The following is a 72,089-nucleotide window of genomic DNA, read 5'->3' as shown; positions in this document are numbered from 1 at the left end:
AAAGTAGGTAAAAAACTGTATGCATCAGTAATCACCATCAAAACATTCGATCAGAACAGAAAAATGAGCAGCCTGTCTATCTCTGCTCAAGTCACAAAGAATATTCTATGAAAAGTAGCAGTAAGTTTGTTGAAAAGATAGTAACTCACCAAATGTACACATAAGGATGCTTGCCGAAATATTTCCTTTTCTAAAATAAAACCACATGAAATTATTGATTAGTACTGTTTCTACATTTTTGTTTATTATTATATCCTGAGTGTTAACTTGCCCTTTTCATTTATCTCCTGATGAGTTTTATGACTTAATGAAGCCTTTTGGGCAAATGTACATTAGATCCATGAGTAACAGAAGGCCCATTCATGGACCCAATGTACATGGTAAAGAGAGGGCAGAGAAGTGGACTGCAGAATTTCATTCCTTATCTCAGAAAAGAGTTACCAGGATGTTGCCAGGTATGGAAGGTTTGAGTCATGAAGAAAGGCTGAGACTTTTTCACTGGCGCGTAGGAGGTTGAGAGGCAGCCTGATAGAAGTTTATGACATAATGAGAGGTATAGCTAGAATTAATGGGAGTTGTCTTTTCCCTAAGTCTAGGGGGCACATTGTTAAGGTGAGTGGAGAAAGATTTAAAAAGACATGAAGCAATTTTTTTTTAACACAGAGGGTGGGTCATGTGTGGAATGAACTTCCTGAGGAAGTGATGGTTGCAGGTACAATTACAACATTCAAAAGATATTTGGATAACTTCATAAATAGTAAAGGTTTGGAGTGTTATGGAACAGAACCAAGCAGGTGGGATTAGTTTCATTTGGAATGGTTGGACCGAAGGATCTATTTCCCTGCTGTCGAACTCCATGTTTTACACAAGGTAAATTGTCAAACTATTACAACATACTGGCATCAGGAGCAGCAATTTTAAGTGGCTATTCTGACAATGAGGGCCCATTATAATCTTCTCTATGTTCTCCTCATCCAATGATGGTTGATGAACCAATTTGACGACCATTACCTATAATACAACTACTGTTCAATAATACAGAGTGCAACACACCACCAGCAATCTGTGAACACATATTGTATAACACACATAGTCACCTGAAACAGATCTTCAATACCTTGGAGGTTTGCTCTGTGATACAGTTTGTGGTCATGTTGTTGTAATAGTGCAGTGCCTCATTCACTTTCCAACAGGAGTTTAAAACCGAATTTGAAGTATATATCTCTTGTCTTCTGTGAGCCAGCACTCAAACCTGCAGCATGATGAGGAAACGTCTTGATTGGACTGTCACAATATGAATGTTTCACATCAGTTATCAGGCATGCGTCTGCGTAACCTTCTTGTGGTTATATTCTTGTTGTACATGAATGGCCTTTTGAATTTTGTAGAAACTCTTGATTGATGTTGTAAAGCTGGGACTGTTATGCATGAGCAGCTGATGGCACCCTGCTTGTGGCAATCCAACCAGACAGCTGAATCAGGGTGCAGGCTTATTCTGGTGATTGGTACATATCGGAAATGTAACAGTCTGTCGATGGCCTAACTTTGAGTTTGAGTTTGGTTTATTGTTGTCACACATATGGAGCTACAGTGATAAGTATTATGTTGCGTACTATGCAGGCAGATTGTACCATACAAAATGCATCAGGATATCAGAAAAGAGTACAAATACAATCTTACAGAGAAGGTGCAGAGAGAGATCATAATTAACATTTGAGGGGTTTCTTCAAAAGTCTAATAACTGCAGGGAAGAAGCTGTTCTTGAATCTGTTTGTATGTGTATTTAAATTTCTATACCTTCTGCCTGGTGGAAGAGGTTAGAAAAGAGTATAACTGGAGTGGGAGTTGTCTTTGATTTTGTTGATTACTTTCCCGAGGATAGTGGGAAGTATAGGTGGAATAAATGGATGGAAGGCTGGTTTGTATGATGGACTGAGCTGTGTTTACAACTCTCTGTATTTTCTTGTTGTCTAGGGAACAGCAGTTGCCAAACCAAGCCGTGATGCATACAGACAGCATGCTTTCTATGGTGCATGTATAAAAATTGGTAAGAGTCCGTGTGGACGTGCTGAAATTCCTTAGCTTCCTGAGGAAGTAGAGATGTTGTTGTGTTTTCTTGACTGTTGCCTCAATGTGAATGGGCCAGGACATATTGTTGGTGATCATCACTCCCAGGAACTTGAAACGCTCAACCATCTCCACCTCAGCACCACTGATGCAGATAGGGTCTTGCCCTCCACTCTGCTTCCTGAAGTAAATGACCAGCTCCTTTATTTTGCTGATGTTGATGAGAGATTGTTTTCTTTACACCTTGGCACTAAGCACTCCATCTCTTTCATTTATTCTATCTCATCGCTGTTTGAAATCCAACCTACAATGGTGAATGGTTAGCAAGCTTGTAAATGGAGTCGGGCAAAATTTGGCCACACAGTATTGAGTGTATAAGGAGTAAAGAAGGGGGCTGAGTACGAAGTCTTGTGGGACACTGGTGCGGGAGATTGTGGTGGAGAAGGTGTTGTCATTTATTCTCACTGATTACAGTCTATGGGTCAGGATGAGGTTACAGAGGGGGGATCCAAACTTTAGGTCCCGGGGTTTAGAGATGAGTTTATTTGAAATTACGGTGTTGAAAACAGAACTGTAGTCAATAAGTAGGAGCTTGATGTAGGTATCCTTGTTAACCATGTTCCTGGGATAAGGATAGGGTCAGGGAGCTGGTGTCTGCCATGAACCTGTTGCACCTGTAGGTGAATTGCAAAGCATCAAGGGAATTTGGAAGGCTGGAGTTGCTGTGGGCCATAATTAACCTCTTGAAACACTTCATAATTATGAAGGTCAGTGCCACTGGGTGGTCGTCATTGAGGTAAGCTGCATGATCTTTCTACGTCACCATGATGATGGTAGTCTTCTTGAAGCAGACGGGGACTTCAGAAAGCTGTAGGGAAAGGTGAAAGATGTCAGCAAATACTCCCACCAGCTGCTCTGAGTGCACTCCATCTCGGCCAGTCACTTTCTATGAATTCACTCTCAAGAATGCTGATCGAATGTCTATAGCAGTGACTGTGGGTACAGGTACATCCAAGGCTGTTGGGATAGGTATAAGTGTTTCATTGATCTTCTGTTCAAAGCGAATGTAGAATGCATTGAACTTGTTGGGTAGTGATGTACTGTTGCCCATGATTCTGTTCGACTTTGCTTTGTAGCCCATTATGTTGTCTTCTACACCTATGTGCGACCATCTGAGCGATTTGACCTTGGACATGTCTGTGGCAAAACAGTGTGAAGATTCAGCAGACATTTTGAAGGGATGGTCACTTTTTCCCAGTGACTAGTAATGCATAGTCATCATGTGCAGTAGTGAATAGATGTAAAGAATAGATATCAAATATCTTTTTTCAACTCAGTCTGAATCTAAACAAGCACTGCATTACCAAGAGATCAAAGAAACAGAGGCATCGGCATTGTCTGTGAATTATGTACCATGAGTATGGTTAATTTGGCTTTAGTCTCTTCCTCTTCAGTACCTCTTTCCTAAACATAGTTAATTCTACCGTGCCATGTCATTGTAGACCTAGGTGTAGACTTCCTTTCTGTACCAGGCTGACAAACACATCCAATGGGCCTGCCAGCCAGATCTTTACAGTTTGAAAGCCTCTGATGTTGAAAAATTAAATCTCAACAATCTGCAAAAATATTTGCTCCCAGTCTTTTGGCAGAAGGAACTGGAGAAAGCAGCTGTAATATGTGAGCCCCTGATGGCTGAACTCCCAGCCTAATAAAGGCAACACCATTAATTCCTACTAGCTCACCAATTTGTGAGGGTTAAAATTTCTCACTTTTTATTCCATTCTTTTTAAAATAGGCATATTCACTTTTGTGCTGAAAATGTGTTGCTGGAAAAGCGCAGCAGGTCAGGCAGCATCCAAGGAACAGAAGAAGGGCTTATGCCAGAAATGTCGAACCTCCTGTTCCTTGGATGCTGCCTGACCTGCTGCGTTTTTCCAGCAACACATTTTCAGCTCTGATCTCTAACATCTGCAGACTTCATTTTCTCTCCCATATTCACTTTTGTTTCAGCCTGCGCCTTTGTTGACATAATAGCAGGATTTTTAATGCTACTTCAAGCCAGTTACCATTGCTGTGGGAGAGCAGACTGGTGATAATTTTTCTTTTTGATTTTTGTATTGTCTGATCTAGTTTTCATATGTATCTGAACTCCCCATGAACATACTGATTAAGATTCTGATTTTAACAATAGTATAGATCAGACTAACATTTCCCAAGCAACAGCAGGTTAGTTCCCTAGCATACGACCTCTTATTTCATCTTGTTAATTGTGTTCAAATAATCCCTCATAAAAATTACAGAGGAGGGAAAGTTATTCCATTCAATATTATTAATGTTGATTTTAATGGAAGTTTTATAAACCCTGATATGGTTACAAGTTATTTATAGAATCCAAACTGTATGGCCTTTCCTGAATAACCAATTATTAAAATTTTAAAAGAAAACATGTGATACAGTAATTTATCATTTGATCTACTCCACATACTAGAGTTGATAGCTAAAGTGAGTGCATATCCTGTAAATAATACATGATTTTCCTATCAGATTATCCCCTTCTCATTGTTTGTTTGTCAACCTCTCATCTTCTGCCTGCAATTCTTTTCATTTATTGTACATTTCAATGAAAATACTCTCAATTCTGTTAGGATTGTACATTAGCCAATTTACCATTTAGATTTCAGTAATATTACAATAATACATTTTTTTTGCTGTCCACTTGTGAAAATATTCCAGATTTTGCATTGATTTATTCTGTGTCATGTCATATTTTAATTTCCTGTAGATTTTGGGCTCATTTTACTTAATAAATTTCTGCAGAAAATGATTATTTGGCAAATTGAATCTGCTACTTCCCCAAAGAACATATCACCCAAACTTAGCCCCCTACCCTCTCCTTGTAATCCTACATTTATTTGAATTATTCCACCGAGCCTGTATGTCCCTGAAAATTCCAGACAACTTAGCGTCGCTAATCCCTCTAACCTGCATGATGGGAGGAAACAGAGCAAACAATGGAAACCCACACAGACACAGGAAGAGCGTGCAAACTCCACATAGAGACTCACCCAAATCTGAAATGGCACTGTGAAGTAGTACCATCTTCTGTGAAATTTTCTCATGTTTTCCCTATTGTTAAAGTGATATTGGGTAATGGTGGAGGTCTGAGGGATGTGGGTGTGGAATGGAATGCAGGGTCAACATTTGGGGTCAGTGGCAAGAGTTATCATGTTCACAACATAAATATGAGGAAAGTATTTCCATGTTCCTTATTCCAAACACCACCCTATCCTCTTGAAAATGAATACTAACACTTATTTAAATATCAGTAGATTGCAATGATCCTATTTGGTGTTCATGCTAAATTAGTCCGATTCCCAAAGCAAAACCTGACTGGTAGGCCATAAGTTTTAATTTTGCTGTTTGTTACCATAGTAGTTAATTACCAAACCTACACCAGTGTATACCACACACACAAAAAAACTAAAATAAAGCTCTATAAGTAAGTTAATTTTAAAAGAACTTCACTTCAACAGCAAAAGCATTAATAAATGTTTTTTTCTCAGCCATGTCCTTTCTTGATACTCAATTTGAACCAATATCTCTCCTAGCTTAACTCTTTAATTTCTGACTATATTCAGTTTTCCTCCTTGAACTGCTGGAACCTCCTCCCAATTTCAATTGAATGAAATTAATTAAGTTCTGATGGCCTAAGTCTGGTTCTGACAGCTTGAAAGCATTGATACAATTGCTTACATCGTGAAGAGTTCACCAATTAACCTGTCCTTATGCTGATGTAAAACTGTTCTCTGAATCTGAAAATCCTAATTCTTCTGCTAGAATGAACCTGAAGCACGATTCAACTGAACCGAACTCAAACCAGCACATCAATGTTCCCTGATCATTTTTTTCTCTGTATTTCATTAACTCAGCAGTGTAAACATTTCAACAATTGACACCATGGTCTAGGCACCCAATAAATTGCATGCTTTCTTTGAAATTATGTATTTGGGTAACTTTTTTCTAAATTATTTTTCAACCTCTTTAAAGAGAAATTTACCTTCAAAGGGCATCCAATCTGCTATCATTTGGGAATTTTATTCTTTTAAAATATTTAATTATATAAAACATATGACTTGTCATGGCTAATGCAGAACGTGAGAATTTTCTTAAAGCTTTACATCTTGTAACCATCAGAACAATTCACAAGATTTACCAAATTAAAGGGAAAACTTTATTTATACTGCATGAGAGGAATGTCTGAATTGTTTGGCAAATGAACTCTGATCAAAGTATTGCAAAGGAGAAATCTCCAGTTAATGCAACTTCTCTAAGCAAAGCCTGTGAGCTGAAAGCCCACCAAAGGTCACCTTTACCACTGATTGAGAATTCCAAAAGGGGATTTATTGTAATCTACCCCCACAGCCTGGAGGAAAGGGAGTTCAGCCAGCTACATATGTTTCAGGAAGACACTAAGTGCCTGCAGCTTATATGTATGGAATAACTTTGGAATAAGAGTATCATTTAGTCCAATCCATGACTTATCATTTTTTCATGAGTTTAACAATTACTTGGCCAAATCATTTGAAGGTTAACCCTTTCATTCCATTTTTGTTTCTCTTCAGATGTTTTGTATTTTTTAGTGTCACATTTTCAGAATATATTTGCATAGTCCAAACTTTTTCCCATTAATTGGTGCATTTTTGTTTGAATAATTGTTCTTTGGTAATAAACCAGATATTTGTTGTTGAATTGTTGGCTGATATATTCACAATACTGAACCTGGCACAGACTAAGACCTTTATAAATCTCAATCTTGTCAACCTGGTTACATTTTTAAAATTTGTTGCTTCCCAGTGTTAGTGTGGAATTAGAGAGGAACACATTGTATATCCATCATAACAAATTACATGCTTAATATTTTAAACCATATGCAAACATCCTTCATCTTTAGTTGTTTAACGTTTTTCCTTTTTCTAATCTCTCTTTTTTTCTAATAATTTAGCAAAGTGGCCACTGCTAAGACTATAAACATTTTCCAATTCTAAAATTGGCTGATTCTAAAATTTGAGCTGAAAAATATGTTGCTGGAAAAGCGCAGCAGGTCAGGCAGCATCCAAGGAGCAGGAGAATCGACGTTTCGGGCATAAGCCCTTCTTCAGGAATGAGGAAGGTGTACCAAGCAGGCTAAGATAAAAGGTAGGGAGGAGGAACTTGGGGAGGGCCATTGGGAATGTGATAGGTGGAAGGAAGTTAAGGTGAGGGTGATAGGCCGGAGAGGGGTTGTGGGCGGAGAGGTCAGGAAGAAGATTGCAGGTCAAGAAGGCGGTGCTGAGTCCGAGGGTTGGGACTGAGATAAGGTGGGGAGAGGGGAAATGAGGAAGCTAGAGAAATCTGCATTCATCCCTGGTAGTTGGAGGGTTCCTAGGCAGAAGATGAGGAGCTCTTCCTCCAGGCGTCGTGTTGCCATGGTCTGGCGATGGAGGAGGCATGTCCTTGGTGGAGTGGGAGGGGGAGTTAAAGTGTTCAGCCACGGGGCGGTTGGGTTGGTTGGTGCAGGTGTCCCAGAGGTGTTCTCTGAAATGTTCCACAAGTAGGCGGCCTGTCTCCCCAATGTAGAGGAGGCCATATCGGGTGCAGCGGATGCAGTAAATGATGTGTGTGGAGGTGCAGGTGAATTTGTGACGGATATGGAAGTATCCCTTGGGGCTTTGGAGGGATGTGAGGGGGGAGGTGTGGGTGCAAGTTTTGTATTACTTGCTATTGCAGGGGAAGGTGTCGGGAGTGGAGGTTGGGTTGGTGGGGGGTGTGGACCTGACGTGGCAGTCGTGGAGGGAGTGGTCTTTCCGGAACACTGATAGAGATGGGGAGAGAAATATATCTCTGGTGGTGGGTCTGTTTGGAGGTGGCAGAAATGACGAAGGATGATACGATGTATCTGGAGGTTGGTGGGGTGGTAGGTGAGGACTAGTGGGGTTCTGTTCTGGTGGCGATTGGAGGGGTGGGGTTCAAGTGCTGAGGAGCGGGAATTGGAGAGCATCATCAACCACGTCCAAGGGAAATTGCGGTCTTTGAAGGAGACCATCTGAGTTATTCGGTATTGGAATTGGTCCTCCTGGGAGCAGATGCGGCAGAGGCGAAGGAATTGGGAATTACAGTGGGCAGGGTGGGAGGAGGTGTAGTGTAGGTAGCTGTGGGAGTCGGTCGGTTTACAGTAAATGTCCGTGTTGAGTCGGTCGCCCGAGATAGAAATGGAGAGGTCTTGGAAGGGAGGGAGGAATCTGAGACAGTCCAGGTAAACTTGAGGTTGGGGTGGAAGGTGTTAGTAAAGGGGATGAACTGTTCAACCTCCTCATGGGAGCACGAGGTAGCACCGATACAGTCATCGATGTAGCAGAGGAAAAGGTGGGCGGTGGCGCCAGTGTAGCTGCGGAAGATGGACTGTTCCATATATCCGATGAAGAGGCAGGCATAGCTGGGGCCCATGCGGGTGCCCATGGCTGCTCCTTTGGTTTGGAGGAAGTGGGAGGATTGGAAAGAGAAGTTGTTCAGAGTGAGGACCAGTTCAGTCAGTCAAAGGAGGGTGTCAGTGGAAGGGTACTGGTTGGGTCGGCGGGAAAGGAAGAAGCGGAGGGCTTTGAGGCCTTCGTGATGGAGGATGGAGGTGTACAGGGACTGGATGCCCATGGTGAAGATAAGGCGTTGGGGGCCGGGGAAGCGAAAATCATGGAGGAGGTGGAGGGCGTGGGTGGTGTCCCGAACGTAGGTGGGGGGGTTCTTGGACTAAGGGGGACAGGACTATGTCGAGTATGCAGAGATGAGTTCGGTGGGGCAGGAACAGGCTGAGACAATGTGTCGGCTGGGGCAGTCAGGTTTGTGGATTTTGGGTAGGAGGTAGAAACTAAAATTGTCCTGATTTGAATATATTTATTTGTGCAAAAACTGCAGATAATGTTCTGTTAGATATTAGTTTATTGGTTTACAAGACATTCATTCAGCCTTCATTCCCACATGAACATTCCTCTCTCAGACACTATCACTAGTTGCATGCTTTCCCATTTTTGAAGCCCCCGGGGCTTCATATGTTCTGTTGCTTGACATATACTGTACATTGGACTCTCTTTATGGTAGCTAGATTGCCCTTCATCAGTTGCAAAAAAACGGCTGACAACAAATGAGCAGATATTATTTCACCACACCTTCTTTCTATGCTCGTTGTGAAGTTCATAGTATCGTCACTGTTCTCTATCAGATCCATATTCTACTGCAGACTCCTTTTATCTTGTATGCCATTCATCCAGTGCAGGTTAGAGGAGTGGACTCTCAATACCAGCTTCCACAGATTTGCTGAAGAAATTCAAAATATAGAATTAAACTATTGTACTGACCTGGAGCATCGGAGACTGATGGCTGTCCTTATAGAAGTTTATAAAATCAATGGGGGCATGGATAGTGTAAATAGACAAGATCTTTTTTCCCCAGGGCAGAGGAGTCCAGAACTGAAGGGCATAGATTTGGGGTGAGGGAGGAAAGATCTAAAAGGGATCTAAGTGCAACATTTTCAGGCAAATTTTCATGTGTGGAGTGAGCTGCTAAAGGAAGGGGTGGAGGCTGGTACAATTATAACATTTAAAAGGCATCTGGATGGGTATATGAATAGGAAGGGTTTAGCAGAATATGGGCTAAGTGCTGGCAAATGGGACAGGATTAATTTAGGATATCTGGTTGACATGGATAATTTGAAGTGAAGGGTCTGTTCCCATGCTGTACTGCTCTGTACTCCAATGGTGGAGGGCAAAGAGATGAAAGAAGCTGGAAGTCATGAAAGGAACGGATGCTTTATTGTCTCTGGAAAGCTTCATGTTTCTGTTACCTTTTTGTTTTATTCATTTATGGTGCATGGCATCCACTGCCTGTGCCAGCATTTATTGCCCATCCCTAGGTGCCTTTGAAGAAGTGGTGTTGAGGTGCCTTCTTGAAACACTGGAGTTCATTTGGTCTATGAAGACCCACAATGCCAGGAGGCAGTTCCAGGATTTTGATCCAGGATGATGAGTGGGAAAAATATGAGGACTGAGCACCAAAGAAATCTTGTGCTGAATTAGAATACTTTGTTTCCTAAGCTCAAAGTGTAACGGTGGAATAACAAAATAACTAATTTTAGCAAAAGATATGTGTAGATGGCGTATTCATAAAAAGAGAGAAAGACATATAAAGGTTGTTTTTTCAATGCGTACACCCAGACTTTGCATCATATCATTGTGTAAGTAAGTCCTGTACTTTGGCATTGTGCTGAGTCCCCCAACATTAAAATGTTGTTGCCTTTTTGAAGATGATGGTGATAACATATACATTACATTATTTTGAATTGTTTGCTAATAGGTTAAAAATTGAATCAATGAATAATTATTTTGTTTTTTATTACCTCTTCCCCCAGTAGCAATGCTCCTCCTCTGTAAAATAGATACTCAACTACTGTTCTATTCACATCAGAACTTGGATGCTTCAGCTGCAGCTGACATTGGTCCTGACTGACAGCCTGTTTCATTGACTGTTCTCGTCGCTGTTTCTGCATTGTAGGTTTGACATGACTTTTCTTTCTGTGATTGGATTCTGAATTATTGAAACACAAGATTCCTTTTGCATGCTTCTGTAGCCACAGCACCATTGGTGCCATTATCTATAAATCAGAACTCAATTCACATTGCTAAATGTGGAAATTTGTCCAAACTTTCCAATGCTTTAAAATGATTTAGAGGACAAAATTAGTGTGTGTAAAGAGGAAAAAGAAGGTCTGCCATGGGTGTTTGGCACTCATGCAGGATTCAGTTTTCAGACATACTTACAATTACTCAGTTGTGGTTGAGGAAGGACATCCTCATCACCTCTGCTTCATGACAGATGCTGTAAATAAATTTCCCTGTCTTAAAGAGTCTGAACTGCAGCTAGGATTTAATATAGGGACAACACTCCAGCTACTGTAAAAGTCACTGCAGAATTTTACTCAATCAAAGCCTATCTAGCCCATCTGACTGATGAACTCATTAGACTTCAGTCCACTGATGCATAAACAAGTGATGGAAGTCCTGTTTGTTGAAGGAGTACTTTATTCTATTTCTCCACCAAAGTAAAAAGAAAAAGCAGCATAAATGAGACCATTGTATTTTACTAGTCCATGTTTTCAGGTTATCCTTTAGTAAAGAGCCTCATCATTGATCTGCATGTCTCATCAAGGACCCACACTGTAACTCCATGTGACATACAAAAAGAAAATCCTCCCACTCCATCAGTGAACTGAAGGTTTTGGGACGCAAGGAAAGAGAGGTGGAGATGGATATGCACTATGCTTACAGTAGTCATGATGCTGTCATTATCTGCCAATCACATTTGTGTTTTCAGGGACAGACAAGCTATTAAAATGTCTGTTCTTGTATAATTTTTACAGCTGGACCTGTTAAGTTGTTCCCACGGGAAAAATAAGCAGTCTCTTCAGCCATGCCAAGGTAGAACAGTCAGATGTTGCCCATCTCTCTCAAGAAATTAGCTTGTTGACTACAGATATCCTCAACTGTCAGGGGCCCTTGAATGGGGGGGGTCAATGGCCTGGTGGTATTATTGCTGGACTGTTAATCCAGAGACCGAGGTAATGTTCTGGGGATCAAGTTCAAATCCCACCACGGCAGATGGTGAATGGGACTCCAGGCCCACAGCAATGTGCTTGACTCTTAACTGCCCTCTGGGCAATTAGAGATGGACAATAAATGCTGGTCTAGCAAGCGATGTCTTTATTCCATGAATCAATAAAGGAATCATGACATTGCTAACTACAGTCAAAGGCTTTGCACTTTGAAGTGGACAGCCCTGAGATTAAATGCAGTGTGCAAGGAGTGTACTAGGATCTGCCCTGCACACACTTTCGTTCACCTTGTGAGTGAAAATACAGAATCAGTGGTGACTTCTCACATCATTGGAGGGGAAGGTTCATTCTATTTATCAGATTTATTAGGGGCTGTTCTGCTGCTCAAGGCTGAGATATGAACAAGGAACAGTTCACATGTCCACACTCTCTCTTAGTGCACTGGCCTGCTGGGAAAATCTGCACAAAGTACTGCCTCTCACAGATTCCATCCTGTCCTGCAGGACGCTCCAGCATTTCAAGGCAACTTAGCAGTCTACCCTGAGATATTGAAGGGCTAGCAATGATGGAAGGGATGAAAGGAGATTCCTCTCAATTTTCTGCCTGTCATGAGAGACTTCACTGCACAACAGTCAAATATCAACTATACTGACCAAACCGGAGGAGTTACCAAGCTTTAGTGCTATGTGACGTTAGTTCCCTGTCTGAATGACTCCTACTTTTCCCCTAATAGTCTGGAGGTCATGTACTGTTTTCATTGGAAGTTGGAGCACCAAAAATATCAAAGATACCAGAGATATGCCATCAGATGGACTTTTATTCTTCAACAGGAAAGGTCAAGAACTGTACAAGTAATAAGGTCTGCACATCCTTCACTCTAAAATGTTCAGCTGAGAAAGTTCTTCCAAAAATTTCAAAGGAGTCACAACAATTATTTTAACTGATTGAAAGTATGCGGTAAGTGAGCTAAATATCTTCTCCATCCTGAAAAGTACTACCTTTCAATTGAAAAAACAGAAAGAGAATTAATAATGGAATCTGCTATTGACTGTGCTGCATGTCAGTCAATAGCTGTGATTGATAAAGGGCAGCAATGTGGTACTAATGCTAAAGTTAGGAACATTGAGCGAGGGAAGCAATTAATTGTGTAGGTATTTGACAATTTGCCATTTACTGACTGAAATTAGTGACATTATTGGTTAATATTGCTTCATTATTTCTCCTTTCTTGTGTCATTTCAGATTTGTTTTTTAAAAAACACTTCCTATTTAAATAACAAGAGATAATAAGAATCTTGGAAAAAAGACATTGCAGGTTTAATGCTACAAAACCTGTAAAGATTAAAAATAAAGTTTAATTCTAAAATCAAACAATTTATAATCTGATATAAACAAAATTAATTAGTGAATCCTCACACAGAAATGAAGAGAGTCTGACCTCTACCGTGTTCCTCATTTCAACTACTTTTCATATCAAAACAGTTCAAAGCTTCACAGTTTGCCCAACCTACCCTTCCAAAATAAAATATAGTGAATTGTTCGAACTGGGTTCGTTTTGCATGCCTCCAAGCAAGATTACTGTGTTTCTCAAATGGTTGTGTTGCACAACGAGAGGAATGAAATTGCACTGTGTGGATGATATACATACAGTAAGAAAGAGGATTAAATGCAGGCATAGATGGAGATGAGAAGTGTGAGTTCAAATGATAGAAAAGGCAGGTTTGAGCTGCAGGCAATGAGAAGATGAGTGAAGGGAAAATGAGAGGATGGTCTGATATCTGACAGTCTGATGTCTGATTTCTTTATAAAAGATCTCTAAGGCAGTTGGCCAAGTGGGGATAAAAGTTGTCTACCTTCGAAATAGAACTTTAAGAAATCAATGGCAGAGGCAGTAAGATGAATTTAATCTTTCATGCCAATATAATGAAAGTAATGAAAGAAACATGATGGGAAAGTATTTTAGGAGATGTCTACCACACTTGCAACAATCAATCTTATTGGCATATTACATGCATGGGCCAGAATTTAAATTCCTTTCTCATGATAAGGTAGGTGGCAAAAGGAGGATATTTAATGAGGCAGGAGGGTGATGGGGTGGGCAGCCTGCTGATTTCCTGCATCTAACCTGATTATGTCCATGATGGAAAGGTTTGTGGGCCTTATTGTCCTCCTGCCCATTATCTGGTGAGTTAATGCCCAATTAAATCCCATTGCTTCTGGTCTTAACCCAGAGATTAGTAAAGGTTCATAATGAGCAAATAAACCCCAAAGATTATTAAAAAGGCTATGTGCAAACATAATTTAATTTGCATTTTAAACCTTTGCATTATGTTAGTTTCTTTGTATTCTATTTTTTATATTATTGTTAAACGAAGAATCAGATATCAATGCAGTGAGCAGAGTCGTGCAGTTGGCTGAATCACCCCCAGTTGAGACTGCAATTATTTATAATTTACATACCTGATTTGGATATGGGGACTACATGTAGTGTATCAACATTTGCAGATGACACGAAGGTGGAGTGGTAGAGCAAAGTGTGCAGAAGACTGTGAAACTTTGCAAAGGTTATATTATTAAATGAAGAATCAGATACCAATGCAGTGAACAGAGAAGTGAAGTTGGCAGAAGCATCCCCAATTGGGAGTCCACACTTGGCTAACTGCCTTAGAGACTTTTTATAAAGAGATGTTGCAGGAGAGAAAGAGAGAAAACTTGCACAGTTACCGCCTTTGCTGTACATCGGAGTGCATCTGGGAAAATTAACAAACAGTGAAATTCACAACTAATCTTGGAGGAACAGTTGGGCTAAGTTCACAGCACAGAATCAGATAAGTTAATTGTTGTTTTAAGTCTGTCCAAGAGAAAGGCTGCAGTAGTGAGTATAGTGGATTCTTTCTTGATTATAAATTTTTGGAGATAAGTCTCTTGATTAAAATTAAACTATAAGCCATAGCTATTAATTTAACCTGGGCAAGTGTTTGTAGAGGAATAAGATGATGTTATTTTCTGGGTCTGTAGATTGTGAAGGAGCAAAACTGGCCTTTGCAGTGATATGTACTTCTTGTCAGATATGGGAGTTTAAAGAGAGTTTAAGGGTTACTGCGGATTATATCTGCCAGAAATGCTGTTGGATGCAAATCTTATTAGATTGAGTGGATCGGTCGGAGAGACAAATAGAAGCGATGAGGAATTTGCAATAGCAACAGTATGTGATGGATGGCAGTTATATAGAAAGGGGGGAAAGACTCAGACACAGTCACATAGTTGGGTTAACTCCAGGAAGTGTAAGAGAGGTAGGCAGCTAGAGCAGGAGTCTTTTGTGGATATACTCATTTCAAACAGGTATGCTGTTTTGGAAAATGTAGGGGGTGATGGATTCTCAGGGGAATGTAGCACAAACAGTCAAGTTTCTGGTATTGAGACTGGCTCTAATGCAATGAGGACTACGTTGGCTTCCAAGAGATCAATTGCGTTAGGGGATTCTGTAGTCAGAGGTACAGACAGACGTTTCTGTGGCCAGCAGAGAGAAAGCAGAATGGTGTATTGTTTCCCTGGTGCCAGGATCAAGGATGTCTCCGAGAGGGTGCAGAATGTTCTCATGGGGGAAAGGGGCCAGCAGGAGGTCATTGTCCACCAGCGACATTGGAAGGGAAAAGGTTGAGACTCTGAAGGGAGATTACAGAGAGTTAGGCAGAAATTTAAAAAGGAGGTCCTCAAGGGCAGTAATATCTGGATCACTTCCAGTGCTACGAGCTAGTGAGGGCAGGAATAGGAGAATAGAGCAGATGAATGCATGGCTGAGGAGCTGGTGTATGGGAGAAGGATTCACATTTTTGGATCATTGGAATCTCTTTTGGGGTAGAAGTGACCTGCACAAGAAGGACGGATTGTACCTAAATTGGAAGGGGACTAATATACTGGCAGGGAAATTTGCTAGAACTGCTTGGGAGGATTTAAACTAGTAAGGTGGGGAGGTGGGACCCAGGGAGGTAGTGAGGAAAGAGATCGATCTGAGATGGGTACAGTTGAGAACAGAGGTGAGCCAAACAGTCAGGGCAGGCAGGGACAAGGTAGGACTAATAAATTAAACTGTATTTATTTCAATGCAAGGGCCTAACAGGGAAGGCAGATGAACTCAGGGCTTGGTTAGGGACATGGGACTGGGATATTATTAGATTACTTACAGTGTGGAAACAGGCCCTTCAGCCCAACAAGGCCACACCTACCCGCCGAAGCGCAACCCACCCATACCCCTACATTTACCCCTTACCTAACACTACGGGCAATTTAGCATGGCCAATTCACCTGACCCGCACATCTTTGGACTGTGGGAGGAAACCGGAGCACCCGGAGGAAACCCACGCAGACACGGGGAGAACGTGCAAACTCCACACAGTCGCCTGAGTCGGGAATTGAACCTCGGTCTCAGGCGCTGTGAGGCAGCAGTGCTAACACTGTTAGCAATTACAGAAACATGCCTCAGGGATGGGCAGGACTGGCAGCTTAATGTTCCAGGATACAAATGCTACAGGAAGGATAGAAAGGAGGCAAGAGAGGAGGGGGGAAAATGGGAAGCCTTCAGAAATGAGATAACAAGAATCCAGAGGAAGTATATTCCCTGTCAGGGTGAAAGGGAAGGCTGGTAGGTATAGGGAATGCTGGATGACTAAAGAAATTGAGGGTTTGGTTAAGAAAAAGAAGGAAGCATAGGTCAGGTACAGACAGGATAGATCGAGTGAATCCTTAGAAGAGCATAAAGAAAGTAGGAGTATACTTAAGAAGGAAATCAGGAGGGCATGAGATAGCTTTGGCAAATAGAATTAAGGAGAATTCAAAGTGTTTTTACAAATATATTAAGGACAAAAGGGTAACTAGGGAGAGAATAGGGCCCCTCAAAGATCAGCAAGGCGGCCTTTGTGTGGAGCCACAGAAAATGGGGAAAATACTAAATGAATATTTTGTATCAGTATTTACTGTGGAAAAGGATATGGAAGATATAGACTGTAGGGAAATAGATGGTGACATCTTGCAAAATATCCAGATTACTGAGGAGGAAGTGCTGGATGTCTTGAAACGGCTAAAGGTGGATAAATCCCCAGGACCTGATCAGGTGTTTATCCGAAATCTATATGGGAAGCTAGAGAAGTGATTGCTGTGCCTCTTGCTGAGATATTTGTATCATCGATAGTCAGGTGAGGTGCCGGAAGACTGGAGGTTGGCAAACATGGTGCCACTCTTTAAGAAGGGTGGTAAGGACAAGCCAGGGAACTATAGACCAGTGAGCCTGACCTCGGTGGTGGGCAAGTTGTTGGAGGGAATCCAGAGGGACAGGATTTACATGTGTTTGGAAAGGCAAGGACTGATTCGGGATAGTCAGCATGGCTTTGTGCATGGGAAATCATGTCTCACAAACTTGATTGAGTTTTTTGATGAAGTAACAAAGAAGATTGATGAGGGCAGAGCGATAGACACGACCTATATGGACTTCAGTGAGGCATTCGACAAGGTTCCCCATGGGAGACTGATTAGCAAGGTTAGATCTCATGGAATACAGGGAGAACTAGCCATTTGGATACAGAACTGGCTCAAAGGTAGAAGACAGAGGGTGGTGGTGGAGGGTTGTTTTTCAGACTGGAGGCCTGTAACTAGTGGAGTGCCACAAGGATCGGTGCTGGGCCCTCTACTTTTCATCATTTACATAAATGATTTGGATGCGAGCATAAGAGGTACAGTTAGTAAGTTTGCAGGTGACACCAAAATTGGAGGTGTAGTGGACAGCGAAGAGGGTTACCTCAGATCACAACAGGATGTGGACCAGATGGGCCAATGGGCTGAGAAGTGACAGGTGGAGTTTAATTCAGATAAATGCGAGGTGCTGCATTTTGGGAAAGCAATTCTTAGCAGGATTTATACACTTAATGGTAAGGTCCTAGGGAGTGTTGCTGATAAAGGGACCTTGGATTGCAGGTTCATAGCTCCTTGAAAGTGTAGTCACAGGTAGATAGGATAGTGAAGAAGGCATTTGGTATGCTTTTCTTTATTGTTCAGAGTATTGAGTACAAGAGTTGGAAGGTCATGGAAAGATGTTCTCAAACTTGAAAGAGTTTAGAAAAGATTTACAAGGATGTTGCCAGGGTTGGAGGATCTGAGCTACAGGGGGAGGCTGAACAGGCTTGGGCTGTTTTCCCTGGAATGTCGGAGGCTGAGGGGTGACCTTATAGAGATTTACAAAATTATGAGGGGCATGGATAGGATAAATCGGCAAAGTCTTTTCCCTGGGGTCAGGGAGTCCAGAACCAGAGGGCATAGGTTTAGAGTGAGAGGGGAAAGATATAAAAGAGATCTAAGAGGCAACGTTTTCACGCAGAGGGTGGTACGTGTATGGAATAAGCTGCCAGAGGATGTGATGGAGGCTGGTACAATTGCAACATTTAAGAAGCATTTGGATGGGTATATGAATAGGAAGGATTTGGAGGGATATGGGCCGGGTGCTGGCAGGTGGGACTAGATTGGGTTGGGATATCTATTCGGCATGGACAGGTTGGACCGAAGAGTCTGTTTCCATGCTGTACATCTCTATGACTCTAAATAAGACATCAGACTATCAGATATCAAACCATCCCCTCATTTTCCCTTCACTCACTTTTGCAGGGGTTACGGTTCACATTAAACCAGTCACTGTTTGTGAGCAAATCTCTGAGTGGACCCCATTTGGCAAACCTGCCGTCTGTAGGGGTGGGGGTGCTCTCCTTGAGTATGCAGTGCCCAATGAAGACATTCACTGGTAGCAAGGGAGAAATATGCAGAAAGAAGCAGGGCTGGGATATCATAGCAATACCGAAACATGGCTCAGGGATGGACAGGACTGGCAGCTGAATGTTCCAGGATACAAATGCTACAGGAAGGATAGAAAGGAAGGCAAGAGAGGAGGGGGAGTGGCATTTTTGATCAGGGATAGCATTACAGCTGTACCGAGGGAGGATATTCCTGGAAATACATCCAGGGATGTTATTTGGGTGGAACTGTGAAATAAGAAAGGGATGATCACCTTATTGAGATTGTATTATAGACTTGCTAATAGTCAGAGGGGCATTGAGAAACAAACTTGGAAGAAGATCTCAGCTATCTGTAAGAATAATTGGGGGGTTATGGCAGGGGATTTTAACTTTCCAAACATATGGGACTTCCATAGTGTTCAGGGTTTAGATGGAGAGGAGTTTGTGAAATGTGTACAAAAACATTTTCTGATTCAGTATGTGGATGTACCTACTAGAGAAGGTGCAAAACTTGACCTACTCTGGGGAAATAAGGCAGGCAGGTGACTGAGGTGTCAGTGGGGGAGCACTTCGGGGTCAGCGACCGTAATTCTATTAGTTTTAAAATAGTGATGGAAAAGGATAGACCAGATCTAAAAGTTGAAGTTCTAAATTGGAGGAAGGCCAATTTTGATGGTATTAGGCAAGAACTTTCAAAGGCTGACTGGCGGCAGATGTTCACAGGTAAAGGGACACCTGGAAAATGGGAAGCCTTCAGAAATGAGATTAAGTGAATCCAGAGAAAGTATATTCCTGTCTGGGTGAAAGGGAAGGCAGGTAGGTATAGGGAATGCTGGATGATTAAAGAAATTGAGGTTTTGGTTAAGAAAAAGAAGGAAGCATATGTCAGATATAGACACGATAGATGGATACTTAAGAGGGAAATCAGGAGAGCAAAAAGGGGGCATGGGATAACTTTGGCAAATAGAACTAAAGAGAATCCAAAGGACTTTTACAAATACCATTAGGGACAAAAGGGTAACTAGGGGGAGAATAGGGCCCCTCAAAGATCAGCAAGGCAGCCTTTGTGTGGAGTTGCAGGAGATGGGGGAGATACTAAACGAATATTTGCATCAGTATTTACTATGGAAAAGGACATTGAAGATATAGACTTTAGGGAAATAGATGGTGACGTCTTGAAAAATGTCTGGAGGAGGAAGTGCTGGATATCTTGAAATGCACAAAAGTGGATAAATCCCCAGGACCTGATCGGGTGTACCCAAGAACTATGTGGGAAGCTAGGGAAGTGATTGTTGTGCCTCTTACTGAGATATTTGTAACATCGATAGTCACAGGTGAAGAGCCGAAAGACTGGAGGTTGGCTAATGTGGTGCCACTATTTAAGAAAGGTGATAAGGACAAGCCAGGGAACTATAGACCGGTGAATCTGACCTCGGTGGTGAGCAAGTTGTTGGAGGGAATCCTGAGGGACAGGATTACGTGTATTTGGAAAGGCAAGGACTAATTAAGGATAATCAACATGGTTTTATGCGTGGGAAATCATGTTCCACAAACTTGATTGAGTTTTTTGAAGACGTAACAAAGAGGATTGATGAGGGCATAACGGTGATGCATATGGACTTCAGTAAGGCATTTCACAAGGTTCCCCATGGGAGACTGGTTAGGAAGGTTAGATCTCATGGGATACAGAGAGAACTAGCCATTTGGATACAGAACTGGTTCAAAGGTAGAAGACAGAGGGTGGTGGTGGTGGAGGGTTGTGTTTCAGTCTGGAGGCCTGTGACCAGTGGAGTGCCACAAGGATCAGTCCTGGGTCCACTACTTTTCATCATTTATATAAATGATTTGGATGTGACCATAAGAGATATAGTTAAGTGTGCAGATGACACCAAAATTGGAGGTGTAGTGGATAGCGAAAAAGGTTACAACGGGATCTAGATCAGATGGGCCAATGGGCTGAGAAGTGGCAGATGGAGTTTTATTTAAATAAATGTGAGGTGCTGCATCTTGGGAAAGCAAACCTTAGCAGGACGTATACACTTAATGGTAAGGTCTTAGGAAGTGTTGCTAAATAAAGATAGGGTTTGATAGTGTTCCCCATGGTATGCTCATTCATAAAGTCAGGAACTATGGGATACAGGGTGATTTGGCTATCTGAATTCTGAATTGGCTTGTTGACAGAAGGCAGAGAGTGGTTGTAGATGGGAAGTATTCTGCCTGGAGGTCAGTGTTGAGTGGGGTCCTGCAGGGCTCTGATCTTGGTCCTCTGCTCTTTGTAGCTTTTATAAATGACTTGGATGAGGAGGTTGAGGGGTGGTTTAGTAAATTTTCAGATGACACTAAGGTTGGAGGTGTTGTCGATAGTACAGAGGGCTATTGCAGGCTGCAGCGTGACATAGACAGGTTGCATAGCTGAGCTGAGAAATGGCAGATGGAGTTCAACCGGGATAAATGCGAAGTGACGCATTTTGGAAGGTCAAACTCGAATGCTGAATATAGGATTAAAGACAGGATTCTTGACAGTGTGGAGGAACAGAGGGATCTGGGTGTGCAAGTATATAGATCGCTCAAAGTTGCCATCCAAGTGGATAGGGTTGTTAAGAAAGCATGTGGTGTTTTGGCTTTCATAATAGAGGGATCGTGTTTAAGAGCCTCGAGGTATTGCTGCAGCTCTACAAGTCCCTGATGAGACGATACTTGGAATATTGTGTCCAGTTCTCATCGCCCTACTATAGGAAAGATGCAGAGGCTTTGGAGAGAGTACAAAGAAGGTTTACCAGGATGCTACCTGGACTGGATGGCTTACCTTATGAAGAAAGGTTGAATAAGCTTGGACTATTCTCCCTGGAGAGAAGGAAGAAGAGAGGAGATCTGATTGAGGTGTACAAAATAATGAGAGGAATAGATAGAGTCAATAGCCAGAGACCTTTCCCCAGGGCAGGATTGACTGGTACGAGAAGTCATAGTTTGAAGATATTAGGAGGAAGGTATAAAGGAAACGTCAGAGGTAGGTTCTTTACGCAGAGAGTTATGAATGCATGGAATGCATTGCCAGCAGTGATGGTGGAAACAGAATCATTAGGGACATTTAAGCAACCGCTGGACATGCACATGGATAGCAGTGAGTTGAGGGGTGTGTAGATTAAGTTGCTATATTTTACATTAGGATTAAATCTTGGCACAACATCATGGGCCAAAGGACCTGTTATGTGCTATATTTTTCTATGTTCTATGTTTGAAAGAGACCTTGGAGTAGCTCCAAGGAACATAGCTCCTTGAAAGTGGAGTCACAGGTAGATAGGATAGTAAAAAAGGCGTTTGGTATGCTTTCCTTTATTGGTCAGAGTATTGAGTACAGGAGGTGGGAGGTCATGTTGCGGCTGTACAGGACATTGGTTAGGCCACTGTTGGAATATTGCGTGCAATTCTGGTCTTCTTCCTTTTGGAAAGATGTTGTGAAACTTGAAAGGGTTCAGAAAAGATTTACAAGGATGTTGCCAGGGTTGGAGGATTTGAGCTATAGGGAGAGGTTGAATAGGCTGGGGCTGTTTTCCCTGGAGCGTAGGAGGCTGAGGGGTGACCTTAAAGAGGTTTGCAAAATCATGAGGGGCATGGATAGGATAAATAGACAAAGTATTTTCCCTGAGGTAGGGGAGTCCAGAACTAGAGGACATAGTTTATGGTGAGAGGGGAAAGATATAAAAGAGACTTAAGGGGCAACTTTTTCACGCAGAGAGTGATACGTGTATCGAATGAGCTGCCAGAGGAAGTGGTGGAGGCTGGTACAATTGAAATATTTAAAAGGCATCTGGATGGGTATATGAATAGGAAGAATATGGGTCAGGTCCTGGCAGGTGGGACTAGATTGGGTTGGGATATCTGTTCGGCATGGATGAGTTGGACCAAAGGGTCTGTTTCTAAGCTGTACATCTCTAACTCTCTAACTCTAACTCCAGGCACTTTGTCTCCCCTCCCTTCCCATGAATCTGGGGCTTGTTGCCTGGTGCTAGTGACCCCATTGCACTTAGATATGTTGCAGAGCTCCAGCAATGACGTTCATTCTCAGGCCTACTCCTAGTATGAACAGTCGTCGCTAATCCTGCCTGGACTGAAACCTCTATTTGATTGGCATTACTCAGAGACAGGAGGTTCACCCTGCAGAAGAATTCCTTGTGGTATATTCTCCTGAAGGAGCCAGAATCACTGGCTAGCCAATCAATCGCTGGATTTGGATTTTGTCTCAATTGGATTCCTGGAAATGGCCACAGCAGCGTCACCACCAGCTCCCTACACAGTTATGGAAATAATCATACCTTTACCCTGCACATGGATATTGAGCATGAGCACAAGGAGTTATATCATAGGGACACCAGATCACATGGTACTGGGCCCTGAGTCCAGAGAGTTCTGAGTAAGATGTCCTTTCTTATTGTCAAATGTGTATTGTTTTGTTAATTCAAGTCTGCTACTGTTCATTCATCAGAGCTTAGATCTCAGATCTCAGTGGATGGCACCTCTGCCATTACCATGAAATTCTGCCCAAGGTCTGTAGCTGCAATATAAATGCACTATTAGTCTTCTCCCTGGGAACTCAAAACTAATTTCCTTCACAAAAACTAATCTTCTGTGCAGACATTTTGTCATTTCTTAGACGAACCTTACTTTAAAGCAATAAAGGCGTAAACAAAACAAAAAGAAATTCTTATAAACTGAATAACTGACAAACATAAAAGTGATCTTGAAATAGAAAATCAAATTCGTGGTTTTATACATTTAATATTATTACCTTTGTTGCAGAAATTAATATTTAAATTAAAAATAAATGTCTTTTTAAAATAGTGTGATGTTTATAGTTTTATTTTTAATGAATAAAAACACTGGGCTAATTTTGCCATGTTTTGGCTAAGCATTAGTTCTGTCAGGTTTCATGGAGGGATTTCTCTCCCTGAGGTCTAGCAAGTTTTCTGGCATGATTGTTCAAACCTCACCTCCATTAACTAACTACCACTACTCTATTGCAACCCTCCTGTCTGATGCTAGCCTTTGATTTGATTTTTTATTGTCATATGAAACTAGGCATAGTGAAAAATTTTGTTTTGCATTCAGTACAGCAGTTCAAACATACAAAAGGCATAAAAGTAATAGAACAGAGTGAGAAATACAATGTTACAGCTGCAAAGAAGGTGCACAAAGAGTGAGGTCAATATTAAATTTGAAATTTGAGGGGTCTACTCAGAAGTCTAATAACAGCCGGGAAGAAGCTGTTCTTGAATCTGTTGGTACGCATGTTTAAGTTTTTGTATCTTCTAACCAATGGAAGAGGTTGGAAGAGATTATAACTGGGGTGGGAAGGGTCTTTGATTATGTTGGCTGCCTTTCCAAAGCAGTGAGAAGTGTACATGGAGTCAATAGATGAAAGGTTGGCTTGCATGTGTTGACAACTCTCTATCATTTCTTGGGGTCCTGGGTAAAGCAGTTGCCATACCAAACTGTGATGCATCCGGATAGAATGCTTTCTATGGTGCATCTGTAAAAATTGGTAAGAGTCTTTACAGACTGCAATATCCACTGCTGGGGAATGCCAGGATATTGCAGCATCCTTGGCATCACTGCCATCTTAAAGATCATTGCATCCCTGGTCAGTACTGGGAGTCCAGAGTTGCAATGCATGCTTCCAGATATTTACCCTGCTCATGGCAGTTAAAGGAAAATAGGCGACCCAATTTGTGGACAGGTCTTCGTGGATACAGTCATCTAGAAGTGGATCATCTGTTTCCTTGCAGTGTCCCTGTAAAACCAGACACTGTAGCCTGGTCTGAGGTTGCTATCTGGGCTAGTCAACAGTCATGAAGCTCAGTGACTTTCTCTGCCAGGGTAAGTGTTACCATCTTTGCTCAGATACCTCACACTTACTGTATCTCTGCTGCTGCACCCACCTTCCACCATGGTCTATCATTCTCACTTTTGCATGTAATATCTTTCTTCACTCATCCCAACCCATCCCAACCTCTGCCCTGCATGACCTCTTTGTTGCCTCCTCACTCATCGGGACCCTTCAGCACCTTTTGCCCATCTGTACCAGCACTAATAGCAGTGCCACCCACTTTCACCTCTGTATAATCCTTCCCTTTTTCTCATTACAGGAGTAAATGGTCTATAATAGAGCGGAAAGAGCTAGGATGGGTAGTGGATTGCAAAACATTCTTTATCACACACCCTATTAGGAGAGGATCTTGGCCCTTACTGATGAAAACTGGGATCATTCCTGTGGAAACCTCCATGTCCATGAAAGAAGCAGTGTCCATTGTTGTGCTGTTCTTACCCTTCCTGTAAGGTTCTTGTTAACCTGCCTCACTGCCTATGCCTTGGACACAAAGGTCTCTCTCTGTCTTTCTCTTTTCTCTCCTGCAAGCGCCAGTGGCTTCAGTGTGGTCTTAGCAGCAAGACGTCTCTTCATCCAACTTTGAGGAAAGAACATGGGTATCTCAGAGGGCACACTGACAACATTACTACCTGAACCCTCTATCATTTCAGACACTGACACCTTGGATGGGTACTTCAACAAAAAAAAAGCATCTGGATAGTGATATGAATAGGAAGGATTTAGAGGGATATGGGCCAAATGCCGGCAAATAGGACCAAATTAATCTAGAATATCTGGTGGACATGGACGAGTTGGACCAAATGTTCTGTTTCTGTGCTGTATATTTCTATGACTTAAGAAGGGTGGTAAGGACAAGTTAGGGAACTATAGACCTGAGACTGACATTATGGTGGGCAATTTGTTGGAGGAAATCCTGAGGGCCAGGATGTACATGTATTTGGAAAGACACAGACTGATTAAGGATAGACAACATGGCTTTTTATTTGGGAAATCATGTCTCACAAACTTGATTGAGTTTTTTTTGAAGAAGTACCAAAGAGGATTGATGAGGGCAGAGCGATAGACACGACCTATATGGACTTCAGTAAGGCATTCGATAAGGTTCCCCATGGGAGATTGATTAGCAAGGTTAGATCTCATGGAATACAGGGAGAACTAGCCATTTGGATACAGAACTGGCTCAAAGGTAGAAGACAGAGAGTGGTGGTGGTGGAGGGTTGTTTTTCAGACTGGAGACCTGTAACCACTGGAGTGCCATAGGGATCGGTGCAGGTCTACTACTTTTCATCATTTATATAAATGATTGGGATGTGAGCGTAAGAGGTATCATTAGTAAGTTTGTAGATGACACCAAAATTGAAGGTGTGGTGGACAGCAAGAAGGTTACCTCAGATTATAACAGGATTTTGATCAGATGGGCCAATAGGCTGAGAAGTAGCAGATGGAGTTTAATTTAGATATATGTGAGGTGCTGCATTTTAGGAAAGCAAATCTTACCAGGACTTATACACTTAATGGTAAGGTCCTAGGGAGTGTTGCTGAACAAAGAGACCGTGGAGTGCAGGTTCATAGCTCCTTGAAAGTGGAGTGTAAGGTAGATAGGATAGTGAAGGCGGCATTTGGTATGCTTTCCTTTATTGGTCAGAGTATTGAATACAGGAGTTGGGAGGTCATGTTGTGGCTGTACAGGACATTGGTTAGGCCACATTTGGAATGTTGCTTGCAATTCTGGTCTCCTTCCTATTGGAAGGATGTTGTGAAACTTGATAGGGTTCAGAAAAGATTTAAAGCATGTTGCCAGGTTTGGAGGATTTGAGCTATATGGAGAGGCTGAACAGCTGGGGCTGTTTTCCCTGCAGTCTCCGAGGCTGAGGAGGTTTATAAAATCATGAGGGGAATGGATAAGATAAGTAGACAAAGTCATTTCCTTGGGGTGGGGGAGTCCAGAACGAGAGGGCATAGGTTTAGGGTGAGAGGAGAAAGATATAAAAGAGACCCAAGGGGCAACTTTATCATACAGAAGGTGGTACATGTGTAGAATGAGGTGCCAGAGGAAGTGGTGGAGGCTGGTACAATTGCAACATTTAAAAGGCATCTGGATGAGTACATGAATAGGAAGGGTTTGGAGGGATACGGGCCAGGTGCCAGCAAGTGGGACTAGATTAAGTTGGGATATCTGGTTGGTATGGATGAGTTGGACCGAAGGGTCTGTTTCTGTGCAGTACATCTCTTGATTCTATGATTCAATGACTATAAGATTAGAGTCGGGGGCTCTTGCTGGTGAGCACATCACAGTCACGTATCGGCAGCTAGACCAGGGAAGACATGCCCCATGCGACTGGCACACAGATGTCTACAGGGGACCAGGTACCTGCTTATCTTTAAGAGGCAAGAGAGGACTCCATGGTGTAATCAATCACACGCTGACAAAGCAGCAGCAGGCAGGTTTGTTGGGGCACGAGGCAACCTGACACAAAGACTGCGGAACTAAAGCAACGTGGTTGGGGACGCTGCTGTGTCAGGTATTAGTGTGTCTGGTTTTCTCCATGGCAAGATTGGCAGCTGCCATGGACATCTAGGTCCAACGCATTCACAGTCCGCTGGACGGACATACAGGCTTGCACTCCATCACTGTAGCTCAGCACCAAGGTAACAGGGGCATGAGGGACTTTTGCCTCTCTGCAGATGCCCATTCCTCATAAAGAGACAGGGCAGTGCCAGTGCACACAGCCAAGCATCCCACTGCCCCACATTGGTCTTCTCTCAGAAGGCCAGGTCTTGCACTACCTCCCTGTCTGACAGCCTCAGCTCTCTCAGAAGTTCTTTAAACCAGTAGAGTTTGGACCAGAACAGGACAAACAGTACAGACTACAGATTCAAAAACACCAGCAACAGTTCTCCTTCAAGATCCTCCGCTCCACGCTTGCAGCAATGTGCCGGCAGCTAACCTCTCTACAGTCAGCCCTGCCTCAGCTGAGGGCCACACTCTCTCAGAATTGCAAAGGATCCACTCTGTACAACATCCTCAGGAGAATTCATACTCTCAACAAACAATATTTCAACTCCATCTCAAACATCAAAAACTGTAAGTACAACAAACTTCTATCTACCCACCTCCATAACCTGCGCTCCTCAAACATTTCAGAAGATTCCCCCGGTCTCTGGAACTACTCAGATGCCATTAGCCATGCGGCTGATGCAGCTGCCACCCCCACACTGATTGATGATGTCACTTCCGCTCCCATCATGGCCACTTCCACCCCTCAGAATTCCTCATGCATCACACATGACATCACTTCTGCCCCTCACATCATCGCTGATGTAATACGCTCAGTGACTTCCGCCACCTCTACTACCGTGTCTGCCACCGCTTCCGCCCCCACCAACGCCACTCACCTGCATTCTGCTGACACGCCCCCCCCCCCCCACAGATCCCACTGTCACCATCCCCGTACCCCCAGAACCCTGAGGGGAACACCACCCCTGCCCATGACTCCACCCCCATTCCGCCCACCATCACACCCACTCCAGTTACTGGCTCCACACCCACACCAAATCCCAGCACCCAGCCCTGCCGAGTTTTCATCATACCTCCAGACCGTCCCCTCACTGAGTACGAACGATCAGTCCTCAGCAAAGGACTCACCTTCATACCCCTCCGTCCACACATCAATGAATTTAATACACGCCGTGACGGCAAACACCTTTTCCGCAGCCCCCGCCTCCAAGCTTACTTTCACAATCAGGATTCCAGCCAACCTTCCGAGGACCCCTTTGCCCACCTACAACACACTGCATCCACCTGGACACCCCGTGCCGGCCTATTACCTGCCCTCGACCTAATTTCCAACTGCCGCCAGGACATTAACCGTCTCAACCTGTCTACCCCCCTCCCCTACTCCAACCTCTCACCCTCACAATGCGCAGCCCTCCAATTCCTCTGCTCCAATCCCAAACTCACCATTAAGCCAGCGGATAAAGAGGGTGCAGTGGTAGTCTGGCGCACTGACCTCTACACCGCTGAAGCCAAACGCCAACTCGAGGACACCTCTTCCTACTGTCCCCTCAACCATGACCCCACCCCCCATCACCAAACCATCATCTCCCAGACCATACAGAACCTCATCACCTCAGGAGATCTCCCACCCACAGCTTCCAACCTCATGGCCCGGGAACCCCGCACTGCCCGGTTCTACCTCCTTCCCAAGATCCACAAGCCTGACCATCCTGGCTGACCCATTGTCTGAGCATGCTCCAGCCCCACTGAACGCATCTCTACCTACCTTGACACTGTCCTGTCCCCCCTAGTCCAGGAACTCCCCACATACGTTCGAGACACCACCCATGCCCTCCACCTCCTCCAAGACTTCCGTTTCCCTGGACCCCAACACCTCATCTTCACCATGGATATCCAATCCCTCTACACCTCCATCCACCATGACCAGGGCCTCCAAGCCCTCCATTTTTTCCTCTCCAGACGTCCCCAACAATACCCTTCCACCGACACGCTCATTCGTTTGGCCTCACCCTTAACAATTTCTCCTTTGAATCCTCCCACTTCCTCCAGACCAAAGGGGTAGCCTTATGGGCCTCAGCTATGACTGTCTCTTTGTTGGCTACATAGAACAGTCGATCTTCCGTAATTACACCGGCATCACTCCCCACCTCTTCCTCCGCTACATTGATGACTGCATTGGTGCCATCTCGTGCTCCCGCGAGGAGGTTGAGCAGTTCATCAGCTTCACCAACACATTCCACCCGGACCTTAAATTTACCTGGACCACCTCTGACACCTCCCTCCCCTTCCTGGACCTCTCCATCTCCGTTAATGACGACCGATTTGACACTGACATTTTTTACAAACCCACCGACTCCCACAGCTACCTGGATTACACCTCTTCCCACCCTACCAAAAATGCCATCCCGTATTCCCAATTCCTCTGCCTCCACCGTATCTGCTACCAGGAGGACCAGTTCTACCACAGAACACACCAGATGGCCTCCTTCCTTAGAGACCGCAATTTCCTTTCCTATGTGGTTAAAGATGCCCTCCAACGCATCTCGTCCACATCCTGCACCTCCACCCTCAGACCCCACCCCTCCAACCGTGACAAGGACAGAACACCCCTGGTGCTCACCTCCCACCCTACCAACCTTCGCATAAACCAAATCATCCTCCGACATTTCTGCCACCTCCAAAAAGATCCCACCACCAGGGATATATTTCCCTCCCCACCCCTTTCGCCTTCTGCAAGACTGTTCCCTCCGTGACTACCTGGTCAGGTCCACGCCCCCCTACAACCCACCCTCCCATCCTGGCACCTTCCCCTGCCACCGCAGGAACTGCAAAACGTGTGCCCACACATCCTCCCTCACCTCCATCCAAGGCCCTAAAGGAGCCTTCCACATCCAAAGTTTTACCTGCACATCCACTAATATCACTTATTGTATCCGTTGCTCCCGATGCGGTCTCCTCTACACTGGGGAGACTGAACGCCTCCTAGCAGAGTGCTTTAGGGAACAACTCCGGGACACCTGCACCAATCAACCACATCACCTTGTGGCCCAATATTTCAACTCCCCCTCCCACTCTGCTGAGGACATGGAGGTCCTGGGCGTCCTTCACCGCCGCTCCCTCACCACCAGACGCCTGGAGGAAGAACGCCTCATCTTCCGCCTCGGAACACTTCAACCCCAGGGCATCAATGTGAACTTCAACAATTTCCTCATTTCCCCTTCCCCCACCTCACCCTAGTTCCAAACTTCCAGCTCAGCACTGTCCCCATTACTTATCCTACCTGCCTATCTTTTTTTCCGCTTATCCACTCCACCCTCCTCCCTAACCTATCACCTTCTTCCCCTCCCCCACTCACCTATTGTACTCTATGCTACTTTCTCTCCACCACCACCCTCCTCTAGCTTATCCCTCCATGCTTCAGGCTCTCTGCCTTTCTTCCTGACGAAGGGCTTTTGCCCGAAACGTCGATTTTACTGCTCCTCGGATGCTGGCTGAACTGCTGTGCTCTTCCAGCACCACTAATCCAGAATTCAGAATCTCTCAGAAGTCAAGCCAAGGAGCGTGAATCTGCCTGTGGATAGATGCCTCAGCCCTCTCAGCCAACCAAACTGCCAAGCTCGATAGGCTCCTCTTGAGAGCCAACATAGCTGCTGCAGAACCCACTAAGATATATTGGGAGACAAAGGCAACCTCCTAGGGTATATAGGGGACACACCAATGCCATTTTCTCATCTGTTCACTTTCATGGTCAGTACTGTGTTCAAGACTCTGCAAACTGTTTGCACAGGGCTGACCATGATCCACTCCCCAGACTACAGTGGACCACCCCAACCAGCCATTTGACCCATTCCCAAGCCCCTAGACTGACATTGCAGGTTGCCAGTGACTTACTGTGCTGGGGACCCCTTGACTAGATGTCTCCCCTTCGACTTTGAGACATGGCCACTCGGTTGATGCACACACTGTTTGTTTGATGCATGGACACTTGAGACATGGTGCAACTGTGAGGTTGATGTAACACTGTACTGCACAGTAACATGCCAAACACCTTGATTGGTGACTAAGCATGACAAGCTGCTTGGCTTTGTGTCGGCATTAAACTGCAAGACATGGCAGATGTCCAACAAGTGTTCAAAGAGTGGCTGAGGGGGCAAAGTGCTGAAACGCAAGGCAAGGCAGGGATGCTGTGTACATTGCAGTAGGCACAGAATGAGTGAGTATTAAAAAGGTGAGCAAGCAGCCCTGTTCCAGACTGTAAGTTGGGTGCCTGTGTGAAATATGCTTCCAAGAGCAGCATTAAAGTGCAGATGTATGTTGAAGGTAAATTGAGGATGTCAGCATTGGCGCAAGTGGCCACTGTCCCTGGAGTGTGCCCTGAGATATCCACGCCAAGTGTCCAAGAGGGAGGCCTGGAGAATCAAATGGCAAGCTGGAGTTGCAGGAACTGGCTGTCACTTATCAGTCAGGAATTTTCAGCCTCCTGGTTACTATCTGGCAGGTGGGAGAATGGGAGACTGCTAATTAATGAAGCAAGATTATGCTATAATTAGGATAACAACCAGCAATAATCCCTTTTAATATGATTCTTACCATTCACGAGTGAGAATTTAGACATTGTTAGTAAAAGCAATTTCCAATCTAGAAAAGGTCTCACTCTACATCTCAAATGTGTTTTGAAAATTTCTCACGGTAGCCCACATTATTCAGTGCTTTCGGACAATTCTGTCCATTAACTACGTGCTATTCTTAATTTGACAGTTTTCGGGGGTTCTGCGATTAACTAACCATTTCAGCAAAATATGCAAGAGAATTAGAAAAAAGACTGGGTAAGTTTCCAATTCAACTGCTATAGGTTGGTGCAACTCTGGATTGGCCTAAATACCTTCTTAAGGTTAAGGAACAACAGACAACGATGTGACCCTTTATTGCACATATTGAGAAGTGAGTTGGTGACTTAGAGCTCAATCTAAGTTACCTATTCAAAGCCAATTATTTTAATTTAAATTAATTTTTAAGCCTTAATTAATTGACACCAGTTCTGATTGTTTTAATTCAAACTAGGAACCAGAAACAAATAATATTACAATTTAAAAATAAAAATAAGTTATGAAAATGTTTGTCATAACTGCTGTAAATAGAATAAATGAACAAAAGGTTCTGGGAGGCTGGTGTTGATTGGGTGACAGTAAACCCACAGTTTTTTCACCACTTCCCCCATTATATGTTTTATTGACAGCTATCTCAGATGCCTTTTTACTTCAGTGATTCCTTTCTCTAAGCTAAACTTAAAATGTCAAATGAAGATTCATAATACTGAGCGTTTTGCTACTTAAGCACAGTACTAGAAGTTGACATTTTTCTCAGCAGCTGATATCACTACTAAGTACTGCTATGTCAGATATGACATTTTCTCGTCAATGACAGCATTATTCTCATTTATAATTTTCTGAACAATGAAATCGAAATCCCCATCTGCAAAAAAACATCATTGAATGTGATAAATGTGTTTTCTATTCTTCAGATTTTTTAATATAAATCCATACCTCATGCTGCTTGGAAAGGAGTACAAGGGCATAAGAAGGTGCAGAACAGCGGGGAAAGGATAGTTACATTCAGAGGTTGACAGCATGGAAATAGGCCCTTGGCCCAACATGTCCTTGCTGCCCAGTGTTCACAATTAAACTAATCCCATTTACCCATGTACGGTTTATATCCTTCAGTACCTATTCCATCTGTGTACTTGTCAATTGTCTCTTAAATGACAAAATTGTATTCACCATCACCATTAACTCTGGCAGTCTGTTCCAGACACCACCAACCTTCTGTGTGACAAATTTGTCCCTCTGGACACTTTTGTATCTCTTCTCTCTCGTCTTAAGCCTATGCCCTCTAGTTTTAGACTCCCTCACCAAAGGTGTTGGCTAATCACCCTTATCTATGCTTCTCATGATTTTATAGACCTCTATAAGGTCACCCCCAGTCTCCTACACTCCAATTAAAAAAGTTCCAGCCTATCCAGCTTCTCCTTATAACTCAAACCTTCCAGACAAGGCAGCATCCTAGTCAGTCTTTTCTGCGCTCTTTCTAGTTTAATAATTTATTTTCTATATTAGGCAACCAGAACTGCATGCAGTACCCCAGTTGTGACCTTACCAGTAACATGTACATTCCAAATATGGACTTACCAACATCTTGTACATTGGGTAACAGTTATAGTTAACTCAAAAGTTGTTATTTTATAAAGATATCATATATAACATGTTACTGACTTTGATTGATTAATTAATTGGATAATCTATCAATCAATCAATCAATCAATCTCCTCAAAAGGTGCAAAGAATTCACAGAAGATTGAAGAGAAAAATAAATTAATATTTCATCATGATTCACCCCATCTCCCACCAAAAGTGATCAATAACACCTCTCAATCCTACTTTAAAACAACAACCAGCCTAACCATGATCACAGACACAACTATCATTGTTATGGTTGCTGTAGCTCTGAGAACTTAAGTCAAAATAGTTTGCTAAATCATCATTGAGAGAGTACTGTATTGGACTAATACATAATGGTCAAATGTGATTCCTATGATCTGCTACTGCAACACAAATAAACTTATTTAAAATAGATTGATTAAAAGCACTGAGAAGAATGTTATAAAGACACTGTAGCAGTGCTAGGTTAACATAACCAGTTCTGAGAACAAGTTCAGTTCGATTGGAAAACTGACTACCAACCTCAAAACTCTATTCCCAGCAAACATTGGTAAAGTGGGAAACTCACTGGACTAGTAATCTAGAGATCCAAGCTAACACACTATCTGATCTTACCATGATAGGTAGTGCAATTTAACTTCAATCAATATACCTTGAATAAAAAGCTAGACTCAGTTAATGTGAACATGAAATTATCATCAATTGTCTTTAAAAAATCTGGTTTACTAATATTCTTCAGAGATACAAATCTGTGATCCTGACGAGATTTGGTCTTTGGGTGATTCCTGATCCATTTCAATGTGGGTAAAACTTAATCAGCTCAGAAATAGCAAGTCACACTATTAAAGGTCAATCAGGGATAATTGCTGGCCTTGTCAGTAACTCCCACAAATGTCTAGTACACAAGGTAAGATCTTGTGGAATTATGTGTACTTAATGTGAATAGGGGATTGGCTAATCAACAGAAAGCATAGAGACAGAATAAGTGGATATTTTTCTGGTTGGCAAGATGCAAGACAGTTTGGTTCAATGGTTCAAATTATTTCTAATCTATCTTAATGACTTGGGTGAAGGGATAACAACTACTATAGGCAGATTTGCAGATGACAATGAACAGGTGCAATGGGATAAAATAAAAAATAATAAAATATCTATTATTGACTTCACTATTCTAGTTTAAATAGTGAAAATGTAACTTTAAAAAGGTTATTTTGTCGTTGGTCTTTTTAAGATAGGTCATAAAGGCAGAGATGCTGAAGTGTCTGGTTTAACAATGGCAGGGGAGTCGCCAGTTCTCCCATTTCAGAATTTTTTCTGGTTTAATTTAGCTGCAGCAGACATAGAGGCAGGTGTCCAGATAAAGGTTCCAAGCCACAGCAAATGATTCCTGATTGACCTTTCTCCATGAAATCTCCTTGGAAGTTATTCCCTCCTGCCTGTAAGAATATGTGTTTGAATTTACCTTTTGCCAAAGTGTATATTTATGAGATATTACTGGATTGGAACAATTCCTTACTTAAGTTGCTATAATCGGGTCTGTTAACTTTCCCAAAAGTTAAGTTATTCTACATTCTGTTTTCTTTTGTTCGTGTTTCAACTCTAAAGTTTAAATGAATTCTATCTCACTTAAAGCAGAATGGTTTGACCAGCTGCATCACACTTGGAGTACTCACTTCTCATCTACCTTTAAAAGAAGAAAAATGTTAGGGTCTAGGCTACCTTAAAATATTTTGAGGCAGTCTAGCCTGGTCCACAATTAAATATGTTTGCCAAAGTTCTACACACATCCTGTAGCTCCATAGCCATGCATCAAGTTAAATAAACTAACAGCACCTTTATTATTAAGGCTTTTCAGTATTTGAGCTCTTCACAACATTGATTATCCTAATCTTTAGTGAAAATAAGGTCAATGGTGTAAATCACTCATAACATTAAAATAAGGCCTTTTCCAGGGAATATAATTGAAAGTATCAAATTAAATCCACCTTGCAATGATTTCTGAATTGCTGACTGGTTAATGTTAATTGGATTAATTGTTGTGGTTCTGTTCGCCGAGCTGGGAGTTTTTCTTGCAAACGTTTCATCCTCTTTCTAGGTGACATCTTCAGTGCTTGGGAGCCTCCTGTGAAGCGCGCTTCACAGGAGGCTCCCAAGCACTGAAGATGTCACCTAGAAAGGGGACGAAACGTTTGCAAGAAAAACTCCCAGCTCGGCGAACAGAACCACAACAACGAGCACCCGAGCTACAAATCTTCTCACAAACTTTGAATTGGATTAATTCTTTAATTATTGGGGTTTTTTTTGAAAACTTCATTGACATTAACAATTTAGAACCCTCTTAAATGTGAACAACAAACATTTGCACCTAGGCGTCCATCACCTACATGGTATTAGCTGTATGTTCATATTTCCATAAGTGGCATTAATATTTCCATGATGTTGCATTTGCTATATTGGTACTATCAACATTATCCTTTGATTGTGTTTAAATGAGAAAAAAGATGTAATATTTGTGCTTCTTATTAGGAATTGTCAGATATTGAATCCAATATCATAAAAGCAACTTCCCCAAAAATCCCTATTTAATGGTAAAATTATTCCCTATAGCACTACCTGCACTACAAAAAAAATAGCTCATTGGTGGTCAAGTATTTGGAATGTCTATAAATTATGAAAGATTCAATATAAATGCAGGTCCTTCTCTAATCAAGTAATGAGTCTTTCCTTGTACTTCCCTAATACTTGGAGAATCCACAAAATCTTCAGGAAAAATGGCTGCTTCGAACTATTGATGTCATTTGTCTAGGGATCCTGGATTGATAGGGCCTGCGATAGAGACAGTCCCAGCAGATAAGTAGAGCCACCATTTGCACAGGCTCATTCAATTATGGATTTCATTAATCGTTCAATCATAAATAAAGATATGAATTAAAGTAAAGCTAAGTCTAATTTGAATGAGACTTATGATGTCAATCATTCTTCAAACCTTACAATTCTTGAAAGCATTAATACAAACACCCTAAGCTATTCATATTAATGTTGGCTATGCCATCCATTAAGATTGTCAAAGTGGACAGAAAGCATTATTTTTCCTAGTCAGCAATCATTAAGAACCTACACATTATCCAGTAAAGACTTGAGTGCCCTGGGGTGGCCTTTTGAGTTTCAATGAGGTGTATCCATACAATCTAATTAGCTTGACTAATAACTAAATCATCATCATTTTCGTGAGCCTGTGAAAGTATTGTCTTCACTGTCCACACCTGTCACAAGCATTTGCTTTATGAAAGCTCGAAGAAACAATTTCAGAAATTAAACCCAGCAGGACGATCAATTACATCCATTTTAGCCTCAGCATTTGTATAATAGCTCTGACATTTGAATTGAAAGCACTTTCTATTTGACATTACAGAAAAGTGGTAGCTGACGATTTGTGACCACATAACTGAGTTCACAAAATATGCTGCCAGTGAATGAAAAGACCATGGTTATAAAACTTACACATTCTGATGAGACAAGAACCTACAGTTTTCCTATTTTAATTATAAAGGGCCAAATTGCTGCAGGAATGCATTTAATGGCATCTGGAATTAAGTGGATTTATCTTTTCTACATGTAGATTTGTATAAGTGTGAGCTGATAACATTACTGGAAGAGAAACTGTTGTCAGAGCTGAAAGAAGAGAAGAAGCAATAAGATATCCCTTCAACTGACAACATAAAAGTTGTGAAATGCAGGGATCAAGAAGAAAGTGTAAATTAACATGGATTAGTTCAAGACGAAATCAGCTGCAGTAAGATAAGACAAGAAAGTAAAAGTAGACAATAAAACAGAGTCACTGAATAAAAGGTTTTGAAAACTGTAATTTTAAATTTCTTAGATTTGCCACACCAATTAAGAGCTGAAAAAATGAATGTTTCAAAGGTAAAATAAAGTTGATTGGCAGAAAGTAGCACCCACCATTGATGCAGTGGTTGGATTCAAAAAGACAAGATTTACCAAATGAGGTGAGATTATTTTGTATTTACAATCCATTTAGTCAATTTCTGCCACAAACAATTCTAAATCATTGGTAAAGTGATAGAAGTTATTACCGACAATGCTATCAAGCCATATTTACTAAGCAGTAACTTGCTCACCAATGCCAAATTTAGCCAGGTTCTCCCAGAGAATATTCAACTTCAGAACCCATTTCAGCCTTTGACTAAACATGGGCAAAGCAGCTGAAGTCCAGAGGTGAGGTGAGGTAGGGTGAGGTGACAGTTACTGTTGTTATCAATAAAGTAGCATTTAGCCAAATGTATCATCAAGGATCCCAAGCAAAACAAAATATAACAAGAATTAAAAACAGAAAATGCTGAGGAGATTCAGAAGGTCTGGAAACATCTGTGGAGAAATACAGAGTTAAGGTTTCAACTCTGAATTGACTCTTCTTCTGAACTAGTTCAGTTTTTATTTCAGATATTCAGCATCTGTAAAACTTTATTTCTCTTAAAAGAAAATGGGTTTGGGTGATTGCTCTACAGTTTGGAGACATATCTAGCACATGTATCTCACACAATTTTGGTCTTATCTGGACAATGACACACGTTTTGCCCACATACAGTAAAATCTGGAAATTATTCAGATTTGGGCTTATAATTGGGAGGTAATATTAATGCCACATAAGTGACTTTAAATTCCATTGAAATTGGATCTCAGGCACTGACCACCTCAAACAAGAGAGAATCTAACAACCTCTCTTATTTAACAACGTTGCCACCTCTCTTATTCATCCCCAACTACGTCTGATTCGGCCCCTAGTTGAACTGGACGGGAGAGCTGACTGCAGCACGTATTACACTATGAAGCTACAGATTTCCTGACCCTGGATAATCCAAGCAGTGACTGATCATATCCAACCACCAGCTGATATCAGACATGCCAGTACCCTTTGACAGAAGGCGGCCCCACTTAACCTGACTGAGGATGACTTATCTTAGACTTTGAGACACGGTCATATGGTTGAAGTACTGCGTAATCTGCCATCACATTGTAAGTGTAACAGTGATGTAGCATGTTCATACACAGCAACACGTCTTTGGCTGACCACAACAGGAAGACATGACCAGCTGTCTAGCTTTATGGCTGCAATAAAAGGCAAGGCAACACAGCAGGACTGTGAGCTATTCAGTTCAGAATGAGGCAGCAAAGCTGTGAGCAAAGTGAGTGAGCTCTCAGAGTGCAAGAGCCTTCAGATGCATGTTAATCCAATTCATGAGTTGGATAGCTGTCCTGCGTGCAAAGTGCCCTGGCAGCAGCATTACAATGAAGATATTAGTGTGCTCCAAAGTGCAGCATTGAAGTGGGTACTAGACATACCATGATGTTTTAATGAAGTTGGTGTGCGCATGTTACCTCGGTGGATTGGGAGTTGGTGGGGGTGGGGGTGGGGGGGGGATGGGGTGGAGGAGAGGAGAGGACAGGAGAGTGCAGTCAGTTATTACCCATGGACCATAAACTGAAATGTTGGACGGCTATCCAAGATGAAAGCGGAGAGAAGCCACCAAACACCTACTCTATATTGTTCTTGTCAGAAACTGTCACCATCTGGTTTCTCTCTGGAGGATAGGAGATCAGGGAGCTGCATATTAACAAGGCAACACTGGATTCTAATGAGGTGCCAATGTATGTCTTTCACTGTTTGTTTGTATGATTTGCATCTTGCTGTTCAAAACTGGATTGCAGAATTGGACTTTTTTTTTCTCAGTGATGACAATCTATGTTTTCCAATCTCACCATATTTCCCAATTGACTCACTTTTGCCCATATAATTCAGTGGCTCAGAAAATTAATCCCTGTGTTACTAATCTTCAAAATATCTATCAATTACTATAATAATTTTACTATTTAGGCATGAGATGCAACTGCAGTTGCAATGCAATGGTATCTAATGCTTTCAAGTCCATTTATCCTTTTAGTTGATGCCTATAAGATTAGTTTCCACTACTTTATAATTTACAAAGATCTGAACCAACTGGAATTGAGCAGCAGTAATACAAAAATAGCTCTGGAACATACTCAATGTTAAACACACAGAAAAAAAGGTCAGTAGAGAATTGAATGGGCAGAGATGTTAATGAAACTATAGTCAGAGGGACAACATTCTTGTTAATTTTATTTAAAATATTAACTTGAGTAGGACTCCATGTTTTTCATGGTGTTTGTTATCAAGAGAAAATGCAGCCAATAAAATTTCAAAAAATGTTAAGATGCTTTGTTAATGAGCATGAAGCAAAGGTTCAGAAAATATAGAAGCCATCCCAGTTTAGTATTTAACCACATGGTCTCCCTGTGGCAACACGATTTCAAGACAATCAGCCAGTGAGCAGAGCGTGTTAAGATATGTAGTGATTCTAAATCCTTTGTCAGACTTTTTAAATCAAACACTTTGTCGTGATTGTAACAAGGTCAGCCAGATAGACCTCATAGAATATGAGTTCCCTGACTGAGGCTGTTAATCTGGCCCAATCCGGGGTGGGGATGGGGGGGTGGGGGGGGGGGATGGGGGGGGGGGGGGGGGGAAAGAGGAGGAGGGTCCCTGGCTGACAGATAAGAACAGCACTGTCAGACATCCTGTTCACTCCAAGGGCTTCCTCTGAGGGAGCTGGATCAGTGTCAAGGACTCTCCACAAGTAAATAAGTGGTGACTTGTTGAGGGATAAGAACAGGATTGATTTTATTTTTTTTCAAAAGCCCAAAATATATTTGACAGCCACATGTTAATTTTCGCATTACAATATTTAAAATGACATTCCCTGAACTGATCACTTGGACTGGACAGAACCCTGAGTACATAGAACATTACAGCGCAGTACAGGCCCTTCGGTCCTCGATGTTGCGCCACCCTGTCATACTAATCTGAAGCCCATCCCACCTACACTATTCTATATACGTCCACATGCCTGTCCAATGACAACTTAAATGCACTTAAACTTGGTGAATCTACTACCATTGCAGGCAAAGCATTCCATATCCTTACTACTCTGAGTAAAGAAACTACCTCTAACATCTGTCTTATACCTATCTCCCCTCATTTTAAAGTTGTGTCCCCACGTGTTTGCCGTCCCCATACTTGGAAAAAGGCTCTCCCTGTCCATTCTATCTAATCCTCTGATTATCTTGTATGTCTCTATTAAGTCACCTCTCAACCTTCCTCTCTCGAACGAGAACAGCCTCAAGACCCTCAGCCTTCCCTTGCAAGATATTCCTTCCATACCAGGCAACATCCTAGTAAATCTTCTCTGCACCCTTTCCAAAGCTTCCACATCCTTCTTATAATGCTAGGTTCAGATTTTGGTTTTATATTTGCAGTTAATGTGCAGGAAGAACACAACTGCGAAAATATTTTAACCGACTCTGGGCCTTATACATTTATGACTGTCTTTCTGTGGGAGTCCCATCCATGTTGCAGTACACTTGTGAGGAAGCAGCTGCTTATCTATTTTCCTCCTCAAGTATGTTTGCACAAGATGGGACAATTACACATGCAGCTTAAACCCTCAAATAAACTAAAACTGACCAAAGGAAATTTCATACCTTGAATTTGGAAATATTTCAATACTCAGTGCTCTTGGATGAAGCAATTGATGTATTTTAGGTCATCTAATTTAAATGTACATGTGTTACAATTGGTTACTGTTGCCTCTGCTGTTCAACTTAAAATCAAAATACAACCCACAGTAGTAACCAAATAAGAACCAATAAACTAGAGCAGCTCAATAAATTAAATAAAACAAATTTGTTTTCCAATAAGTAAAAAACAAAACAAAAGCTGTAAATCAGAAACAAGAACAGAAATTGGTGGAAATGCTCAGCAGGTCTGGCAGCATCTGTGAAGAGAAATCAGAGTAAACGTTTCATGTTGAGAACGGAGGAAGGGTCACTCGGCCTGAAATATCAACTCCAATTTCTCACCACAGATGCTGCCAGACCAGCTGAGTTTTCCAGCAATTTTTGTTTTTGTTAGTTTTATAGCTAAATTGCCTTCACACTTTTCTAAACAACTTCTATCACTGGGAAATATGTACAGAATTCTTTTTTTTTAATATCTATTTATTGTAAAAGGATTTGAAGACAAACTGTAGACCTGAAAGGTTTTAAAATGTGAATTTGTTCATTTTGGCAGGTAGAATAAACATGAAGTATATTATTTAAATGGTGAGAGAGTACAAAGCTCTGATGATCTTTCGTAGTACCATAACTTCCAAAACTGCACCCATACCTTACCTCACAATGTCTACTCCCAACAGTTCCACACTTAGCTACTTAGGGATTCAGTTGCTTCTGGAATATTTTTCACCCAACAAGCAGTCAGTTGTTTTTTTTGTGTGTGCAGGAAACCCTTATATTGTAAAATCACACCAGCACAATGGATTTATAACACTATAGCATTCAGGAAAACACAATTTTACAATCATAAATCCAGGAAGGTGATGGTCTAGTTATATTATTGTGAGACTATCAATCCAAAGATCCAGATAATGGTCTAGAGAGCTGGGTTCAAATCCTGTCATGGCAGATGATGTCTTGAATTCAATAAAAATCTGGAATTGAGAGACTAAAGGTGACAATGAAACTGTTGCTTTTTATCGAGATGGAAAGATTCCGAGATGGTCATCAGGGCCTAGCTATGGAATTCCCTCATTCATTTCTGATAGTTCAAATTTTTGTTGGTAAGATTAAGGAAAAGGTGTGAGATTCATACATGTAGGAAATAGTTAAACTGTTGTAACAATCAACATGAAACTGTCATTGGTCATCCAGAGAAACCCAACTGGTTCATTAATGTCTTGTAGAAAAGAAAATGGCTATCCTTACCTGGTGTGGCTTACATGTGACTCCAGACCCACAGCAATATGGTTGATGCTTAACTGCCATCTGGGCCATTAGGGATAAGTAATAAATGCTAGTCTATCCAGCGACACCCACATGCCAAAAATGAATTTTAAAAAAATTATCCCACTTTGAAATTCCATTCCTGTGACAATTAGGGCCTCGGGTCCAGAATTATACCATGAGGTAGGTAGTATTCCAGATTTGTTGCACTTGTCTGGGACAATAATCGCCCAATAATCACTCTTGGTGTCAGGGATAGAGTTTGATCCAGAAACCTTGGGACAGAGGTCCAGAGGTTATGGGCGGCAATCTGCCAAGGTGAAAACCAAAGAACTGTGGATGCTGTAAATCAGAAGCAAAATCAGAAATTGTTGGAAAAGCTCAGCAGGTCTGGCAGCATCTGTGAAGAGAAATCGCAGTAAACCATTCAGGCCCAGTGACCCTTCCTCACCCGAAAGGTTAACTCTGATTTTACTTCACAAAATCTGCCAAGGAATGTTGATTTAAAGGTCTGCTTCAGTTCTCCAGGATTTTGACACAGTTATGCTACTTGTTAGATCCTCTGATATTCAGTGTCCCTCCTCCTCCAAACCCAGCCCTCATGGCCACTTACACTAACCAAAACATCTTCTGTCTCGACCTATGTGGCATTTTCTACCTCCCAAGCCAACTCATGCCAATCCATACCCCATCTATCCTCCGTGACTCTTTATACTCTCCAGGCTAACTGATTTCATCTTACCCAATATTCAATTAACATGACCACAGCTGATGTATTACATACAATCTTGATTCCTTTACTTGAGAAGCGACATAGTTGCAGTGGACACAGTAGAAAGGAGGTTCACCAGATAGATTCCAGCAATGAGGGGCTGTCTTATGAAGAGAGATTGAGCAGTTTATAGATCTGGCATTTAGAAGTATGGAAGAATATCTAATGGGGGTATTCAAGATGTTAAAGGTGATTGACAAAGTAGACATGGAGAGGATGTTTCCTCTTGTGGGACAATCTAGAATGAGAGGTCATAGTTAGGATAAAGATTAATGGATTTAAACTGTAGACAAAAGTGAGGACTGCAGATGCTGGAGATTAGGGTTGAGAGCCCTTCATCAGGAAGGGCTTTTACCCGAAACATCGATTCTCCTGTTTCTTGATGCTGCCTGACCTGCTGTGTTTTTCCAGCACCACACTCTCAAAAGTTAAACTCAAGATGAGGAGAAATTTCTTCACTCAAAGGTTCCTGAATCTGTGGAATTCGCTAGAGTAATAAAGTCATAGAGATGTACAGCACAGAAACAGACCCTTCCTTGCTGACCAGATATTCCAACCTTTACGGAGTCTTCTCCATAGAAATAACCCTCAATATCAAAAGAATAAAATCATGTGGGAAAATTGTAATTTTATGGTAGCAACTTGCAAATTAACAGTACTTCATTGATTACTCCATACAAAAGTTTAATAATTATATAAAATTAGGATAACATTAATTTGCCCATTTAGTATAAGCAGACTCTAACTATTAAATAACGCTGCAGCTGCTGTTATCTGCCTTGCAGCCAAGAAACCCCCCAATCAAGTCATTCCTGGCACTCAGTGCCCTTCATAGACTAGAAATTTAATTGGAGTAAAATGCATAAAGGTATCCTGCTATTTACAACAAACAGAACACTCTAATAACTATTCTCAGTATGCTTCACTTGACCTGATGGATATTACCAAAGCAGATGGTGGTGGTATTTGACACGTGCTGTAGTGATGTTCACTGAGGGAATATTAGAAAACAGTTTTGCACCATCTTATTAAGCGTTGTTTATGTCTTTTAAGAGCTACATAATACTACCTTTGTTTTCTTCACAAGACATGAATATTAACTCAAGCAAAAATGTTCCCTGCCCTGCTCACCTTTGAAGTGTGCTACTAATCAAACAATATGAACATTCGTCTTGACTGCATGGGAATAATCTGGTGGAACAGAATGCTTGTTGCAGAACCTCCCCTTTCAAATTTAATTACATTGATTCCAACAGTGCATGTTCTGCAAAGAGATATAGACATAGAAATGGCAAACATTTGACAGATGGGATGCGATGTGAGGTATTTTGAGCTTGTCTACAGTGGCAAGAAGAATAGAAGAAACAGAATATTAGTTAAATGGAGAGATATACCCTAAAAACCTGTGATACAGAAAGACCTTGATGTTCTGGTACCTGAATCATAAAAACCTGGCATACATTTATAACATGCATAATATTGGCCACTATTCTCCAGGAAGAAACAAATAAAACTAAGGTAGTGTTACTGTGTAGAATTTTGATTTCCCTTACTTAATGAAGGGAAAAATTCCATTGGAAACCATTCAGAGAAAAGTTTCAGATTTCTGATTCTTGGGATGAAGGGGTTTGCTTATGAGGAAGTGCTGGGTAAGTTAATTGCATGCTTATTGGAATTTAGAAGAATAAGAGATGATCGAATTGAAACATGTTAGATTCTCCGAGCACATAGTAAGGTGGATGTTTTCTTTAGTGGGGGAGAATACAATTAGGGTGCACAGATTATAAAACTAGGGGTTTCCCACTTAAGAAGCTAGAACAGTTCAGCACAAGAACCAACCCTTCAGCCTATTATGTTGTGCCGAGCATGACGTCAAATTAAACTAATCAATTCTTCCTGCCCTTGGTCTATATCCAACCATTCCTTGCATATTCATGTACAGTGTACTTATTTAAAAGCCCCTTAAACTCCCCTTAAAGATGGAGATAAAACATTTTCTCTCTCATAGCATTGTTAGACTTTGGAATTCTTCTCCTCATGGATGAGTCGCCCCTTCAATATATTCAAGATTGATTTTAAAAGATGTTTGAGCGACAAGGGAGTCCAGCAGAAGGCAGGCAGCGGAATGGAGTTAAGGCAACAATTAGATCATGATCTTTTTCAAATGTGGAGCGTGCTCACAGAACAAATAGCTGATTCCTGCTATGACTTATGACCTTATCCAGACAGCAAAATAGTCACTTTTGTGGTATTATCAAACTAGATGTTGAAAATTAGGTTTTATCACATAATTAATATCTGAGCCACATTTGCACTTGACAATAACCATCTCCAACAAAAGAAAATCTAACCTCTTGACATTCAATGGATTTATCATCACTGGATCCCCCACTATCAACATCCTAAGTGTTATCGTTGAATAACTGGTATAGTCATATAAAGACAGTGTCTACAAGAGCAGAATTCCTGCAGTAAGTAACTGCACTTTTTAGGGAATGTCGACCATCTGAAATGCACAAGTTTGGAGTGTACTGGAATACTCCCCACTTGCCTGGATGGGTGCAGCTCCAACAACATAAGACATTAAACAACATCTAAGACAAATCAGCTGCTTGATTTGTACCAGATCCATAAATACTCACTGCCTATTCCACCAGCATAGCAGTGTGTACCATCTACAAGACAGAGTGCAAAGGTTCATCAAGGGTCTTTAGACAACACCTTCCAAACCCATGACCAATACCATCAAGAAGGACAAGGGCAGCAGATATGCAGAAACAATACTACCTGCATGACCCTCTCCAAGCTACTGATTATCCTGTGCCACTGGGTCACTGTGGATGTATCCATATGAACTGAAATACAATTCAATAAGAAAGTGCACCACCAAATTCTTAAAGACAATTAGTGATGGAAAGTAAATATTGACCAATGAGTCTATGATTTGAGAGGGACCTTCATCGATCAACAGTGTTTGGAGATGGTCCAAATCTTGGAATGGAACTTGCAACAGGTGATATTCCTATGTTTATACACAGAGATTCTGCCTGCCATAGGATCTGAGCATTAGATTACTTACAGTGTGGAAACAGGCCCTTTGGCTCAACAAGTCCACACTGACCCTCCGAAAAGCAACCCACTCAAACCCATTACCCTACATTTACCCCATCACCTAACACTACGGGCAATTTAGCATGGCCAATTCACCTAACCTGCACATTTTTGGACTGTGGGAGGAAACCAGAGCACCCAAAGGAAACCCATGCAGACTTGGGAGAATATGCAAACTCCACACAGTCAGTCAGTTGCCTGAGGCGGGAAATGAACCCGGGTCTGGTGCTATGAGACAGCAGTGCTAACCACTGTGACACTGTGCCACATTATTGGATATCTATTCTTCACTTGAGGCCTCTCTATACAGATAAGTCTCAAGGTAGGCTTGGATTCTGAGGCAGCTACATCTCTATTTTTATCCAAAGAGAAACAACCTCCTTGCTCTCAGTAAGTCTGTAGACTCTTTAATTACTTTTTAATACAAAGAATCCTGATTACAGGTGTCTAGCACAGTACTTTCAATCTTGTCTTCACATCTAGCTGGGATGTGACTGTTGACACTAAAGTTGCATCATTATATACATAATCACAATTAAAATATTAATTCTTGATTATTCTGCAGTACCCATAGTAAACATTTCTCAGTTTTTACATTACTAAGTCACAAGATAGGGAAATTATCCCAGGATGTCACTGTAAACACTATCAGAAATAGCCCAGCCAATTTTAGCTGTAAAATATTAACTATAGCAAAAACCTTATTGCTTGCTCATCCGTTATATATAGATTTCAGGCCAAAGTACATTTTTCAAGTGGATGACGCTGGCTACCCAGGTGACAGTTTGGGAATAAAATCCCTAGTTTTATGACCAGTACTAAAAGAGCTCACACAATCTGACCTAAAAAGATATATTCACTATTAAAATCATTTTTTATGTGGCTTGAAACTAAATCAATGTAAACAAATAACTAAATTGTGAGACAGTAACCTTGATGCTAGCCAGACCCTACTAACTCAAACAGTTCACTGGAGCAAGACAACAGTCATCTCGTTCTGAGAATTGCAAAGAAAAACACAGACAAAAGTAACACACCCCTCAGGAAATAGCAGTAGGTGATCATGTTTGGAATAGCCTGTGAGTTCTCAAAGTGAAAGAAGGGAAATGGCAAGTAAAGTCAAACAGATTGAGGGGATTTAGCAGCAGGTATTTCAGGTGCATCCTTACAGCTTGTTTATAACAGCAGGATTCTGTTAATAATAAAATGATACGTAGGGAATTGAATATTTTATGTTTTCTATAATCTCCAAAATTACAAGGCATTAACATATGATTCCTTTACAAAACGTTGACCTAGAAATGTTTGCTATGGCTCAGGGTCCAATTTTCTTCAAAGCAGATTTTGTAGTAAATCATGTTGAAATTTCCTGTTTAAAAGTGATGGATCTGTAAACTGTGAATTAAGTTGTTAGTATTAAGTGCAAAGGATTAATATCAATCAATTCAAATAGAGAGCTAGTTTGCAGTCTAAGATTATACACATATAAATTTGTACAATAGAAAAATCAGAGACCTTTCTAAGAATCCACACACCATGCTTTCTTTCCTTACTCAATTTCTTTCTCTTCTTTCTGTTTTCTTATTTTTTGCCATGGAATCTTCCCCTGTATAAGGTGAAGGTTATCAAAAAGTTGATGTTGGAAATTTTGCATTAGGCTCCATCCAACTTGAGTATGTCTTACAGTCTTGTGTCAAGATTTGAAGAGTCTAGCTCTAAATCCCAATGTCATCAGATGGGTCACCCATGACTTCTGATATCCTTGGCGATTATGTCTATCGAGCCAATGTAATGTTCACCTTTTGCTATTATGCAAGAAAATACATCTTGCTGTCAAGACAAATGGCTATTCTTGTTAAGAATCACCAGTGATTCATCTTCTATCACCGTTAACAGGCCTTAGACTCAGTATAGAAAGAAGCATTGCAAAGAAAGAATAGAAAGAACTTTATTTGCAGCACTCTATCTCAACCACAAGCTGTCAGTGATCAGTACTGCAAACATAAAGAAACTGATGGGCAGATGTTGTATTAGTTTCTCCATGTGGAGTTTTCGGTGGAGTTGTGGATAGTGAGGAAGGAAGTGGTAGGTTACAGCGGGATATAGATAAGTTGCAGAGCTGGGCGGAAATGTGGCAAATGGAATTCAATGTAACTAAGTGCGAAGTCGTTCACTTTGGTAGGAATAACAAGATGATGGATTACTGGGCTAATGGTAGGCTACTTGGTAGTGTGGATGAGCAGAGGGATCTTGGTGTCTATGTACACAGATCTCTGAAAGTTGCCACCCAGGTAAATAGTGCTGTGAGGAAGGCATATGGTGTACTGGGCTTTATTGGCAGAGGAATTGAGTTCCGGAGTCCTGAGGTCATGTTGCAGTTGTATAAGACTCTGGTGAGGCCTCATCTGGAGTATTGTGTGCAGTTTTGGTCGCCATACTATAGGAAGGATGTGGAAGCTTTAGAACGAGTGCAGAGGAGGTTTACCAGGATGTTGCCTGGAATGGTAGGAAAATCTTATGAGGAAAGGCTGAGGCACTTGGGGCTGTTCTCATTGGAGAAGAGAAGGTTTAGGGGAGATCTGATAGAAGTGTATAAGATGATTAGGGGTTTAGATAGGGTAGATACTAAGAACCTTTTACCGCTAATGGAGTCAGGTGTTACTAGGGGACATAGCTTTAAATTAAGGGGTGGTAGGTATAGGACAGATGTTAGGGGTAGATTCTTCACACAGCGGGTTGTGAGTTCATGGAATGCCCTGCCCGTATCAGTGGTGAACTCTCCTTCTTTATGGTCATTTAAGCGGGCATTGGATAGGCATTTGGAAGTTATTGGGCTAGTATAGGTTAGGTAGGATTCGGTCGGCGCAACATCGAGGGCCGAAGGGCCTGTACTGCGCTGTATCCTTCTATGTTCTATGTTCTATGTTCTATGTGAACTGTTGCTTTTATAGTTTCTGAACTCAAAATAATCTCTGCTGTTATCACTTTCCACTGTTTGACATTTTATACAGAAATGTACAAATTCCTGGCAGAATGGTACATTTTAAGATGTTAGTTACAATGATAAAGCACAACTCTTAACATAATCAACCTGTTAAGTGATGTTATTACACCTCTCTGGAGCAGCAGTACATGAATCCAAACCTCCTGGGCTGGAGATCGGGGCATTACCACTGTGCCACAAGAGCCCACTATTTATTAAGATTATAGTTAATTCCATGTGCATGAGAAATGGTGGTTTTATTCCTTTCAGCCTATGTAAGAAGTAAGATGAAGTCTCAATTTAAAACTAGATTGGTTAAATGATTTGAATGTTTGAATAAAGTGATTAGTTTTCCATTGTAATCTTTAAAGACATTAAAACACTCTTTTGGGGAGAAATAAAAATTTGATGGATTAATGTGGGCAAATGTTTGCTTTTATTTATAGTGCCATATTTCCAAATTAAGGGATTTCTAGCAATGATTTGGCCAAGAATTGCAGGATGTGTGTGAAGTTCTTCAGATGTATCTAAACGGGAGTCACTTGTTTCAGTGACTAATCATAGAGGTTACAATTTACAGCATAACATACTCTCATTTTAATGCAGCACAGTAGCTCAGTGGTTAGCACTGCTAACTCTCAGTGCAGGGACCTGGGTTCAATTCCAGCCTTGGGCAACTGTCTGTGTGGAGTTTGCACATTCTCCCTCTGTCTGCGTGGATTTCCTCTGGGTGCTCTGGTTACCTCCCACAGTCCAAAGATGTGCAGGTTAGGTGAATTGGCCTTGCTAAATTGCACATAGTGTTCAGGGATGTGTAGGTTAGGTGCATTAATCGGGGAAATGTCAGGTAATGGGTCACTCTTCGGAGGGGTGGTGTGGACTTGTTGGGCTGAAACGCCTGTTTCCACAATGTAGGAATTCTAATTCTAATTAGGTCAGTTAGTGGGGACTTTACAAAGTGATATTGATGTGTACATTATGGTTGTAATGGGGTTGCATTGTTTAAAAACTTTCATTTTGCTATACCTTCAAAATAATCAGCTGTGACGCTCTGGATTCCCACATACACAATCTGGAATTACTGTATTATCAGCACTTGCCAGAGGCAATAGGAATCTCCTCGGTTTCAACTCCCAACAGTAGGAGGGGAAAGGACTGTGTAGGTAGAGAACTCGGCCACTTTGGAGTGCCTGGAGAGGAGATGACTGGGTTGTGTGTGGGTTCCCAAAGTAGCTGGTTGCAACTTGTTACCATCCTGTTTCCCAGTGAGGAAAAGGCACTTGAAGTGTGTCAAAGGTTTCCACACTCATGTCATCATGCCTTCAGTCCTGAAAATCAACGCTGGGATGACAGAGTGCAGGTATATCAGCATACCCAGTGTTACAGAGCTAGACCTGACACTCAATAGCAGTCACCAGCCTATCCTTGGAGGCAACCAGACAGTCACATGCTTGAGGATAGCTGGGTGCTCATGGCAGAACTACACTCCTGTAGCATCTGAGATATTGGGAGCCAATACCTCCTACAAACCTGTCTGCTCCTCCTTTTCCTACCTGTGCATGGAGAGAAAGGATCTTTCCAAACTGTCTAAGCATGACTTTCCCACTGTGATGTCAGTATCTAAGCTGGTGGGGGTGCTGGAGTCATCTTTATCAATACTTCTTTTGAGGCCTCAGAGCTCTCTTCCTCACAGACTGAGGAGGTGGTTTCTAGTGATTTCTCCACTAAGGCCATGAACATCCTGTCTGTACCTGAAAGATGCAAAGAAGAGAAGGGGTTGTGGACAATGGTGAGATGTAGTGAAAGATATCACTTTGAGAATTGCAGTGGTACTTACTCAGTTGGTGAGACACAATGTCTCAGCACCCCCATAGGAGCAATCCCAGTCTTTTCCTGCAAAAGATGGGAGTTCCATCCTGATAGCAGGTGAGCCTGATGTTGGGGGTCACTCCATCGGTGTGGGATCTTTCTGCTCCATTGTCTTCTCCTGAAATTAGACAGAAAGATTGAGTGAGATGAAACACTGCTGTTATTGCTGCTAGTTCTGGTTGGGGCACAAGTGGTGAGGCATCCTAGACGAGTGAAAAGGCAGCACAGAGGACATGTAAGGTTAGTGATGTAAGAGGCTGGGGGGAACTGAGAGCATTGGAGGGAAGATGTTGAAAGCCACAGTAAGATTGACAGGGCATGAGCCTTGGTGTGACATGGTTCAGCAGCAGAAATACAGTGAGTGTGAGGTGACAGAGAGAAGATGTGTTGCTACCCTGAGAAAGTGGTTAACCTTTTTGTGGCATTGCGTACTGCTCCTCCAGTATATATATATATATATATATATATATATATCACACACTGACCTTGAACCAGCTGGCAGAGTCAGATGGTGTGGCTTCCTTTACCATTCCCCCCAGGGAGAGGATGCCTCTCCTCTGAAAAACACTGTCCACCAGGATCTCCAACTCACTGGTGGACATACATGGTGCCATTTTCCCTTTCCCTGGCATCTTCCAACTGAACATTCACCACTGAGCAGGCCAGCTTCAGAGTGCCAGTGCTCACCCAGGTGCATAGCAGCATTTTATATATGGCTGTGGGTGTTGTTCAGGAGATACCTGGTGAGTCATGGGTGGTAAAATGGGGCTAGAATCAATCTGGTGGATGTCATATAGGTTGGGGAGTTAGTTAATAATTTTTTTAAAATACATTGATAGATCTCACTAGGACTTGAACAGAGTAATCTTCCAAAAATAATTGACAAGACTGATAGCCAATTATTACTAAATTTCAGCCCAAAGAATCCTTGTAGCAATTCAAGAAGTCGGTCTGCCACTCTCTCAGGGAAACACAGGATCAGAAATAAAGGTGACAATGATGTCCGATTCTAGGGATGTTCGCATTCCATTAATTATCTTTTAAAAAGGAAGAGTGGAGGCTCCATTCTTTTTTGAACGTTTTGTACATAAGACCTGGAATGCTCTGTTCCCTCTGCCTCTTCTAAAACATGCCTGCCAAACATGTGACACATTTTCAACTGCAATGTATTTAACACAATTGAAATAGGAAATTTGTCTATTTGGGCAACACCCAATAATCATCTACGTTGTTGGAAAGAACAAATTCAGTTTCACTTGAAGCAAGCTATAGGGAGAAAGTGAGGATTGCAGATGCTGGAGGGTGGTGCTGGAAAAGCACAGCAGGTCAGCCAGCATCTGAGAAGCAGGGGAGTCAATGTTTTTGGCAAAAGCCCTTCATCAGGAATGACATCAGCTTTATCCAATATTTTCCAAGACTGTTGGATGCGACCAATAATAGGTTAAAAATTGGAGTCTGTACTCATTCAGCAATAGTTCTGAAAAATACCAAAACACTTCATTCTCTTTCTGTTGTGTTTATACTTATATCATGTTAAGTTCTGTATGTACTGTACTCCATGCTCTTATTAAGAAATATTACTAACAGCATTTCTTTAGATCTCTTTCCAGTCAGCTACGATAACTTCAGTGGAAATGAGTTAACATCTTTCACCCACTTGAATGGGATTTCAGTCAAAGTCATGGTGGCAATGATGGAAAGACCTGAAGAAATTTCAATTTCTTTAAGTGCTTATTTTTCAGTCTTTAAATAAAATACCTGAATTAAATATTTAACACCTGAAATTATTTGTATCGGCACACAAAGAGATAGTGCTTACAAAAATAGAAATTGCTAGCAAAGCTCAGTAGGTCTAGTAGCATTTGTGGTGAGAAATCAGAGTTAACATTTCAAGTTGAGTGACCCTTCCTCAGAACAGAATATTTAAAAGGCATTTCCTAGCAATTTCTAATTTTGTTTCTGATCTACAGCATCCGCAGATCGTTCAATCTTTAAGAGGTAGTGCCGCTCCACTTCTATTGCTGTTAAATACTTACAATTCTTTTTCTTTGATGAGTGATACTGAAAGCTCAAGTATGAGGCTAGGTTTTCAGAAGGGGTTAGACAATGGCATAGTGGTAACATTACAGGGACTAGGGTATCTTACAACCTGACCTGGCCTGTACTAGATATGACTCCACACCCACAGCAATGTGGTTAATTTCTAAATGTGCTCACTGAAGTAGCCTAGCAATTGATGAACCCTTCCTATCTCACTATTTTTTAATGAATACTGGTTGATTTAATCAGACTTAATTCATAAAGAAATCATTCACCATGTTAAGCATTAAATCTACTCATCTCAAACTTTAATTGACAAGTGCCCACCCTCAGCGACTGGGACTCCAATGAGCAATTTGCCTATGCTACCTAAAAGCCAGTAAGTAACAAGTGACAACTGTGCACAAGCAGCTGCCTGCACATTTATGGATATCACAGTTGGAAGTGCCTAATGAACAGCAGTATCTTGAAACCCATCAGCCAAGGGACTGTTCAAAATTGTCATCATTTCTCAAAGCACTAATAACCCTGTATGAGCAAATCCCTTTTCTCCTCCTCAAACATACACAATTAAAAGGGTTAACAAGCAATTGTAAAATCACTGCCGAGTTTTATTGCACTCAGAAAGGACTCCAGCTGTGCATGAAACACCTGGTGTAGTTGAAACCAGTGCTTGGTTCCTGACAAACCTCTCATTGAACAGATATGATTTGATCAAAGAAACATTTTCAGTTTTGACACGTATCTTTTAAAAGAAAATAACTTTGTATTAAAATTAATCTGCACAACCAGCTCTCCTCCACACGACCAACTTTAAATGCCTCACATACTCTTTGCCAACACAGTATTGTTCCCACTGCAAAATGCTGACTGGTTTCATGAATTCTTAAGCATCCATGTCCTCGAATAAGTGAAGACATTACTCATGTGGAGCAAATGTCTTTAGGGAGGCTGAGAAGAGTGAAGCTTCCTGAACATTTTTAAAAGTTAAATGCTGAAGTGCATCAAATATTTAAAGGGCATTCTCGATTCAATAGCTCCAAGTCAGAAACAATTTCTAAGAACTATTCTTAATATTAAATCCTCATAATTTTGAGTGTACGGAAATTATATCATTCCGGCCACCAAAGCATTCCTGCAAAATTGCGTTTTAAACCACATCAAGAACATGAGATCATTCAAAGGCTTAAAACTATGATTGACTTAGTGGATTAGTGCATTGAACTACTAATATATCATAGAATGGAAAATACAATCTTCAGTCCACATCACTGTGTTCCTATTTCTAGTTGTGCTGTTTTGGAAAGACATTGAACAAAGGTCAATGGAAAGGAAATCAAGGGAGAACTGTAGTGAGTGGGTGTTTATATCCCTGCTGCTCAGTGGGATGCTGATTTACTGATCGCTATTAGATCCTGCAAGTCCTGACAGAAAGCAATGTGTTGAAAGCTCATAAGCAGGGTGCTTTCTAGTCTGTCTTTCTAGCCACTTAACTAAGGAATTTGCTGCAGATTTTAATGAAGTGTGTATATGATCCCTCTGACATCTGCAATGAAGAAAGTTTCCTGAATTTTGCAATAAATAATAACTGGAGACATAAATCACATTTGACAATTACTGCATATTCTGAGACTAACCTCACAGCCTATAAATTGGTTCAATGTTTTTCAAGCATCCTTTGTAGAAAAACACACATTAGTTCTGAGTCACAATTCTCCAAATCCATGAGCAGCCTTTTCCTCAACTTCTGTCATCAAGGTGATATATCCATATCTCCAGTCTGACCTTTCTCTGTGAACCACTCAGTGCCACATTTTCATTACCTCTTTCATTCTCCAGGTAAAAGTTTCCAATCAAATGCTTGAGTCTGAGAAAGGAAACAACTAAGGTGATGAGTTTGAGTGCATTTGGGTACAGAGAAATGTAAAAGTGCTCTCCACAGGAATTCTTGGTTGCAGAAGTGTTCAAAACCATTTTGTGGAATTTATTCTTAAGTATTAATTGCATTGTCTATCTTATCATTAGTGTTTATCAGTGATGTAGTTGCAATTCACTGCTATCTCCTGCTCATCTTCATTATCAGCTTTCTCTATTGCTGTAGCGAATAGGCAAGGAAGGAGGATATGAGTTAAGAATCAATGAGCGGTGCCTCTTTAGATATGCATCACATAACTACGAGTGCAACATACTTGGTAGTTGTATTTTACCGGTCCTGACCCTCATCCCTCTCATGTTCAGGTTTCAAGTACTCTATGAGCTGCAGTGTTCATTGACCTGCTCTTTATTGGGTGAGATAAATTTCAGCACTGCCTGCTGCATTGGGCTGACTGTCATGGGCATTGTGCTGGATTATTTTCCTCAATGAAGATTAAGTCAATTGACTCAAGGGTAACAATTGAGAAATGTGTGATCAGCGACATGGAAGATTTAAAGAAAGTGATGTGTGTGAATGTCACTTCATTACAGTGGAGGAATATGATTTGGAATAGTTCACGAAAGTAATTGCCTTCTGAGAGGATGCATAGTCTTTCTGTAATATTCTATTCGTACCTCTTTACGTTGTAGTCATGTTCCCCCAATGTCATCTGAGATGGCAACCACTGCCACCAATCCTTCCTCAAAGATTGGGAAAAGATTTGTAGCTTGGGTGCTCGTTGTGGTTCTGTTCGCCGAGCTGGGAATTTGTGTTGCAGACATTTTGTCCCCTGTCGAGCTGACATCCTCAGTGCTTGGGAGCCTCCTGTGAAGCGCTTCTGTGATCTTTCCTCCGGCATTTGTAGTGGTTTGAATCTGCCGCTTCCGGTTGTCAGTTCCAGCTGTCTGTTGCAGTGGTCGGTATATAGGGTCCAGGTCGATGTGTTCATTGATTGAATCTGTGGATGAGTGCCATGCCTTTAGGAATTCCCTGGCTGTTCTCTGTTTGGCTTGTCCTATAATAGTAGTGTTGTCCCAGTCGAATTCATGTCATCTGCGTGTGTGACTACTAAGATGGTCGTGTCGTTTCGTGGCTAGTTGGTGTTCATGGATGTGGATCTTTAGCAGTCTTCCTGTTTGTCCTATGTAGTGTTTTGTGCAGTCCTTGCATGGGATTTTGTACACTACATTGGTTTTGCTCATGCTGAGTATCGGGTCCTTCATTCTGGTGAGTTGTTGTCTGAGAGTGGCTGTTGATTTGTGTGCTGTTATGAGTCCTAGTGGTCGCAGTAGTCTAGCTGTCAGTTTGGAAGTGCTCTTGATGTATGGTAGTGTGGCTAGTCCATTGGGTTGCGGCATGTCCTCGTTCCGTTGTCTTTCCCTTAGGCATCTGTTGATGAAATTGCGCGGGTATCCGTTTTTGGCGAATACATTGTATAGGTGTTCTTCTTCCTCTTTTTGCAGTTCTGGTGTACTGCAGTGTGTCGTGGCCCTTTTTGAATAGTGTCTTGAAGCACTTCTTTTGTGTGTGTTGGAGTGGTTGCTTTTTAGTTCATAGTTGAACTATGAAAGCAACCATCCCGACACACACAAGAGAAGTGCATCAAGACACTATTCAAAAGGGCCACAACACACTGCAGTACATCAGAACTGCAAAAAGAGGAAGAAGAACACCTATACAATGTATTCGCCAAAAACGGATACCCGTGCAATTTCATCAACAGATGCCTAAGGGAAAGACAATGGAACGAGGACATGCCGCAACCCAAAGGACTAGCCACACTACCATACATCAAGAGCATTTCCAAACTGACAGCTAGACTACTGCGGCCACTAGGACTCATAACAGCACACAAACCAACAGCTACTCTCAGACAACAACTCACCAGAATGAAGGACCCGATACCCAGCAAGAGCAAAACCAATGTAGTGTACAAAATCCCATGCAAGGACTGCACAAAACACTACATAGGACAAACAGGAAGACAGCTAAAGATCCACATCCATGAACACCAACTAGCCACGAAACGACACGACCATCTTAGTCGTCACACACGCAGATGACATGAATTCGACTGGGACAGCACTACTATTATAGGACAAGCCAAACAGAGAACAGCCAGAGAATTCCTAGAGGCATGGCACTCATCCACAGATTCAATCAATAAACACATCAACCTGGACCCAATATATCGACCACTGCAACGGACAGCTGGAACTGACAACCGGAAGCGGCAGATTCAAACCACTACAAATGCTGGAGGAAAGATCACAGAAGCGCTTCACAGGAGGCTCTCAAGCACTGAGGATGTCACCTAGACAGGGGACAAAACGTCTGCAACACAAATTCCCAGCTTGGCGAACAGAACCACAACACCAATCCTTCTTATTGGTATTAGTCTAAGTTACTGATACCAAGTTGGGAAGAATACCCAGACAAAATTTCAGCAGTAGATTGACTTAGTTGTGATAAAACAGAATTAGTTTATTACATATTTCTTAATAGTGAGTTATCTGACCTTTGAGACACATGAGATTCCTTGGAAAGACCTCAAGCTAAATTAAGAGTAAACACACATTGCTACTACTCAAGCATTCTGGTAAACTGCCTGGAGACAACTCAACAACCTGAACACTAGTTAGCTCCTCTCTGGAGCAGTCTTTTATATCCTGACATATTGTAATGTCAGCTAAACTTTTTAGGTACTAGTACTAGCTTATACAACAGGTATCCCCTTTAATCAGAGTGCTTTATGAAGGCTTGTTTATACAGAGAGTAAAGATTGTAGTGATGCTCAGGTTGTGTGGTTAGATTCTTAAACTTGCAGCTTTGGTTTCCAGTTCAGATATGAGACTGTTGTCACTGAATGCCAGCACTCTATCTTTGCAAATAATATGAGTAGGCTTTCTGCAGAAGGAAGACTGGATCAACTGGCATTGTACTCACTTGAATTTAAGAGAATGAGGGGGGTGGGGTCTCATAGAAACATGTAAAATCCTGATGGAACCGGAGGCTAAATGTGGGAAGAATGTTCGCGATGTCGGGGAAGTCCAGAACTAGGGGTCACAAGTCTAAGAGTAAGATGAAAGCCATTCAAACTGAGCTGAGGAAGACTTCCTTCACTCAGACACTTGTGGAATTCAATACCACAGCGAGCTGTCTGGGCCAGTTTGTTAGATACATTCAAGAGGGAGCTGGACATGGCCCAAGTGACTAAAGGGATCAAGGGTTATGGAGAGAAAGTGAGATTGGGACACTGTAATTACGTGACCTGCTTTGATCATATTGAATGGTTGTGCAGGCTCGGAGGGTAGAATGGCCTACTCCTGCACCTATTTTCTAGGTTTCTATGTTTCTGTCTTGAACTGCCAGCACCGTTTTCTAGTTCATTGAGGAGGGTTGCAGCATGAATTCGATGGTATTGTGACTTTCTTTTGTTCTTAACCTACCATTTTCATCTGGTTTTCTTTGCCTGTATTAGGCATGTCTGTATTGAGAATCCAATCAGATTAATGCCAGCTGTGCCCAGAATTACATCTTTAATCACTGCAATATTCATTTCATTGTTTTCTAACACGTTACTCATAAAAAAGATAATGTTCCTGAATACTTTTTAACTTTTAAATGTTCCACTGCTGTGGAATCTCTCAATCCAGATGAAGGGCTGATGCCTGAAACAATGACTCTGCTGCTCCTCAGATGCTGCCTGGCCTGCTGTGTTTTTTCAGCGCCCCACTTTTTGAATCTGATTCTCCAGCAACTGCAGCCCTCACTTTCTCCTTGTGGAATTTCTCAGCCAATATTTCAATTTACGGAGTTGTCTTTTTAGGAATAAATTGAAGAATTATACAAGTGAACCCTCATGGATTAAAGCTTACCTTTTTTTAAGATTTCCATTTATAAGGTTTGTTTCCACATAAAATTACCATGGATCTTCCGAGAAATAACAATAACTATTGGAAACTGTTTCTATTTTTTTTCACCCCAATGTGGATCCTCCACCTTTCTAAATGGCCTTTCCAATCTCAGGTTCTTTATAATGCAAAACACTCTCCCATTAAACTACTTCCCTTCACAGCACTGGGTTGTCAGGAGAAGACAAGCCAAATTATCTTATAATGGCTCAAGCTGCTGCATTCTCATCAGTTTTCATTCACTCCAACATGAAAATCTTTAAGATATTCAAACAGCTTTGCATTGTTTTAGTGAATGAGTGTATGAATGAATGGATAAATGAAAGGGTGAGTGAATGTGTAGGTGCATAAGTAAACAGTTTTGAAGTGTAAGAGCTGGATGAGATGCGACATGGGGAGGGTGCCAAGTGGGTAGGCTGTGAGGATGGTGGAAGCTGGACAGAGTCACAATGTGACAGGAGTGCAGCATCATGGAGGTGAGTAGGGTAGCAACTGGGTAGAATAGTAGGTGGAAAAGGTGACATCAGGGTAAGGGTAGAATGTTAGTAGGGTAACAGGTGTGTGAGGTGCCAATGGCAAAGTGCAGGTGGGTGAGATGGCTGAGATGGATAAATGGGTCATTAGGTATTCAGGTTGGGTTAGGGGAAAGTAATCAGGCTGATGGAAGTTAGAGTTGGGGTGGCTAGGGAGTATTTGAGGTGCTTCAATTGTATAATTAAGAGAAATTGGTTAGAATTTGTATGTCCACCATTTCCTGGTAACCATCCATGTTAATTTGTTCTTACCCATCTGAAATCTCCAACAAAGATTTCACACAAAATCAGAGGCTTTTTCAAAAGCTCTGGGGAGCAAAGGAATTGTCATTTGGAAATTCAAACTTCCTGGGCATTCCCACTGAGTTAGAGTGTTAAAAGTTTCATTAAGTCCCAATGCCTTCCTCTGGCCACAATCTGGAGGAAGGAAGATTTATTTAGAACTAGAACATGAAAGTGAAGTACAACCCTTCGGCCCTTGATATTGCACCAACCTGTGAAAGCAATCTGAAGCCCATCTAACCTACATTATTCCATTTTGATCCATATGTTTATGCAATGACCATTTAAATACCTTTAATGTTGGCAAGCCTACTACTGTTGCAGGCAGGGCATTCCATGCCTCCACTACTCTCTGAGAAAAGAAACTACCTCTGATATCTGTCCTATGCCTTTCACTCCTCAATTTAAAGCTATGTCACCTCGTGCAAGTCATCACCATCCGAGGAAAAATGCTTTCATTGTCCACCGTATCTAATCCTCTGATTATCCAATATGTCTCAATTTAATTACCTCTCAACCTTCTTTTCTAACAAAAACAGCCTCAAGTCCCTCAGCCTTTCCTCAGAAGACCTTCCCTCCATACCAGGCAATATCCTAGTAAATCTCCTCAGAATCCAAAGCTTCCACAAAAGCTATATTTAATGAATAAGCATTGGATGCTGAGAAATAGTCCAATGTTTGGTGCAGAGCTAGACATGGTTCATAATGTTAAGCTGCAGGAATGCAAATCTAATGATGTGTGTGTCTTATGTATATTCTTTTAAGAAAATATTCTACCAAATACATAAGGAAGTGTTTGTTGTTAAATACTGCATAGTATGATTGCCTGGCTTTACTCATTAAAAAGTAGCTGAAAATGTGTTGCTGGAAAAACGCAGCAGGTCAGACAGCATCCAAGGAACAGGAAATTCGACGTTTTGGGCATAAGCCCTTCTTCAGGAATGAGGAAAGTGTGTCCAGCAGGCTAAGATAAAAGGTAGGGAGGAGGGACTTGGGGGAGGGACGATGGAGATGCGATAGGTGGAAGGAGGTCAAGGTGAGGGTGATAGGCTGGAGTGGGGTGGGGCGGAGAGGTCAGGAAGAAGATTACAGATTAGGAAGGTGGTGCTGAGTTTGAGGGATTCGACTGAGACAAGGTGGGGGGAGGGGAAACTGGAGAAATCTGAGTTCATCGCTTGTGGTTGGAAGGTTCCCAGGCGGAAGATGAGGCACTCTTCCTCCAATCATCGTGTTGGTGTGGTCTGGCGATGGAGGAGTCCAAGGACCTGCATGTCCTTGGTGGAGTGGGAGGGGGAGTTAAAGTGTTGAGCCACAGGGTGGTTGGGTTGGTTTGTCCGGGTGTCCCAGAGGTGTTCTCTGAAATATTCCGCAAGTAGGAGGCCTGTCTCCCCAATATAGTAGAGGCCACATCGGGTGCAGCGGAATGCAATAGATGATGTGTGTGGAGGTGCAGGTGAATTTGTGGCGGATATGGAAGGATCCCTTGGGGCCTTGGAGAGAAGTAAGGGAGGAGGTGTGGGCGCAAGTTTTGCATTTCTTGTGGTTGCAGGAGAAGGTGCCAGGAGTGGAAGTTGGGTTGGTAGGGGGGGTGTGGACCTGACGAGGGAGTCAAGGAGGGAGTGGTCTTTTCGGAATGCTGATAGGGGAGGGGAGGGAAATATATCCCTGCTGGTGGGGTCCATTTGGAGGTGGCGGAAATGACGACGGATGATACGCTGTATATGGAGGTTGGTGGGGTGGTAGGTGAGAACCAGTGGGGTTTTGTCCTGGTGGCAGTTGTAGGGGCAGGGCTCAAGGGCAGAGGAGCGGGAAGTAGAGGAGATGCGGTGGAGGGCATCGTCGCATTAAAAAGTAGGGATGGATGTGTCATGAGGAAAAGTTAAACAGCTTTAAATTAGACCATTTAATATATTGACTTTAACAAAAATAGAAAAGCCATTGACTTGAAACATTAACTTTATTTTTACATCCACAGATGCTGCCAGGGTTGCTCCAATATTTTCTCTTTTAAGGCAAAAGATATCAATTGACTTTAAAACATAATTAATAAATAGGTGGTACGCTCTAACTTGGGAGCTAATTATCATGAAAAATTTTTGTGAAAGAATGGCAGTGTCATTGAAGAAAACTTTTGTTCCCATAAGATCATACTGAACAAGTAGTTTTACTGGAGTTGTATATAATTTTTCTTCAATAGGAGACTCAAAATTTGATATAAATTGCAACCTTCTGGATCACTTGCTCAAAGAAACTGTCTAAATTAGGAGTTTTCATTTCTGATTCTTTGGCACACTTTATACATGGTATAGCTTGATGTCAATTGATCTTTTTGTCTGCTTCAAATCAATTGCTGTTTACATTATTTATTATCACTGCTTGGAAACCAGCTAAAACCCAGTTGAAAATGCTATTGCCCTGATGATGTAACCATAATAATAGTTACACTGTAGCCTTTGTCTACATAATTTGGAGGTGCCGCTGGACTGGGGTGTACAAAGACAACGTTGGCCGAATCACATCACCACCTGCCACATACATGGTGGGAGGTGTACCCACGTATAATGGCGTATCCCTGTCAACACTCTGACACATCTTGCAGCGTCTACCATGATGCCATACAACCTTGATTCGGTCAATGTTGCCTATCTCATATGCTGCAGGCAGGAATGCCCTGAGGCATGGTACATTGGCAAGATTGAGCAGAGGCTGTGGCAACAGGTGAATGGACACCACGCCACAATCAATATAGACAGGAGTGTTCCCTCCCAGTTGGAGAACACTTCAGCGGTCGGGGACATTCAACCTCGGACTTTCAGGTGATCATCCTCCAAGGTGGACTTCAGGACAGGCAACAACGCAAAGTGGCCGAGCAGAGATTGATAGCCAAGTTTGGTACCCATGGGGATGGCCTCAATTGGGATCTTGGATTCATATCACACTACAGGTGACGCCACTGCACTACACAGACAGACAGACAGACACACACACAAGCTCTCTCTCATGCGCTCACACGTACACTCTCATACTCACATGCATCCTCTCACAGCCATATACCCCTTTACACTCACACACATACACACACTCTCTCACACTCATACCCCCTCTGCACACACATACACACACACACCCACATGCGCGCACACACATATAAGTTTGTGGGGTGAATTTGTACTTGCAGAATTACATTTTATTTTGCTTAAAAACTGCACAAATCCATGTAAGATTCTGTAAATCCCTTTTTTAGATTAGAATCAGAATGAACATTGGGGCACAGACAGCCTCACACAGGCACCTCATACATTCAATGCATGATCTGGGCTATCATGACACCTATTGTTAATGTTCACTTGAGAATGTAACTTTAATAAAGCTCTGGGATTTACATATGAAAGAACTGAAAACAACATGGTCATTCTAAAAGATGAGAGACTTAACAAACAAGGAAGAATCCAGGTCTTTTTCAATATATAATTTCAGTTACATCACACTGTAAACTTTTGCTATAAATTCTGTGTTTTACAATATTAAATTCCACAACCACCTGATGAAAGAGCAGCACTCTGAAAGCTAGTGTAAATACTGTAAACCTCTTGGATTATAATCTGGTGTTGTGTGATTTTTAACAATGTCAACATAGAAGGCACAATGAACAATGATTTGTTTTTTCTTTGTTCACCATTGCCATTTTATGAAGAATATCTTGAGTGTTACAAGATTGTTATGTATTGGTTTTATTGGCTTTTATTTGAGCCGGGATAATTGGTGAAGTTTTAAGGACAACCTAAAGGTGGATAAGCATAAACATGGATAAAACCCTAGTACCTGATCAGATGTACCCTAAAACTTTGTGGGAAGCTGGGGAAGCGATTGCTGGGCCTCTTACTGAGATATTTTTATCATAGATAGCCACGGATGAGGTGCCAGGAGATGGGAGGCTGGCTTACGTGGTGCCATTATTTAAGAAAGGTGGTAAGAGGAAATACTATAGGCCAGTGAGCTTGAGATCATTAGTGGGCAAGCTGGTGGGAATCCTGAGGGCCAGGAGCACATGTATTTGGAAAGGCAAGGACTGATTAAGGATAGTCACCATGGCTTTGTGCATTGGAGGTCATGTCTCACTAACTTAATTGAGTTTGTTGATGAAGTAACAAAGAGGATTGATGAGGGCAGAGCGGTGGACAGGATTCAAATGGACTTCTGTACGGTGATTAACAAATTTCCTCATGGGAGACTGGTTAGCAAGGTTAGAGCAGGGATAACTAGCCATTTGGATGTAGAACCGGCTTGAAAGTAGGAGACAGAGGGTGGTGGTGGAGGATTGCTTTTCAAACTGGAGCCGTGTGACCAGTGGTGTGGCACAAGGATCAGTGCTGGGTCCACTGTTTTTCATCATTTATATAAATGATTTGGGTGTAACTATAGGAGGTATCGTTTGTAAGTTTACAGATGACATCAAAATTGGAGGTGAAATGGACAGTGAAGAAGGTTACCTCAGATTACAGTGGGATCTTGATCAGATGGGCCAATGGGCTGAGAAGTGGCAGATGTAGTTTAATTTCGATAAATGTGAGGTACTGCACTTTGGAAAGGGAAATCAGGGCAGGACTTATCCACTTAATAGGAAGATCCTAGGGAATGTTTCTGAACAAAGAGACCTTGTAGTGTAGGTTCATAGTTTTTTGAAAGCAGAGTGACTGGTAGACAAAATAGTGAAGAAGGGGTTTGGTATGCTTGCCTTTATTGTTCAGTGCATAGAGTAGGTGAGTTAAGAGGTCATGTTGCAGCTGTACAGGCCATTTTTGGAATACATCATGCAATTCTGGTCTCCCTGCTTTGGATGGATGCTGTGAAACTTGAAAGGGTTCAGAAAAGATTTACAGAGGCTGAGGGGTGACCTTATAGAGGTTTATAAAATCAAGAGGGGCTTAGATAGGGTAAACAGACAGGATCTTTTCCCCAGGGTAAGGGAGTCCAAAACTAGAGAGCATGGGTTTAAGGGGAGAAGAGAATTATATAAAAGGGACTTAAGGGGCAACCTTTTCACACAAAGGATGGTGTGTAAATGAAAAGACTTGCCAGAGGAAATGGTGGAGACTGGTAAATTACAACATTCAAAAAACAATCTGGGTGGGTACATGAATTGGAAGAATTTAGAGGAATAAGAGCCAAATGCTGGCAAATAGGGCTAGATTTATTTAGGATATTTGGTTGGCCTAGACAAGTTGGACTGAAGGATTGTTTTCCCTGCATTCCTTACACTTTCCTTTTATTCTTGACTCTAACCTATCATTAAACTACTCATCATATTAAAGAATTGTGACCAGTGAACTTCTGTTTTAAAGGGGACTACAAAAAATGCATTTCTTGGAAGGCACATGGCTTAAGCTAATTCTTTGAACTTGTTTATTAGAAATTACATGCCTGTGTTTATGGCTGTTAGGAGTTTAATTTTGTTTGGATATGATTTGCAGTTTAATTGCTGTACTGCCTGCTGAGAGGAAGAAGCTGCTCAGTTCAGCCCCTGCCCTTTTTGGTAAAGTTCATTTGGATAGTTCAATCTGAGACTGAAATAAAACAGTCCTGCTATTCTCCTGAGAAATCTCTGAACTCAAAATGCTTATTGAATGAACTGTAGCTGCTAAAGTCCCAGTGGCAACTGCTTGTGTTTCATGATACCCAGCCTACATCTGTCAAGGCATTGACTGAAAGCCATCTTTAAGTTTTAATACCTTACACTTTCTACCTTCAAGAACTAATCATGACTAGCCAAAGTTTTTTAATCAAAATTAAATGTGTGTGTGTGAGAGGGAGTGAATGAGAGAGTGCGTGTATGTGTGTGTGTGAGCTAAACATTTATAATGTGTGTATGGGTTTTGAGGATTTTTGGAATGGTTAATAATTGTGCTTGTCTATTTCATTTGCATCTTTGCTGAGTAAATTCTGTTTTCACAACAAATCAGTCATTTGTGTGTTGCTTATTAAAAATACCTTGTTTGATTTTTTTTAAATTCTAAAACTAATTAGATAAATTATATAATTAGCCATTAGTTACTAGGTAAAGCATTTGAATTGATGTTTTCAGTGGAGTGGTGGAAATAAAATGCTGCAGTGGGCACTCCTCTAACCTCGGATCTAATACTGCACAGTCACTCAGTATTGGGGATTGCTGCCTCTATCTCACACGCTCCCAAGTGAATCTTAAGTTGCTTAACTAGAGCTCCAGTCTTCACTGCAATGTCCCCTACCTGACTGGAACTTACATTTGTCAATTTAGTTAATTTCCAGATGGGTATCTTAGTAAATTAGGAGTTACATACACTAAATTAAAGCTTTACATCAGCTGAGAAACCTGGATTCCCTGCTTTCCCATTGCAAACGTTATTGCCCAATATCTATAAAGCCAATTAGCTGCATTAACAAAACACATTCATTTTTAGAGTTGTCGAATCATAGAGTTCTACAGCAATGAGATATGCCCTTTGGCCCAAACTGGTCCATATCGACCGAAATGTCCATCCATGCTAACCCCATTTTCCTGCACTTGATCCATATCCTTCTAAGGCAAAAGTGAGGACTGCAGATGCTGGAGATCAGAGACAAGGTTAGAGTGGTGCTGGAACAGCATTGCACATTAAGTGGCATCCAAGAAGCAGGAAAACCGACATTTGGATAAGAGCCATTCATCAGGGCTCCTACCCGAAATGTCAATTTTCCTGCTCCTCGGATACTGCCTGACCTGCTGTGATTTTCCAGCACCACTCTAATCTTGTCCCATATCCTTCTAAATCTTTCCTATCTATGTATTTGTCTGAAGGCCTTTGAAATTCCATATGCATACCACTCTGTGTAAAAAATGTCGCCCCTCAGGTTCCCTTTTATTCATTCCTCTCTTACTTTCAACTGATATCCTCTAGTCCTTGATTCCCCAATCCTGGGGGAAAAAAACTAAGTGCATTCACCCAATTCATGCATCACATGATTTTATACACTCTATAAGATATCACCTCAGTCTCCTATGCTCTAAAGAAAATAGTCTTAGATCATGTCACACCTCTCTGTATAACTCAGATCCTTGAGTCCTGGCAACAATCTTTGTAAATCTCTTCTGCACTTTTTCCAATTTAATAACATCCTTCCTATAGCAAGGTGACAAAAACTGAATACAATACACCAAGTCTAGCCTCACCAATGTCTTGAACAACTGCAACATAACTTCCCAACTTCTATACTCAGTCCCCTGATTGATGAAGGCCAGTGTGCCAAAAGCCTTCTTCACTGCCCTGTCTACCTGTGACTCCACTTTCAGAGAACCATGCACTTGAATCTGAAGGTCTATTTGTTCCACTAATTTCCAGATGGGTGTCCTGGTAAACTAAGAGTTGCATTACACCAAATTAAAGATCTACATCAGCTAGAAAACCTGGATTCCCTGCTTTCCCACTGCAAATGTTATTGTCCCAGATCTACAAAGCCATTATCTGTATTGATGAAACACATTCATTTTTAGAGTTATAGAGAGATAGAGTCCTACAGCACAGAGACAGGCACTTTGGCCCATATTGGCCCATGCAGACAAAATGTCTATCCAAACTAACCTGACCTTTCCTGTCCGTGAGTGAGTGAGAGAGTGCATCCAGGAAAGGTTAATAATTGTGCTTGCCTATTTCAAACTGTTGTAACTCAGCTTTGCATCTTTGATGAGTAAATTCTGTTTTCACAACAAATCAGTCAGTCATTGTGTGTGGCTTATTAAAATTGCCTTGTTGATCTCTTTTTTTAATGCTATGACTAATTAGATAAATCATATAATTAGCCATTAGTTACTAAAGCATTTGAATTGATGTTCTCAGTGGAGCGGTGGAATTAAACAATGGGCACTCCTCCAACCTCAGATCACACTATCCAGTCACTTGGAGTCGGGTCCTACCATTTACCATGAAACCCCTATCTTGGTTTGACTTTCCACAATACAAGACTTCACACTTATCTACATTAAACTCCATTTGCCATTTCTAAGCCCACTTCCACAACTGATCAAGATCCTGCTGCAATTTCTGATAACCTTCTTCGCTGTCTATGATACTGCTTATTTTAGCATCATCTGCAAACTTATTAATCATGTCTTGTACATTCTAATCCAAATCATTGACAAAGAAAACAAACAGCAATAGTCCCAGCACTGATCCCTGAGGTATTCCACTAGTCACAGGCCTCCAGTCTGACAAGCATCCTTTCACTATTACCCTCTGCTTCCTACCATCGAGCCATTCATTTTTAATAATGCCCTAAAGCTGTTTTCCATTCTACCATAGTAGCTTCAATGGCAACCCACTTAGACATTTTAATAGGAATTTTATCTAACTTCATCTAAAGAGACAGCGGTGGAGCATTAACGCCTCAAGGAAATATTTGGCAAAGAACATTATATATTTTAAAAAAAACTTCTCTTGTTTACGCTCAGCAGTATATAGAGTTAGATCATCTGGCATTTAATCAATTTATGGCACCTGGGAAAGCATGGTAGCTGAAGTACTTGTACATTTTACTCACAGCCAGATAAAGAGTAAATTTAATGAGGCCACATTCCCAGGGCAGACCTTTGCTCAATGGGTGCAGAGATTAGAAAATTAGGTTTAGAGGTCATGTCGGATTACTGATAGACTCATTATTTTCTGGTAATTCAAAATACTGGAGCTCTCCTGATTAGTTGTTTTGACCTCCATGCTTTATTATTTCATGCAACATTTAGACACTTTGGCCTTGACTTTCTGATGGCCAGACAGTTGTTTCTGCAGTGTAGCTGGGAACTGCATATTGTTAACCCGCAAAACATGACAGGCTACTAGGCAACTGCCTGGCAAATTGAAAATTCTGAAGAGCAACTAACAGCCATCTGGGACCAACTGAAAATATCCATTTAAAATCTGAGAATTCGGAGATTTCTGCTGCAAATTCAATAAATATTTACTCAGGGGCAAATAGATAATTTAAAACCTAGTCTAGCATCAAAGTAACTTCTTAATTGTCACCTAGTTTGCCACACCTTCCATCCAAGTAAACCTCCCCCACTCCATTATATCACCCTGCACCCTAACCCAACTCCACCTGACACCAAACACTTTGCCTGGGACCCAACACCCCTCTCTCCATTGGATCCAACAACTCCCTGGGATCCACTGCCCCCTTCCCTCTCCACAAACCAATACCTCCCTCTTTCTGGAACCTGACACACTTCTCCCCTCTAACCCTCACCCTCTTCCCCTTAACCTATTTTGTTATGATCTGATACTCCCCGCCTAGGACCTAACAACTCTCCTTTCCCCTATCCCCAATGCCCTTTGCAGGACCACTTACCATCCGCTCTGGGACCCTTCACTCCAATGGGACCCAACACTCAACCATCGTGCTGGAGCAAATATCCTATATTCACCCCAACATATTCTAAACACTCCATCATTCACTTTGTCCCGTTTCATCTTGCAACCTGGCACCAAAATTACTTGACACCCTGCATATGTGGCACACTGGCACACTGCTCATCTGATATCCTACCCTCTACCCACCTGGCACCCTACCCACTGGCACCTCTCACTTGCTTTACATTGTTACCCTTTCACAGGAGCTGTCAAAGTGGTTGCCTGTCAAAATGGCTGGACATTTTTTTTTAAATCGCAAAATGCAACTACTGCTGTGACTTCCCCTGAATAGGTGGCACTAGGGAGAATCTGTCAAAATCAGAAAGCTCTTTTTCGAAATGAAGAGCATTTTTCTTAATGTAAAAGAAGAAGGAGCCTGAATGCGATTGGCACTCCATGGAAAATCCAGCACTTTATCTTGTGTGATGATGGTGAGTGCGTTTCTACTAGCTGACAGGCGTGGAGAGTATCTAAGGGGATGCCAGAGAATTCTATTGGTGGGATTGCAGTATTTTTGTCAGGCTTAATATTATTTTAACAAATGAAGAATCATACCATTACTTTAATATTTATAGAACTTTGAAATAATATGCTAATAATTATTGACATAAATATGTTTTTATTTCTATCGCATTTACAGAAGACTGACTGATGGTGGAGCAGTAGTATAAAAAGCTCTTTATAACTTTGCTAAGATTAACCTGGATCATTACAACCACAAGGATAATTATCACCTCCATGCTTAAACTGGCAAAGTGAGTCTGATTCACTTCAATCGAAATTAAAATGCCTCTTTCATGGGGAGGCAGTAATGATGATCATTATTTCCTATGGAGGGGAACTGAACCATGAGCTTGTATTCACCCTATGGTTGCACATGGCAACTTCATAGCAGTGTTCATGGCAACGTGCTCAACAGCAGAATCCCTCCTTCACCCCATCAATAAATACTAAGGCCTATTGTAGCACTTAAGTGTTGTGATCTGGTTCAATGATGACCACATTTTTCAAACATCCACCATTTCTCATCGTGCTGATTAGTATTGTTCCAACACAGTTCAATAGTACAACCAAATATTGAGTTTGAATGTTATAAGGAAAAATTTCTACTTAGTTGAGCTTGGATTCAAGTTTGCTTGGAGTCAGTGTGAATAGAGATTCCATTAGGTGTACGTGACCTTCCTTCCTCTAATTTTAATCTGTGCACTGATTCCTGACAGCCTTTCTGCCCAAATACAATCAGAATATGTCCCTTCAACATGATTTACAGAATCATCTCCACACTACTTCTTTCACAATTTCCTCACAACTAATTGTGCATATTTGCAGCGTGAAAAATGTATGGAGCATTGAATAACATATATTTCTAATGTTTGGGAGTAGCAGTGATTATGTTGACATTTGGGGGAACAGCAAGGATCGTTTGTGTAACAAGATAAATAACTTGGAGAGAAAAGCAATCAATTCTGTCATAGTAATCAAAGGGAGGTCTAAATTGGAAGCTGTTGTGATAAGGCTTCCTGTACATTCTACACATCCTTTCCCCAAGTCTTTCTAATGAATAGCAGATTAAATAATGATAACCAACAAAGAACCAAAACCTCTTCTGCAGTGTTCATAAACTGGCATGTGTCATCACTAATGCCTTACAGCTCATAAACATTGCACAAATGTTTTTCACAAAAATCAATGCGATGACACAGCCCAGTCAAACTCCACAGTAATGAGCACAATCAAGCTCTAACTCCACATGGAAGATTTCTATACAAAGACCAAATAAAGATATTGTGCAATAAAAGTGACAAAAAATACATATTGATTTGCTTCTTCAAAGGAAAGTATTTTGCATTTTGACTATATTACTGACATATTTGAGTTTATAGGAAACTTATACCTCATGATATAACATGTCCCAACAATCATGAAATTTATGAAAGTAATACCCATCTACATTCTTGTTTCTTTTGAATTTATGAAAGATTGTCAATTGAAAATAAGAATGAGAAATGCAAGAACATGTTAACTATTATTCACATAGACTTCATTTTGTTTTCTACTCAACTTATAATTTTTAAAAGTTATGGAGTTGTCTTTAAAATATCAAAAATCATGTGGAATACATTAACATGAGACTGATTCAAATCTAGCTTGTCAAGCATGAAGGTGAAGGCTTATGGTAGAATGTTGGTTTTATATCCAGTCAATATTATTCATCACTGATTGAAATAGAAAATTCTCCAACAATCCCTTAAGTGATGATCAGTATTTTCTTTCTCTGGATAGAGCGATCCATGGTCTCAAAGTCTACGTGAAACCCTAAGTAAAGCACAATCCAAAAGTCTTCAAATGACAGAACAGGCAAATGAAAATTCTGCATCCCACTGGATGAGAATGTAAAGAAGGATGATATGGCCAAAGTAGTCTCAGCACTTATGATTTAACACATCACCAAAATCTAATCACAAACCCGATAAATAGTACAGACCGTGAAGGTGCCCCAAAATCTCCACATTCAAAAGATCAGACACATTTTTATCAAGTTTGGTGGCAATATAGAATTAGAGTAAAAAATGAGGTCTGCAGATGCTGGAGATCACAGCTGCAAATGTGTTGCTGGTCACAGCACAGCAGGTTAGGCAGCATCTCAGGAATAGAGAATTCGACGTTTCGAGCATAAGCCCTTCATCAGGAATAAGAGAGAGAGAGCCAAGCAGGCTGAGATAAAAGGTAGGGAGGAGGGACGAGGGGGAGGGGCGATGGAGGTGGGATAGGTGGAAGGAGGTCAAGGTGAGTGGGGTGGGGGCGGAGAGGTCAGGAAGAGGATTGCAGGTTAGGAGGGCGGTGCTGAGTTGAGGGAACCGACTGAGGCAGGCATAGCTGGGGCCCATGCGGGTGCCCATGGCAACTCCTTTAGTTTGGAGGAAGTGGGAGGATTGAAAAGAGAAGTTATTCAGGGTGAGGACCAGTTCAGTCAGTCGAAGGAGTGTGTCAGTGGAAGGGTACTGGTTGGTGCGGCGGGAAAGGAAGAAGCGGAGGGCTTTGAGTCCTTCGTGATGGGGGATGGAGGTGTACAGGGACTGGATGTCCATAGTGAAAATAAGGCGTTGGGGACCGGGGAAGCGAAAATCCTGGAGGAGGTGGAGGGCGTGGGTGGTGTCCCGAACGTAGGTGGGGAGTTCTTGGACTAAAGGGGACAGGACCGTGTCGAGGTATTGGGAGATGAGTTCGGTGGGGCAGGAGCAGGCTGAGACAATGTTCGGTGGGGCAGGAGCAGGCTGAGACAA

This window comes from Hemiscyllium ocellatum, chromosome 1 (genome assembly GCF_020745735.1).
Source record: "Hemiscyllium ocellatum isolate sHemOce1 chromosome 1, sHemOce1.pat.X.cur, whole genome shotgun sequence".
NCBI lineage: Eukaryota > Metazoa > Chordata > Chondrichthyes > Orectolobiformes > Hemiscylliidae > Hemiscyllium > Hemiscyllium ocellatum.
This window is presented reverse-complemented; position numbering follows the sequence as displayed.